This window comes from Ictidomys tridecemlineatus, chromosome 9 (genome assembly GCF_052094955.1).
Source record: "Ictidomys tridecemlineatus isolate mIctTri1 chromosome 9, mIctTri1.hap1, whole genome shotgun sequence".
Taxonomy (NCBI): Eukaryota; Metazoa; Chordata; class Mammalia; order Rodentia; family Sciuridae; genus Ictidomys; species Ictidomys tridecemlineatus.
In genome coordinates, this window is record NC_135485.1 from 98,426,178 (window position 1) to 98,498,266 (window position 72,089).

The window sequence follows — 72,089 nt, forward strand, 5'->3', positions numbered from 1 at the left end:
ATCCCACTCATTTCACGATGAACCAGATAACATTTTCAATTGATGTATTTTTCAGAAAGATTTAATTTCTTCTGAGTTCTTTGTGCTACATGGGTGCTTTTACCTCCCCTTCTCCCAGATTCACTTTGGATACTACTGTTCATTTTATTGCTATTCATCATTCTGCCCTCATGGAACTCACTGTAATGGGAGCAACTGATCTAAACAGACTGGCAAACAAACATATGCTTTCTCTATGTTCTCTGATTCTATCAGTTCTTAACTGTGGCTGTAGGAGGGATGGAAAGACTGGTTTCCTGTAGAAGGAATAAGTAAGGTGGTTTTGAAGAAACTGTAGACGTCAGCATAATGTAAGAGTGGGGGTGATAAGTGCTCAAAGGAGAACAATATTTAACAAGAGCCAAGATTTGAATTTGAGGGGAAAAAACAAACCTGGTGGACTCTGAATTGCAGGCAACTCTTGGAGCCAGACTGAATGTGTTGGGCTAAGGATAAGTCATGGTGTCCAATGAACAGAAAAGAGTTCATTTTACTTATATTATTCTAATAGAACCAGGGGCCCATACAGCTCAATTTCATTAAAGAGAGGCCTCTAAAACGGGCCAATCCATAGTAAAAAGTTCATTCAGAGTTTTGATTTTTAACTTGCATTTTCCAGATAAGAATAAAATTCTCACTTCTGCTTCCCAATTTCTATTTTCTCTTTGTCCTGTTATCTAATACTTCAAATCTACACCTGCATCTCTTATCCCCAGCATTTTCTTTTTCTTTTTTTTTTTAAATTTTCCTTTCTGGTGCTGCAGATTGAATCTAGCACCATAACCCTTAGCAATTAAACACTTTAAACACATTTTGTAGGTTTTCTGACATAGTCTTGGTTCTTGCCTAAACAATAAAAGTTATTGCCTTATACATTGTAGACAAGCACTCCACCACTGAGCTAGATCCCCAGCAATCCTCAGGATTTTATAAACACCAGCTCTTATTTCTTCCCTTCTGTGTCCCTTTCTTTCTGATCTTTTAATTCAACATCTCTAAAACTTTCTCTTGTCTTTAGTCTAACTAACTTCCTTAATCATATATCCCCAAAGATCCAGAATAGACCTGCCTGAGGCAAAACTTTCTTTAGAGAGCAGGAAAGAGAAAAGCAGAAGTTATGTGTACTTTTACAAATACAGTGGTCAATTACACTTAGAAATTTGGACTTTATTCTGTAACTAGTGGCAGCCATGGGAGGATATTTTTTTTTTTTTTTTGCCATGGAATGACAGAATCAGATTTGCATGTTAGTATGTTTACTTTTTAGAATTTCAGAGAATAAACAGATAATTTCTCCAGTTACATAAACATAGAAAGTGCTTAGCATTGATATATTAAATTTATATATATATATATATATATATAACTGGTTTATGTGATATCATCTCCCACAACCCTAAAATAGAATAACGAGGAACTTGTAATTGCTGACAACTTTAAACAATCTAGCTAAATATAAATAGAATATTAAGACCAAGGGAAAATGTCTCCGTAAAAATTGAATGCAATGGTTTCTTTGATTCAACTTTACATACATCACAGCATTGCTGATGGGGTGCTGGGTAAGATGGCTATCAATGTTAGCATATTACAGCAATCAGGGTAATGAACTTCAAAAGTGATTTCTTTGTAAGTTTAAGAAGTTGAGGCCTCCCCAAATAACATTTAAATATAAATTTAATATTAGAAACTCTAAGGACTAAGAATATTGCTCTCTAGAGTATAAGAGACAGGATGTAAGTGAGATTCATGAAACAGTGGGGATAGTTAACCTAGCCATTACTTATATCCTGTACATATTTTGAGACATCTTTCATAAGAGGAGTCCAAAATTATTTTGTTCTGAAAAAATTTTAAAGCAGTTGTGTTTTAGTCATTCTTGACATAAAACCCAAATATCTAGAGGGAAAGTCAGATTCTGAGCATCCTGCTGCCTGGACATGCTTCTTCCATAATATGCATCTCTGCATAATCAGTTTATGTGATATAATTTCCTGGAGACCAAGTTTGCCACGTGACTATGATTTAGTGTTTGTCTATCCCTTCTTTCCTGCAGGAGATTGAGGAGTCTTGATCGCACTGGTTTCATGGGGGGTAATTTTTTTAAGCACAGCATTAAGATCTTCTAAGGAGTCACACCTGGAAGACAGATCCATGTATGGATTAATGAAGACTGGGAAGTACCTGTACACAGCATGTAATAAGTACGAATTCCTTTTTCCTTCTCAACAGAATACAGTTTACCAGGCACCAGACAATGTTTGTGTTGACACTAAATCTGATTGCCAGGATGAACCTAAGAATCCATCTAATACACGAATGGATCCTCTTTTCCACTTTACTTTCTCATTGATTGTGGTTTTGTGATTCTACTAGGATTGAGAGAGGAAAGGACAGTTGGGAAGGCCTCGTGGAAGATCTGGTACTTGAAGGAAGGATGGATTTAATGAGGAAAGGGAACCATCAGGTCAAGTACAGTAACATGAAGGAAAGTTGAGTGATGTGTTGTGATTGGGATCCTGTAAGCAGAGGGAGCTCAGCTTTTTATGGTTAAATCAGCTACTCCACTGAGCTAAATTAAGCAAAACCGTTTTTTTTTTTTTTCTGTAAAGGTCACTGGGGGATACAGAAGATATATATTTGGCATAAAGAATGAACAGTTTAACTTGTGCATGATGCCAAATCTTAGTCATTCAAAAAAAATACCTGTTTCACATTTATTCATCAGCTATACATTTTTTGCTATTTTTATATTCTAATTCTATAGCAGTTCCCCTTTCTGCTGTATTACAATGATGAAATGTTTAGCCTCTTGGTTAACATTTTGTATCAACTAATCAAGCATTACTTTGGTTTTCACACATGGAGGGATTGTTGCACAAGTAAGAAAGAAATTTTAATATAAGAAAATAAAATATTGGTTGTTTTTTAGCCCTTTCTTTCGAGCATATTATAAAAACAATTTTATCTGTATCTTAGAATTGCAAATGGGATGCCTTGATATATAGATTTAAGTGGTTTAGAAAAAAATAATATGAATTCTAGATCATCATATCTGGCAGCAAAGGTATAATTTTCCTGAAAATTACATTTTTAGCAGGAATATTTGCATGCAAAGCATCTTATTTTTCTTTGAATGTCATGCTTTTCTCAGAAGCTAGTAATTTCCTTTCAGTATTTTAAATCGGTATCTTTCTCTATTTTCCTACAATCTGTTGATAGTAGGGGGATACTTGAACTTGAGACTCTGGTTAGCCAAGTAGATTTTGAAAGTATTCTTTCTCAATGGGGAAATCATTTGAATTGGGAATCAAAGTTGATTCAATATAGAAATACTGAAGAAGCATTTCACGATATGACATAAAAAATTCAAAGTGAAAATTATAAGGGGATTGCAAAGGGAAGAAGATGCCTTGACATTCGAGCCTTCCAGAATTACTTAATCAAACTAGTGGTTTTCCACAATGCTAGTAATAATTCTGTGTTAAGATTTTAACTAAAAGCATTACTATGTTTTTTTAATTCATTGGCAAAATTTAAAAATATTGGCTATAAAAGAAACCAAGTAGGAAAAAATGTAAACAATCTTTCAAATTTCTTTAGGTGATTCAAATGTCTTGCTGAGATTGAGAAATCCTGCTTGTTTAATGAATGACTATCTCATTGGCTCATTTACCTGCATTCCTAAAAGTAAGACCTTCTATATTTTAATGCTTTATTTTATTATTGTTATTATTCTTAAGGTATTTTTGGGTACCTGGGATTGAACTGAGGGGTGCTTTACGACTGAGCCATATCTCCAGTCCTTTTTATTTTTTATTTTGAGATAGGGTCTTGCTAAGTTTCTTAGGGCTTCTGTAAATTGCTGAGGTGGTCTCAAACTTGCAATCCTCCTGGCTCTACCTCTTTAGCCTCTGGGATTACAGGTATGTGCCATCATGCCTGGCTTTAAACTTAGTTTTTAACTATAGATGGGAACAAAATTATACATATAAATGGGAGTAACATGATGTTAAAATACATGTATACATTATATAATGTCTAAATCATCTTAAATAGCTCATTTATCATTTCTTCATGGTAAAAACTTCCAAAGTTCTCCTAGCTTACAGTTATTGTTGTTACCCTATTGCGCAATAGCTCATCGGAACTACTTTCTCCTATCTACTGTAAAACATTACTTGATTTCATATTAAGCTAATTTTAAACATGGGGAAATATTTGTGTATTAAAATTTTTCCTAGAAACAGGAATTCTTAGTTCCTGTACCCTGTTCCATTCTGCTCTAGCTGTTTTCTGTGAATTTTTTTCTCCACCTTTTTTTCAAAATCATTCTTTATTCTTTCTACTCCCGATCTCTTCCTAACTCTCTCTACTCTGTAACTTGAACATTTTGACAACTATTATTTTGTTCCCTTCCAATTTCTACGTCCCCTCCCTTCTTCATCTTTTCTTTACTTTGGGCTACTGTTTCAACTTTGATCATCCTGGCTTTCACGATTTAGCAACACTGTTCCCTTGCAGTCTCACAGGCTGGTTCTGCCCATTCATTCAGTGTGTGCTGTGTTTGAGATCATGAAAGCTTAACTCCTGCTTGGAGAAACCTCAGTTCTTCTATTCATCCTGCCAAGTCCCTGTCTAGATGTAAGATGCAATGTGAATTGTGTCTCCTCACGAAAAGCAGAAATGGCTCTGATGGCCCTTGAGTCCTTGGCCTGATAAAAACACCAGCTACTCTCCCCAAGTCAAGTGAAAAATTAATCTTTAAAACCAAGGACATATTTCTGGAGAATATGGCTTCATTTTGTAAATTTTGCAACAGTGCCCCGTGATGACTTTGGAAGTCCTTTGAAGGCAAAAGAATCATTATGAAAATATTCCTTTGGTGTTTAAGTCATCATATAAACTTTTTGAAACTTTCACATAGAATGAGCTTAACTAAGGCCCAAGTACTTCACTGTATCATATTCAGTGAGTTTAGTGTAGAGTTTGGTTCTGTGTGCTTCTGTCATGTCTTGGACACTCTGAGTTAAAAGGGACTTTAAAGTTATCTTTCTTTCTATAAAAGAAACAATCATCAGCATAGGTCTGGCTATTGGGTTAGTTATAGCAACTGTGAGAAGGATTTGAGGTTATTAAGAGGGAGCATCAACAATGAATCCAGAATGGGACTTGGATATGAAAAAAGAAAAGTCAGAAATCGGCACTGATAAGAAATCGGCACTGATAAGGACATGTCTCCAAAATGAAGTAGTTTATTGATCTCAGTTTCATGGAAATGCATTTGAAGTATTGTTTAATTCTGCAGAATAAGAGCTCAGAAAAGAGACAGCTCAGGATTTCAAGGGTGAGTAATCAGGAGAAGGTCCATATGAGGAACACATAAATGAAGGGGGTGTTGGTCTGCAAGAGTACTAGCCAGAGGAAATAACGACCATTCTCAAGCATTGAAAGGCTGTGTGGGGGGAGATTGTGGCACAAGGTGTGTTCATTAATAAGAATGTGCAGAGCAATTCATGAGATAAAAAGTTTGATTTCTATGCAAATATATTTCTGTTGTTCTATGATTTATAACTTCCCTGCATGTTGATGTCTAAGTGTATTTCCTCTAGCCCTAACTTATTAAATTGTAAATTAATTTACAATTGTAAATTGATCATTTACAATTTAACAAGTTGGTCTCATAATTGTTTTAGAAGAAGTTCTATAATCTTAGGTCATTTAACGATTTTTTGGACTCAGTTTTATCATCTTACCACATGGTATGTCCTGTGCAGGATAAGGCATTATTATTATTATTGTTTCCTAGCAAAAACAAAGTGTTAAATCATTAACATAATTTACCGAGTTTTTAAAAAGCGAATTTTTAACTCTCCAGGACAGGTTCTTCTGGGAAGGTAGGCAAATTACTTGTATATTTATCTAATAGCATTATCTGTACAAATGATAATGAATTACCTCTATCCATCCAAATTCATACCGGGGAACAGCTTTCAGAGGATATCGGGTATCCCTATTTAGGACAGTTAAAGAAACTGAGGCACTGTTATGCCCTTGGAGGACAAGTTGAATTTAGGATCAGTATTTTAGAAACTTTTCCCCTCCCTTTAAGGTAATGTTAAACAAACAAACAAAAACACTTAGAAAAGAACCTAGCAGTGGTACATTCCTGTAATAATTCCAGTAACTTAAGAGCCTGAGGCAGAAGGATCACAAGTTTGAGACCAGCCTCAGTAACTTAGCAAGATCCTAGGCAACTTGGTGAGAACCTGTCTCAACATAAAAAAAGAAAAAGGGCTGGGTATGTAGCTCAGTGTTGAAGTGCCTCTGGGTTCAATCTCCAGTTACCCCCCCCCCCCAATAAAAAACCCTAAAAATGGTTTAGACTTTACCTAGTTTTTTTTGAATTTTATTCATATAATTTTACAAATGATTTATAAATATTGAGTCCCTACCACATGAATGAGACCCTAATTAGAATATCCATGCACGTATACTAAAATATTAAACAAAGTGGGGAAAACAGGTGAAACTAGCAAGTTTAGAAAGAGCAAAAATATTGGAAATCCTACTTGTATAAAATATCAATATATTCATGTATTTCCTTTCATTTTTTTGTTTTTACTCTTCATGAAGAAAAAGCTCTAGAGAATTGGGTTACTCTTTGTCATTTCCATTTATGCAGTGTAGTATCTAGACTTCTGACAGTTTGTTATGTGTCTAGAGTTTTCCAGACTTTTCAGAATCTTTATCTGATAAAAATAGTAATGCCATGGTCCCAGAGATCTGTATTAACTAGTCTAGAGTGGAATATAGACCCTGGTAGTTTTTAAAGTTTTACAATATAACACCCCACTAAGAATCTGCTCTAGGGAATATTTTAAAAGTTGTTTATCTAGGTTTCCTGGCACACACTTATGATCCCAGTGACTCAGGAGGTTGAGGCAGGAGGATCATAAATTCAAGGTGAGAACTTGTGTCAAAATAAAAAGGGCTAAAACTATGGAATCAACCTATGTGCCCTTCAACAGATAAATGGATAAAGAAAATGTGGTACATAATGAAATTTTACTCAGCCATAAAAAAGAATGCAATCATGGCATGTGATGGTAAATGGATGAAAATGGAGACGATCATGCTAAGTAAAATAAGCCAGACCCCCAAAGTCAAAGGTTGAATGTTTGTTGAATGTTTCTGATATACAGAAACTAGTCAAAAATAAGGAGGGGGGGGATTCCATCAAAATAAATCGGTGAAGTAGAGGAAAGGGATTGAGGAGGAGGGGGGAGGGACGGAATAAAGGAAGAACAGTGATATGAATCTGATCTAACTTTCCTATGTACAAATATGAATATACCACAGTAAATATCATCATGATTTACATCTACAAAGATACCAACTTAGAAAAAAATGAACTCCAATGTTAAATATAACTAAAAATAACCAATGAATAAAAAAATAAAAAGGGCTGGGATGTAGCTCAGTGATAGAGCACCCTTGGATTCAATTTTGTACCAGTAACAAAAAAAACCCAAAAAAACAAAAACACAAAAAAACACAGAAAATTGTTGATGAAAGACCTCAGTTGATTCAGTTTGGATTCTGTGTTCTTGCTTTCATCTTCAAGTGTATATCCATTTTGCTGATAACTCCCAGATCAATGTAGTCAGTTTCAAAAACTCCTAAACTATATTAAAAGTTTGCTGGACATTTTGATTTGCATTTACCTCGGAAATTGTCATTATCTCCCAGTGAGCAGTTCCCCGTGTTGGAAACGTCTAGTCATCTTTGACATTGTCTTCTTCAGCTTCCTTTTCCTCTGTGGTTCTTGTTGGTCTTTTCAACTACAATAGAACTCTTCATCCTTCCCTTCTCTTTTGAGTCTATCTGTTAGTGTAGGCCCTTATCGTCTGGCCCATTGTCCATATGGATTTCTGATCTCAAATCTAGGCCCTTTTGGTCTCTAATGTATCTTGTGCATTGCTCTAATTTTCTTTGCCTCCTCTTTTTGCTTCCCATGTCAAATAACAAAATAACAAAAAGCCAGCCTTCTTTGGCCAAGCCTTTGTACCTAACATTATTTAATTTTGCTTTTTTTCTCTTTCCTGACAAGTCTGTCATGCATGCTCCACATCATACTTTAGTTTGATTAATTTAGTGTTTCCTGACTTGATACATCCTACTGACAACACTGAAGACACTGTACTTTTGGTGGTACATGAATGAACTAAACTTTGTGGTTATATATATTTAAATGTAATATAAAGTAGAAAAAAATACTCATATTGGGGCTGGGGTTGTAGCTCAATGGTAGAGTGCTCGCCTAGTGTGCATGAGGCACTGGGTTTAATTCTCAGCACCACATAGAAATAAAATAAAGATACTGAGTCCACCTAAACTAAAAAATAAATAAATAAATGATCATATACCTGAAATCCATGATTGGACAGATTTTTATTACTTAGACTGAAGATAAAGTAAATATTAAAGATTTTTAAAGAGTGAGTTTGAATGAGATATTAAATAGAAAAACTGTGAAGGTGATGCATGAGTAGCTGGTGTTCAGTAAAAGAATGAAGTATGGTCCCAGTGACTTGGGAAACAGATACAGGAGGATTGCAAGTTTGATGCCAGCCTCAGCAATTCAGGCCTTCTTACCCCGTTTCAAAATAAATAAAAATATTTTTATCTCCTGAAGTATGCTGAGGGAGATCCTATCCATCATTTTAGGTTCAACTTTAAAATTCACAGTGAGGTCAACAGTGCCACATCTGATGGAGAAATGAATAACAAAGCCATTAATGATTTTTTTTTTAAGCTAGAGCATTATACACAGCAGTTGGATATTTGGACAAAGTCATACATGCATGGAATTTGATTTTCTCTATTTCACTCCCCATTCCCTCCTGTTTTCCTTTTCTTCTCCCTTCCCCCTTTTTCTTTCCTCTATTTTAATGATCTTCCTTTCATTTATTTTTGAATTGTGCTTTATACATATACATAAAGGTAAAATTCATTGTGGTATATTTATATATGAATTTTGTTAAAATTGTTTAGCATTTCTTCCCCTTTCCTGTCCCTTCTCCCTCCCATTTGATTTCCTCCTCCTCCACTGATCTTCCCTGTATCTTTGATACCTGATCTGCCCCCCTGTCCCCATTTTGTTCTAATTTCTGCATGTGAGAGAAAACAGTCAACCTTTGACTTTCTGCACCTGGCTTATTTCACTTAGCATGATGTTCACCAGTTCCATCCATTTAACAGCAAATGCCATAATTTCATTTTTTATGGAGTAGGTGTGTCACTGTAGTATGCCAATTTTAGATCGTTTGGTGACATACCAAGGAGTGGGATAGCTGAGTCATATGGTGGTTCCAGCCCTAGTTTTTTGAGAAATCTCCATATTGCTTTCTAGAGTGGTTATACTAGTCTGCAGTCTTTCCAATAATGTATAACTGTCTTCTTTCCCTCCATAACCTTGCTGACATTTTTTGTTGTATGTATTCTTTATCATTCTTTCTGACTGGAGTGAGATGAAATATTGGTACAGTTTTTATTTGCATTTCCCAGGCTGCTACAGATGTTGAATATTTTTTCATATATTTCTTGGTCATTTGTGTTTCTTCTTTTGAGAAGTTTCTGTTTCTTTGTCCATTTTTGATTGCATTGTTTTATGGGTGTTAAGTTTTTTGGTTCTGTGTATATTCCGGATATTAATCCTTTATCAGAGGTGTACCTGGCCAACATTTTTTCCCTCATTCTATAGACTCTCTTCATGCTCTTAATCATTTCCTTTGATGTACAAAAGAAAAGCCATTGATCTTGGCCAACACAAGGAATGTATGAAGAGGGTTTTGTTGAATGGGTGAACTAGCTAATGCACTAGTTCCAGTACCATTTGGGCTACCGCTTCAAATGGTAAAGGGAAAATGAAAGCCAAAATCAGTCCTAGAGGGAACAGGTTGCTCCCAACTGAAAGCCAGGCAAGCAACTCCCTCTTAAAAACTACACAATAGGAATTGAGAGAAACACCAGTGCAACATATAAACCCCAAAGCTGCCATGCTTGTGCCCTCTGATGTTACCACTCCTTAGTCCTCTTCTGCCATCCTCTGAGATCCATTCTCTGCATGGTGGCCAGGGACCTGGAGTCAATCTGGAGAGAGCAGAGGGTGAGGCACACATAGATATAGCAGACAGGAATACATGCTATGGGCAGTTGTGGCTTGTCTGGTCTCTTTCTTTACACTTGGAAAACCAGTTCAGAAGAACCTTTGAGGATGAAGCCCAAAGTAGCAATTAATGTTTTTTTTTTTTTTATCCTCCCATGGTTAAACCCAAGGTGTTTTTTTTTTTTTTTTCAGTTTCTCCCTGAGGAATCTCCTGTACTCCTGTGTGTTCCCATGAATGTTCAGTATTTGTGATACCTTAGTGGCATCTTTCAAATTCCCCTGGAATTAACTCAGTCATTTGTAAAGCCAGTTTTTCACAACAATTCTTAATGGCTTCATATAAAATGAGGCCACCAGTGCTTTTGCTCTTTATCAGGCAAGAGGAGGAAACTCGGGTGAAATCAGGATATGTTTGTGTGTGAGTGAAAATTGAACTAGGCTTCTGTGTCAGGTTCCTGCTTTGGCTCAGCCCTAAATGAGCTGGGTGGTGATGTGCAATCCAGTTGCTTCATCAGTAACATGAAGGGATGGGATTAGAACACAACTAGCTCCTCCCAACTCAATGAAAGGGAAGAATCTTTTCTCATACGTTTTATTGGAATGGTTCCCAGTTTTCCATGTAACCACCTGTGGATCCTCTGCTAAATACACTGGCAAAAAGTGCTTCAACCGATTTCACAGTTTAATTTAATCAGATGCTCACAGGGCTCTGGGAATTGCTCCTGGTTTGACTAAGAAGGGATCATTGTTCTGAGTAGTTGGGATTAGGATGAAGTAATGGGCTGCTTGTTTACCAAAGCAAGTTTAGTTAATGAATAATTGTAATCCATACATTGGCTTTGAGAAAAATCTCAAAAGTCAATTGGATATTTCAAGCTGAGATCTGAAGAAATTTGGCAATTTATTCTGCTTCAAAGATTCTGTGTTTGCATTTTAAGCATTGGAAGTTCCACCTCCTACTGAATGTTTCTGGTTTAAGACAGCTCCCAGCAAAAGTCCTACTGTTTCGAGGCAGGGTTGATATGCTTTGCAAGTGTTTGGTGTTTTCTGGGGAACCAAAAAGCACTCTGATTTTCTACTATATTCATATATGTGTGATGGGAAGTTTACAACTTTGGATTTTCTTTCTCAGGAGCTTAGCATTTAACTAAAGGATGCTCTGGGTGATCCTTCTGCTTGTGCATCTGGCAGGTTAGATATGCTATAAGAATATGTCACTGTTAATTATTTCCTATATTTTCAATCTAGATATGAGATCCCTTGAGATAATCCCTTGTTTTCAGAAATGTGCAGGTTGCCAGAGCTCTAAAAATGATCATTAGTCTCTTCACTCTTTACTATGAGGTTTTATCTGCACTGATGCTCAGACAACAGATAATTTTCTAAGGAATATGACTTAAAAGGATTCATTCCAAGAATAAGTAACATCAACATTCTGGTTGAAAAAAGATGTTTTCTTTTTTTTGTATCATGTCCTCAATTTTTTCCAAAGAAAAATGTTTAAGAAAAAAAAATGCTGCAAGAGAAAGCATTTTTCAAGAGGAAAAAAGACAAAGCTGGAGGTATCACAGGACCCTGGCTTCAAAATATATTGCAAAGCTACAGTAACAAAAACAGCAGGATCCTGGCACAAAAACATACACACAAATCAATGGTACAGAGCCAGAAATAAATTCATGCCTTTATGGTGGTCAATTGCATTTACAAGAAATTTATTTTCAACAAAGGTGTCCAGAACACACAATGGGGAGAGAATGGTTTCTTCAATTAATGGTTTTGGGAAATCTTAGATATCCACATGAAGACTGAAATGAATCCATTATTTGGCACTGTATACAAAAAGTTAACTCAAAGTGGATCAAACACACTTAAAACCAAAACCATGAAAAATTCTTGAAAATATAGGGGAAAAGTTTCATTGCTCTGGGCAATGATTTTTTCTTTATCTGACCCCAAAAGCATAGGCAACAAAAGCAAAAATAGACAAATAGGATTATATGAAACTGAAAAGCTTCTGTATAGCAAAGGAAATGATCATCAGAGTGAAGATACAATTAAAAATGGGAAAAATATTTGTAAACAATATAACTGATAAGAAATTAATATCCCAAATATATAAGGAATTCAACCCAAAAACCAAATAATTTAAAAATGTGCAAAGGACCAGAATAGATATTTCTTAGAAGAAAACATACAACTGACCAGATATATGGAAAAAAATGTTCAACATCACTAATCATAAGTGGAGTGCAAATTAGTGCTAAAATGGTATCACCTTACCTCCTGTTAGAATGGCTACCATCAAAAATATGAGAGATAACAAGTGTTGAAGAGAATGTGAAGGGAGCACTTGAACAAAGTTTCTGATAACATAAATTAGTATATTCATTAGGAAAAATGATAGAGCCTAAAATAGCTCTATTTTTATTTTTATTTTTTGAGGAATCTAACAATTCTACTGGGCACATATCCAAAAAAGTGAAATCGGCATGTAAAAGATTTATATATATATATTTATATATATATATAATGTAATATATATTATATATGCATATATAATATATATGCATATATATTATATATGCATATATAATATAATTATATATATTATATATTATATATTATATATGAATATATATTATATATGCATATATATAATATATATGCATATATATTATATATACCTATGTATTACATATACAAAGATATATATATAATATATATATATTATATATATGCATATATATAATTCTTTACTATTCACAGTAGACAAATTATGGAATCAATCTAAGTGTCAATCAGTACATGTATTGATAAAGAAAATGTGGTATATACACAACAGAATACTACTTAGCCTTAAAGAAAGCTTTCAATTTTTAACAACCTAAATAAAACTGGAGGACACATTATGTTAAGTAACATAAGCTATATACAGAAAGACAAATATGTCATGGTATTATTTTTATGTGGAATCTAGAAATGTTGAACTCACAGAAGATGAGAGTAAAATTGGGCTTGGGGGGAGGTGGTAGTGAGGTGATGTTGGTCAAGATACAAAACTTTAGTTAAGAGTAAGTTTAGATGTATTATATACCATGGTGACTCTAGATAATAATTTATTTTATTCTCAATTTTATGTTATAAAATATATAAGTTTATATATGTGAAAGAACAAATTGGATTTTGGTGTGGAAAGAACCCATGCATTTGGTTTCAGTCGTGTAGTAGAAGCAGATCATAATATCAACCATGCTGATTTCTTCTAAGAAGCATTTCTTCAAAGGGCTTGCAAATTGACATATTTTCCCAACTGGTTTTCTTTTTTTGTAATATTAGTTAATACTTGTATTAAGATGTATTAGTACCAAGTCAACTTTCTTAGTTTTCTAGCCTTTCCTCTCCAAAGATGAGCTGTTGGCCTGTCCATGAGAGTCATTTAAAGAAATTTATGCTTGGGTTCAAAATACTTTGCTTGCATATTTTATGTGCTGAATATATTTAAACTGTTATGTGCTGGTCCCTGCTTTTTAATTCTCAAGTTTAAGGGCATTATTCCCATTTGATAACCTTATTATCTAGAGATTGAAGTATTAGGTAACATTCCCTGTGCCCTTAATAAGTAAGAGTGCTGTTCTCAAGTGGTAGAGGTATAGAAGAGCCAGGACCTGTGGTCTGAAGGTGTCCTTCAAAATTCACATGTTGAAACTTGGCTGCAGTGACCAACCTCAGGGATGTTATGAGTGCCCTTGTAGAAGAAGCATGGGGAGCTTCCCCGTTCCCTTCATACTCTTGTGCCATGTGAGGACACGGCAAGACGACCTGCAACAGACACTGAATGCTGGCACTTTCATTTTGCATGTCCCTTCTTCCAAAAGTGTAAAAAAAAATTACTGTTATGGTTTGGCTGTGAGGTGTCCCCCAAGAGCTCATGTATGAGACAACACAAGAAAGTTCAGAGGAGAAATGATTGAGTTATGAGAGTCTTAACCCAATCAATGAATTAATCCTCCTAATGGGGATTATTTGAATGGTAACCAAAGGTGGGTAGGGTGTGGCTGGAGGAAGTGGGCATTGTGGGTGTGGGCTTTGGAGTATATATTTTGTATATGGAAAGTGTCTCTCTCTGCTTTCTGATTATCATGTGAGCTGTTTCCTTATGCCACTCTCTCCACCATTGATGTTCAGCCTCACCTTGAGCCCCAAGGAATCAATCTGGCTTTCTGTGGACTGAGACCTCTGATACAGTGAGCCCCCAAATAAACTTTTCCTCCTCTACAATTGTTCTGATCATATCTTTTAGTCACAGCAGTGAAAAAGCTGACTGAAACAATCACTTTATATTATTTATAAACTGCTCTATCTGAAGTATGTTGTTATGGCACCAAAAATGTAAGACAGTGAATGAAAGTTAATAATGTGAGAGCAATCAGAAGAAATGGCCATATTCCATCTGAGCTTTCTTGAATTGTGAACATCTTATCTTCAATTAACTGAGTATTTAGCATATAGTCCTCCACACACACACACACACACACACACACACACACACACGAAATGTTTCTAGGAAGTAGAATTTTAACCTCATTCCCATCCACCCATGAGATGCTCACATGAGCATTCTGAAGGATTTATTAACTATAATTGTCCTAAAATGGATTGGTGGATCCATCTCAAATGCGTCAATCCTAGAATTGTTCAAGTACACACAGGACCAATTGTCAATGATGTTATTGCAAAGGTTAAAATTAAAGGTTTGGAAAATAGACCTTAGATTCCATGAAAATAAGATGTAGGTAGTGTTCTGAAGGAATAATATTCAAGAGAAACGGGTTCTGTATTTATGCCCCATAAACCTTACTGTGCTATTACTTTCTAAATAACATACATTTTCCTCAATGTGTACTCAGTCTTTGTGCAGCAAAAGAATGAGCAGCTGTACGGGCTGAGATAACTAGTGGATATTTATTGGAAGAGTACAATTAAATGGTAGTGTACAAAGCTTACACCCAGTCAGAGTAATTAATCTCATTCTTATTTCCTGTCCCCTTTTTTGTCTCCTAAATTATCTGAACATTCAGACTAAAGAAGAGTTTTCAATTGTGCATTATTCAGGGAACTATATCTATTATAGATTGTACTTTTAGTAAGAAGTTGGAAACAAAATAATAAACCTTCTTTTATTCTGTTAGGGGCTTTTGTTGCTTATTCATCGTAACATGGGATTTGAAGCTTTTAAAAATATTTTTATGTCCAAAGGCATTTTGTGACAATGAGCCCTTATATGGTGGCTTCATAAAATCAGGAAAAGACCAACGATGAAATTCAACAGAAGGCAGTTTGTATTCTTTTTGGAAACTCACATGATTTTATTTCACTGCCACCCATAGAATGGCACTAGCCTCTTAGCACATTTGAGTGATTAAAGGAGAGCTGATACCAAAGACAGTCAAGAACTTGTCACACTTTACAGTTGTACATATCTGTCTAATGAATAGCAAAACAGCAAACGTTGTAAGGAAGTGACCATCCAAATCATTCAATAACTCTTTTGTTATTTTTAGAGTAGGTGTTAAAATTTTGAAATTCTAAAGCACTTTCTTACTTCAAATTTTACACATTCAATTTCTGATTGAATTTGGAAGAAGTGTTTATAACAAGGAAGGCAGTTCTTAGAGTAGTCAGAAGCTGTTTTAAGGGCACTTGATGGAAAGAAGTTACCAAATTTAACCCCAAATTGGGATGTAAGTGTTAAATTGACTTCCAACTGTGTTTGCTGGAGGAAAGAATGCTCCAGGGAGATGCTAGGCAGAGAAATAAAGACAGACTGGATGACTGGAGGCTTGACTTTGCTCTTCTGACTGAAAGATCTTGAGTCTGCTGGGTACGAGTAGGAGAGGAGTGGATGATATTAAAAGGGAATGCTAATTTTGCTATCGGTGGTCAGGAATGATGCAATCTAGTATACATTTCTAAAATCTGTATCTTGGGATTTCATGTTTTGATTCCTGTTACTAAGCAGTTTGATAGTATCTGAGGACTTGAAGAGTATCTGCTGCTGATAGCCAATGAATGAACAGAGGCATCAAAAAACAGACATACAGACATGTACTCAATAGGATATGTAGCATGGCACTGTGGGGGAATATGATGCACAACAAGAATGCCTCCTGTTATCTAAAAGGAGATGAAATACATATGCACCAGAATGTCTTGGTGTCCAAATGTAAATTTTACCAAAGAGGTCACATCTGAGTATTTTATTAAATTGGTGACAAAGTAATAGGTTTGATGAGGCTTTATCTTTTAAAAAAAATTTTTATTGTGCATTATAGTTGTACATAATGATGGGATTTGTTGTTGCATGTTTATATATGCACAAAACATAACAATATAATTTGGTCAATATCGTGCTCCAGCGCTGCCCCCTTGTCTTCCTGCCTGCCACCCTATGGTCCCTTTCCTCTATTGATCTCCCTTTGATTCTTTTTTTTTTTTTAAGAAAACATTTATTCTGTTTTGTGTGACAGCAGAATGCACTACAATTCTATATTACACATATAAAGCACAATTTTTCATCTGTTTGTACAAAAAGTAGAGTCACATCATTCGTGTCTTCATACATGAACTTAGGGTAAAGATGTCCATCTCATTCCACTGTCTTTCCTGCCCCCCAGGTCCCCTCTCTTCTCCTCCCTCCCCTTTGCCCTATCTAGAGTTCATCTAATTCTCCCATGCTCCCCCCACAACCCCACTATGAATCAGCAATGAGGCTTTATCTTGAAGTGGGATATCCAAAAGTCAAAAATATTTTGTAAAAGGCAGTAATTTTAAGTTTGAGGACTTCTTGGGGAAAAAGGATGAATGGGATTTAAGCCTTTTTGTTAAACTCTTTTATTATTTTCTAATTTTATTTTGCAATAGGATGATAATTTTTTATGTTAATAAATATATCTGATGGTTTCATCACACTAAAGTGGTAATGTATTTCAATTAAACATACCTGCAAGACTACTATCTTTAATTCAGAAGACAACTAATATTTTTTGCAAACTAAGTCCTAGGTGTAAATAGACTCTTTTTTAATTAACTTTTTAATTTGTTTTAATTAGTTATGCACAACAGTAAAGTATATTTATGCACACTTCAATATATCATACATAGATGGGATATAATTTCTCATTTTTCTGAGTATACATGTTGTAGAATCATAGTGGTCATGCAGTCACATATATACATAAAGTAATGATGTCTCTTTCCTTATACTATCTTTTCTATCCCCACATCCTTACCCTCTCCTCCCTTCACTTCCCTCTACCTAATCTAAGGTAACACTATTGATTACCAATCTTAAAAACTCAGTCTTATAAAGCTACATTAAATATCACACCAATGATTTTCAGCACTTTAATTAAAAAAAAATTAGGCAGGTCTATAAATCTTAATGTGGGTGTTCATGTTTATCCATACGATTTGTAAAAATGAGAATTCATATTGTGTCTGCCATTTTGTAACAAAGGACAAGGGAGATGGCACTGTGGTCTTTGGAGATGACTCTTTTATATTTATTATATCCCACAAGTAGGGGGATATAGGGGGACCTGGGGGGTAGGAAATATCCCATTAATCATAATCGTGCTCTATTTGTATATTGTATTTCCAAGAGTTATTACTTAGTTGGAATGTGTCCCTTATAATTTTAGGCCCATCTTGTTGTCAACAGCATTGTTTTTCTCAGAAGGTATAGCCCTGATTTAAGCACAGGACTTTTTCCTATTTTGAGCATCAATATTAAACATTTTGACTGATAGAATAAAACCAGAGTTAACCGGGATGGGGCAAATAATATAGAATACCCTATCTGACTTTTGTAGAACATAAATTTTAGAGAACTTTTATTATGAAATTTAGTTATGTTCATCCTCATCTGAATATATAGTTATTTGAATATTGTTGTTTTATTTACGCACTTCTCAAAGCAAAACAACAAAACCTCAAACAGAAAAAAAAAACTAAAGCAAATCTTCATATCAACATGCATAAGAAAGCTAAATCCAGGCTTTCTTTTATTAATCAACAGATTATAAATCAAATAGACAATCTCCCCTTGTGTGTTTTTGATGACAAAACAGAAATGGAGAGGTAAACTATAAATCTGATGAATATATGGGCACTTTCTAATATGTGCATATATATTGGCAGAATTGATGGATCCCAGGAGCACATTTTATTATCTATTGAAAAGCTATGTGCCAGGTACCAAACAAATGATGCACATGAATTAATTCATTTAATCATCAAAACTTTGAGAAAGTAATGGTACTATTTTCTTACAGATAATAGTACAGATGATAAGATCAACGTTTGGAAAGAGTATCATTTAGTTCAAATCAGAGGAAGAGAATCACTGATGCAGAATTAGGGACTTAACCTTAACCAATTAAAGGAACTGGTTAAATAGTACCTCTAAGATTGATGGTTCTGCATCTGAGGTTAAGTTTGCTGTCAGCAGAGAAGGCAGTCAGACAGGGAAGATGGACATACAATAGGGATTAGCGAGGACAGAACTAGCTCCTTGGGGATGTCCTGAAGATCAATCAATATCTATCAATCCCTAACCTCAGTGGTATAGGAGGAACGGGCCCCTTTTACCACACAGTTGCATATGCACCTCTCTCAGATTTGAGGCACTGAGACAGGAGCTTGATGACTTGGAAACCTGGTTGCTGCCCTGTACCAAATGTGATGTAGCAACTCAGTGTCAATGTGTGTGAGCTACAGGAGCATCAGCCGTATCCCATAGTTCAGAGCATAAAATGACCGCTGCTGCAATTCTGCCTTCTAAATCCTGTGTAGATTTATCTTTTTAAAAATTTATTTATTTATTTTTATTAGCTACACATGACATTACAATAATATTGGCAATAGATTTATCTTTGACAGACCCTAATTTGGGTCATAGAAAGAATTTTTGGAAATATATTTCTAGCCTAGGTAAATTGACCTCTGCAACTAAACAGCATAAAGGTTAAGTACCATAACCAGGGTCACACATTTAATAAGTGCTAGGGCCAGGATTCATATCTGGTTCTTTTTTTTTTCATCCAAAAATGTATTTGGGGGCAAATATTTTCCTATAATGCTTTTTAAACATGTATTAATTAACAAGAATGCCAAGTATGAATTTGAAACATAAGTGAGAAATGAGAATTTAAAAAGTTTATCAAATGTTACTTTTGATTCAGAAAATCCAAAATGAAGTCATGTGCATTGGCAGATTAAACTATAACATTAATATTTTCATTATGTTATAACAAATGTTCAGCTTATCACTAATTCAGCCTTACATCTCTGTTTGGTTCTGGCAGGATTTCTTAGATTCTTTTATTAAAGAATGTAAGCAGTAGTAGTAAAGTTAGTATCATCTATTATTTGTTGAAGATATACTTTTGGCAGAAAGTAAAGACTACTTTTATCTAAGACACTTTAATGAATAGATTCTTTCATTAAACATTACACTTTTATATTCTTTTCATTATATTTTCAAGTAAGAGTTGGATTTCATGTTTTTAGTTGCAACTTCATAATTTTAAGGATTAAGTCTTATAAATATTTCTTCAGACTTTAGCAGAAAATGAATTCCTCATGAATGCAGGGGCCCCACAGATGCCATGATCAAAATGCTTTATATTATTATAAAAATTTTTAGATACATCTTTTTAAAACACTTTTTTAAAAAATTTTAATTTGTTATATGACAGCAGAATGCATTATAATTCATATTACACATATAGAGCACAAACTTTCATATCACTGGTTGTACACAAAGTAGAGTTACATCCTTCATGTCTTCATGCATGTACTTAGGGTGATGATGACCATCTCATTCCTCTGTCTTTCCTACCCCTATGCTTCCTCCCTACCCTTGGGTCCCCTTTTCCCCTTTGCCCTATCTAGAGTTTATTAAATCCTCCCAACCCCCCCCCGCCCCCCGCAGCATATATGAATCGGCATCCTTAAATCAGAGAAATCATTCTGCATTTGGTTTTTTGATTGGCTAATTTCACTTAGCGTTACATTCTCCAGCTCCATCCATTTACCTGCAAATGCCATGATTTTGTTCTTTTTTAATGCTGAATAATATTCCATTGTGTATATATGCCACATTTTCTTTATCCATTCATCTATTGAAGGGCATCTAGGTTGATTCCACACTTTAGCTATTGTGAATTATGCTGCTATAAACGTTTATGTGGCTGTGTCTCTGCAGTATGCTGTCTTTAAGTCCTTTGAGCAAGTATTGGGATTGCTGGGTCAAACAGTGGTTTTCCAAGGATTCTCCATACTGCTTTCCATATTGGCTGCACCAATTTGCAGTCCCACCAGCAATGTATGATTTTTCCCACATCCTCACCAATATTTATGGTTGTTTGTATTCTTAATAGCTGCCATTCTGACTGGAGTGAGATGAAATCTTAGAGTAGTTTTGATTTGCATTCCTCTAATTGCTAGAGATGATGAGCATTTTTTCATATATTTGTTGATTGATTGTATATATTCTGAGAAGTGTCTTTTTAGTTCCTTGGCCCATTTATTGATTGGGTTATTTGTTTTTTGAGTGTTAAGATTTTGAGTTCTTTATATATTCTAGAGATTAGCGCTCGATTTGACATGCATGTGGTAAGAATTTGTTCCCAATCGTAGGCTCTCTATTCACCTCACTGATTATTTCTTTGGCTGAGAAGAAGCTTTTTAGTTTGAATCTATCTCATTTATTGATTCTTGATATTAATTCTTGCACTACAGGAGTCTTATTAAGGAAGTTGTGGCCTAATCCGACATGATGAAGATTTGGGCCTACTTTTTCTTCTAATAGATGCAGTGTTTCTAGTTTAATTTCTAGGTCCTTGATCCACTTTGAGTTGAGTTTTGTGCATGATGAGGGATAGGGGTTTAATTTCATTTTGTTGCATATGGATTTCCAATTTTCCCAGCACTATTTGTTGAAGAGTGATATCTTTTCTCTATAGTTTTGGCCCCTTTGTCAAAAATATAAGATAACTGTAACTATGTGGGTTAGTCTCTGTGTCTTCTCTTCTGTACCATTGGCCTACAAGTCCATTTTGGTGCCAATACCATGCTTTTTTTTTTTTGTTACTATTGCTCTGTAGTATAGTTTAAGGTCTGGTATAGTGATGACACCTGCTTCACTCTTCTCACTAAGGATTGCTTTAGCTATTCTGGGTCTCTTATTTTTCCAGATGAATTTCATGATTGCTTTTTCTATTTTTATGAGGAATGTCATTGGGATTTTGGTTGAAATTGAAATAAATCTGTATAGTGCTTTTGGTAGTACGGTCATTTTGACAATATTAATTCTGCCTATCCAAGAACAAGGTAGATCTTTCCATCTTCTGATGTCTTCCTTTATTTCTTTCTTTAGCATTTTGTAGTTTTTGTTGTAGAGATCTTTCACTTCTTTTGTTAAGTTGATTCACAAGTATTTTATTTTTTTGAGGCTATTGTAAATGGGGTAGTTTTCCTCATTTCCCTTTCAGAGGATTTGTCACTGACATACAGAAATGCCTTTGATTTATGGGTGTTGATTTTGCATCCTGCTACTTTGCTGAATTCATTTTCTAGTTCTAGAATTATTCTGGTGGAATTTTTTGGGTCTTCTATGTATAGAATCATATCGTTGGCAAATAGTGCTAATTTGAGTTCTTCTTTAACTATCTGTATCCCTTTAATTTTTTTCATCTGTAATTGCTGTGGCTAGAGTTTCAAGGACTAGATTAAATGGAAGTGGTGAAAGATGGCATCCCTGTCATATTCCAGTTTTTAGAGGGGTTGCTTTCAATTTTTCTCCATTTAGAATGGTGTTGGCTTGGGGCTTAGCATAGATAGCTTTTACTATGTTGAGATATGTTCCTGTTATCCCTAATTTTTCTAGTGTTCTGATCATGAAGAGGTGCTGTATTTTGTTGAATGCTTTTTCTGCATCTATTGAGATGATCATGTGGTTCTTATCTTTAAGTTTATTGATGGTAATGAATTACATTTGTTGATTTCCATATGTTGACCCAACCTTGCATTGCCAGGATGAACCCCCCTAGATCGTAATGTACTATCTTTTTGATATGTTTTTGCATTCGATTTGTCATAATTTTATTGAGAATTTTTGCATCTATGTTCATTAGAGATACTGGTCTGAAATTTTCCTTTTTTATTGTGTCTTTGCCTGGTTTGGGAATCAGGGTGATATTGGCCTCATAGAATGAGTTTGGAAGTGCTCTTCTTTTTCTATTTCCTCAAGTAAATTGAAGAGTGTTGGTATTAGTTCTTCTTCAAAGGTCTTGTAGAACTCAGCTGAGTATCCATCTAATCCCGGGCTTTTCTTGGTTGGTAGGCTTCTGATGGGGTCTTCTATTTCATCACTTGAAGTTGATCTGTTTGAATTGTGCATATTATCCTGATTCAATTTGGGCAAATCATATGACTCTAGAAATTTGTTAATGCCTTCAATATTTTCTATTTTATTGGCATACAGGTGCTCAAAATATTTTTTAAATTATCTTCTGTATTTCTGTAATGTCTGTCATGATATTTCCTTTTACATCATATTTGTTAGTAACTTGAGGTTTGTCTCTCCTTCTCTTCATTAGCATGGTTAAGGGTCTGTCAATTTTATTTATTTTTTCCAAGAACCATTGTTTTTCAATTGTTTCTTTTGTTTCAATTTCATTGATCTCAGCTCTAATTTTAATTATTTCCTGTCTTCTACTGCTTTTGGTAATTTGTTCTTCTTTTTCTAGGGCTTTGAGATGTTAAGTCATTTATTTGTTGACTTTTTCTTCTTTTAAGGAATGAACTCCATGCAATGAACTTTCCTCTTAGAACTGCCTTCATAGTGTTCCAGAGATTTTGATATATTGTATCTGTATTCTCATTCACCTCTAAAATTTTTAATCTCATCTTTGATGTCTTCTGCAACAAATTGTTCATTCAGTAGCATATTATTTAGTTTCCAGGTAGTGGAGTAACTTTTATTTCTTATTTTATCATTGATTTCTAATTCTATTCCATTATGATCTGATAGAATGCAGGGTAGTGTCTCTACTTTTTAATATTTGCTTAGAGTTACTCTGTGGCATAATATATGGTCTATTTTAGAGAATGATCCTTGTGCTAAGAAAGTGTATTCACTTGTTGAAGGATGAAATAATCTATATATGTAAGTTAAGTCTGTTATTGATTGTATTATTGAGTTCTAAAATTTCTTTGTTCAGCTTTTGTTGGGAAGATCTATCCAGTGGTGAAAGAGGTATGTTAAAGTCACCCAAAATTATTGTGTTGTGGTCTATTTGACTGTGAACTTGAGAAGACTTTGTTTGAGCATAGCTGCTCCGTTGTTTGGGGCATATATATTTATAATTGTTAAGTCTTGTTGGTGTATGGTTTTCTTGAGCAGTATGTAGTGTTCTTCTTTATTCCTTTTGATTAATTTTAATGAAGTTAGTGAAGTCTACTTTATTTGATATGGGAATGGAAACTCCTGCTTGCTTCCATAGTCCATGTGAGTGGTATGATTTTTTTTTCCTAACCTTTCACCTTCATTCTGTGAATGTCTTTTCCTATGAGTTGAGTCTCTTGGAGGCAGCATATTGTTGGGTTTTTTTTTTCTTTTGGATACAATCTACTGTTCTATGTCTTTTGGTGAGTTTAGGCCATTAACATTCAGAGATTTTATTGAGACATGTTTTGTATTCCTAGCCATTTTTGTTTTATTTTTTATATTTAACCTCACTTGGTTTCTTCTCTCTGATTAGGTTTTTTTTTCTTTTTTTTCTTTAGTGTTATACTTCCCTCTGCTGATTTTCATCAGTTTTTCATGTTATCTTCATGGAATAGTTTGCTGAGGATGTTCTGTAGTGCAGGCTTTCTAGTTGTAAATTCTTTTAATTTTTGTTTATCATGGAAGGCTTTTATTTCATCATCAAAATATAAAGATTAATTTTACTGGATATAAGATTTTTCATTGTAATTCATTTTCTTTTAGAGCTTGGTATATGTTGTTCCACTATCTCCTGGGTTTGAGGGTCTGGGTTGAAAAATCTGCTGAGATATGAATTGATCTCCCCTTATATGTGACATGATTCCTCTCTCTTGTGGCTTTTAAGATTCTATCCTTATTCTGTATGCTAGACATTTTCATTATAATGTGGCTTGGTATAGATCTGTTGTAATTTTGTACATTTGGTATCCTGTAAGCCTCTTGTATTTGGTTTTCCAATTCATTCTTCACGCTTGGGAAATTTTCTGATGTTATCTTATTGAAGAGGTTGTACATTTCTTTGGTTTGAAATTCTGTGCCTTCCTCTATTCCAATAAGTCTTATATTTGTCTTTTGATGCTGTCCCACATTTCTTGGGTGTTATGTTTATGGTTTCTTACTATCTTCACTGTGTGGTCAACTTTATTTTCCAAGTTGTATACTTTGTCTTCATTATCTGATGTTCTTTCTTCCATGTAATCTAGTCTGTTGGTTATGCTTTCAACTGAGTTTTTTATTTGATTTATTGTTTCCTTCATTTCAAGGATTTCTGACTGTTTTTTTTTCCAGAGTCTACCTCTTGAAATAATCTTTTGCTACCTGTATTAGCTCTTTTATCTTTTTGTTGGAGTGATCAATTTTTGCTGGTGTTTGCCTATTTAGGTCATCCTTTAATTCACAGATCGTTTTAACTATGAACCTTCTGAACTCCTTCTCTGAAATTTCATCATCTTCACTGTCCATGGGTTCTGTTATTGTAGTATCTTGGTTTGTTTGGGGCACTTTCCCCCCCCTTTTTTTTTATGTTGTCTGTGTCTTCCTTTCTTGCAGTGTGTATCTGAGATATTACATTTTCTACCCTATAATCTTGTAGTACCTGTGCAGATTGGTTGTACCTCACCTTGATGTTGGGCTTCCAGACCCTGCTGGTGTCCCTGAATGTATCCTACTGCAACTAAAAATGGTGGTGGCAATAGTTGAGGTCACTCGAGATAATAGTGGAGGTGCCTCAAGACGGATGCAATGTCTTATAAAGAGATGGGGCTGAAAGGGTGGGCCTTACGCTGTCTTTGGCCTTATACTACTCTGAGATGCAGCTGCTTCTAGCCTATATCTGTTGTCAAAAGTTAGGGTCTCCTGCATGGGGAAGGCTCTGGCTATGTCTGCAGTGTCTCTAGATGTAAGTGGGTTAGGCTTGGGCTCCCAGCTATTGGGGGGTTGGCAGACTGAGACCTACCATGGGCCTGGGTTCCATTTCTGTTGGTGTAGATGGATCTGGGCTGGGCCTGAGCTCCCACAGTGGTCTGCTGGTTAGAAGTGGCAGTCCTGTGCCTGAGCTCCAGGGGGTGTCTGCCAGTGGCAAAATGGACCCAGGCCTATTCTGAGCCTGAGTCCCATGCAGGTCAGTATGGGTGGATCTGGGCAGGGCCTGAGCTCTAGTGGTTGTCTTCTAGTTAAAAGAAGTGGTCCTGTTCCAGAGCCTGAGCTCCAGTGGGTGTCTGGAGGTGGCGAGATGGACCAGAGCTCACTCTGGGCTTCAGTCCCATGTATGTGGGTCTGGGTAGATCTGAGCTGGGCCTGAGCTCTGGTGGGTGTCTGCCAGTGGCAGGATGGGCCTGGGCCTACTCTAAGCCTGGGTCCTGCACAGGTCAGTGTGGGCCAGCCATATCCAGTGCTGCCCAATATCAGAATTGGGATGTAATTAAACATTGTCCAAGGGGTTCTATTAACTTTCATTTCATAGGTTAAGAGTATGTATTCAATAACTGATTCATTCAAGTATTTGAGAACTTCTTGGTGTAAGATTCTATATAACAGCAAGAACATACAGACACAGTTCTTCTGTTTTGAGTTTGAAAGCAAAATTTGGAAGAACCAAAAGGTAGAAGAAGTAGAAAAGAAGAAATTAAGTAGGGAAGCTGCTCAGAAAAAGGCAAGGATACAGGGTAGTGAAAGGGGATACAAATATGGAGGGCCATCTTTTTCCAGGTTGTGTTGGATAGACAGTGGTGAATAGCATGCCACAGAGAACTTCAGTCTAAGAGGGTGACTTATATTTTAGAGGGCAGTTTATTCATTGGTCCTATTGAAGATTCATCCCTGGGATCTTGGTCTGTGTTCTTCTGTGGTGGTCTCAATAAATATTACAAGTTCTTTTAATATTACATTCTAAAGATGAAGCCTATCTTGGTGCATTAGGGATACTATAGCAAAACACTATAGACTACTTATAAACAGTGACATTTATTTCTAACAGTTCTGGAGACTGGATAGTGTAAGATCAAGGCTCAGAAGGATTCAGTATCTGGGGAGAGCTGAGTTCCAGATTCATAGATGGCACCTTTGTGGTGAAAGAATGTCTAGTTATAATACTCTTGAGGTCCCTTTTATTTTATTTTTATAGTCCTGGGGATTAAACCCAGAACCTTGCACTTGCTGGGAAAACCCTTTACCCTCAGTCCTTGAGTTCCCTTTCTAAGGGTGTTAATCCCATTGATGAAAGATTTGTCCTCTTGACTCAACCACCTACCATAAGCCTCTTTTAATACCATCACCTTGTGGCTTAGGATCTCAGTATATGAATTTGGGAGGACATTGGCTTTCAGATTATATTAGAGGCCTCAAGCCTGGGATGCACACTGGCAGATCTTAGGCAGATCAGCACTTCATTCATCCTAGCATTTTCTGTGAAAATAACCACAACGTCTGGAGTAAATTCTTTCTGAAGCATTACAACCGTGTGGGAGTCTTAGCATTCACATTACCATTCTGCAGAGACACCAAATGAATGTATAATGAATGTGGCACTTATGCAGTTCACATACTTGCATTCGAAGTGAGACTATTTTAAAAGATTATGTCCAAAATGTAGTTTGACCTCTTTTAAGAATTTTCTATCTCTTTATGTATATACTAACAATAAAATATTTTCCAATTTTGATTTCCAGTGCACTGGGATGTGTGGCAAATGTCCAGTGTAGCAGAAAAGCAGTAATTTTTTTCTTTATTGTTGTTATTTATTATTGAAACATGCTTCATTAAGCAGTCCCTGTCTCATTACTAAAACAACTTAATACGGTTTCACATGACTAATGGTTTTCACCAGCATTTATCACTGAACTGTTTTCTACCTAAGAAATGAAATTGGTGTTCTATATAAATGCTTTATATGCTTGGATAGGAAATCTTATTACCAAAAAGGTATATGGTAAGTTTTAGGAAGAAACTAATTCATGTCAATCACTAAAATGGTCTATGTAGAGAGCTACATGACAATCATAGTAATGTATTCCTTATCATTCAGTAGATTAAATATCTACTGTTTTCTCTGCTATTGGTCAATCAGAAATAAATGGAACCTCAATTTTGACTTGCAATGATTAAAATGAGCATCCCTGCCTGGGGAAGTACAAATGTGCAGTGGGAAAGATCCTGCATAGGTAAGAACTCAGGAACACTGGAGTCTAACTAAGCTGTGTTATTTAGAGGATTCGGTTCTTTCATCAAAGAAATGAAAGGAATGCTGATATTTCTTTGATTTGGCTTCAAGTTCTAATATGATGCCCACATTACCTCCTATCACAAAGCATCTCTTTCACATGTTAAACAAAAAAAGGAATGAATACATACACAGCATTAGCTCACCATAAAATGTTAGAGGAAGTCTACTGGGAAAAAACCCAGCTGGGAATGAGAAGGCCAGCTCTGTGTACAACGAGCTTTGTCACGTTGTGCAAGATATTTACTCAGTAGTGCATAAAGTTATTTTCAGTTCTAGGATTCTGTGGTCTCAAGAATGAAGTACAATTAGATAGAATGTGGGCATATAGCTCTACCTGATGTCATCAGAATCAATTTTAAATATAGGAAGGTGTTGGGAAACTTGGGTTTCAGGGGTTTTATTTTTCTTCTTTAGTATCACAAGGTAGATGTTAAAAGAAACATTTTTATGACTGTTTAAATTACCTTTTGAGAGGACTTTGTTAAAGTTTGAAGTGGTGGAGGATTATTACTCTTGTCCTATAAATCCTCTCTGAGTCTAGAACTAGTTGAGAAACAGGTAAGGATCAAATGGTGAGTGAGTAAGCCTGGACTGGAGTATATAGCTTAGTAATTTCCATAGCAGTGGAAAACTTTTTATTATTTTCCTCTAAGCATATGTTTCGGGATGCTCTGTAAGAATAACATAAAGGAACCAGACTCAGAAGTACTGGCTCATCTCGGCTGAACCTAGCAGTTGAGATAGGAGAAGGCATTCCAAGAAGGGATTTTGGGCCTTCATCTGTGTGCATTTACCACCTGAAGTTACTATCTGGAGGACATGGCCAATGGCAATGAGAAATGAGAGAAGGGGGAAGCCAGTTTAAAAATAAAATCTGAGGCTGAAGATCTGGAAAGAATGTGGGTCTGAATACAAAGCTCTCCAATGAGTTTTGTTAGTCCACGTTCCCTTAGGAGCCCAAAAATATTTTCATGGGGACCAGTCTGCTCTGTTATCCTAATGGAAGCTCTTTTTTTTTCTGTAGCTATGAAAGAACAAATATAGAAGGACAAAAGTCCCTCATTTCAATCTGCCTAATCATCTGTCTCCTCTCTTTTTTGGGAAAACACAGGATACCTGTGGAAGCTGAAGTAAGTGTTATATTAAAAGCTCTTTTTGGAAATATGAGACTGGGATGTTGGTAGTATTTCTCTAACATACTATTTTTCTACTTGGTGGGGGGAACAAATATTTACCCCAAATATAATTTTGATTAAAGTAGAATATACTAAAGGCAAAACTGGTTTCTAGGAACAAGTGCATGTTTATCAGTCAGAAACCTTTTTTTAAAATCTTAATCTAGAGCAAACATTCAAATTCTTCTCTATGTAGTCTAATCTTTTTCCAAAGGATCACTGGGGAATGAGTTAATATTAGGGTTACTTATGGAGGTCAAAGGGTAGCTTAGAGGCCCTGATTACATACAGAGATATGTTTCTCTGGGGGAACTACCTTAATATGCTGCTAATCATCTCTGCTCTGTTTGTTCTTTACATTAATATAATATCTAATAGTACAGCAGATCATTGCTAGATTAGTTTACATGGATGAAGCAGAAATCATGGGGTTTGGGGGGAGTAGTTGAAATATTGATCTTTTAAAATACAGGTGACTTCAACATGGTATTGCTTAGAGAGAGGGGGGGGGGAAACTCTCATCTCCTGAATGCCACTTTGCCACTTTACCTGTCCTTGTGAATGAACTTCACGGGCAGTCTCCCTGGCTTCCTATTTTTCCTATGTACATCAGGAAAATAAGATTAGATTTGTGTCAGAGCTGGGCAACAATACTGAGAGATGTTTTGGATAGAAGACCAGGAAGCCAACCATAGAAAGTTATCTGGAAATCTGAGGGCTAGAAATGAGAAGCCTGGGTAAAACTTAAATGAAAGTAGGGTTTATAATAGTAAAGCAGAGAAGACTGCCAATTCAAGTACATCTATGGCTATTGCTTTTTGATAACACTAAAAATACAGAAGTGGCCTTGTAGTATACCAACTAAATGCAAAGAAAAACCATCAAGCCAGGTGCTATTCCAGGTGCAGCAAAGGTGGGGGTGGGAGGGTGGCGATGGAGCAAGGAAGAAGACAAAGCCCTCTTTTATTGCTGTCTGGAGTTGGCTTGCCTGGCTTAGAATCTTGGCTCATTATGTTATCTTGTTTAAACTTGCTATGCCTCAGTTTCATCATCTCTCAAATGAGGTTAAAAATACCACCTACTATTCTAAGAATGTGTATGTTGGCTGTGGTATGGTAAAGTCATTGCAGCCACAGGAGGAAACAAGAACAAGGCTTGCAAAGATATCTATTGACAGAGCTCAGAAAGGGAATCAGCACATGACACACAGGGGAAAGCACCCGTGTCATGCAGGACGCAGAAGAAAGGAACAAGAGGAAAGTCAAGGTCAGAACCTTCCTTGAGGTTTCTATGGAAAAGTGAGAGCAAAGCAGAGCAAACAGTTTAGGATTAGCCAGTTTGACTAATTCTAGTGGGCTTTAGGCTACAGGATCACTAGTTGCTTGGTAACTGGGATGATTTAGGACAGGGGAAATATTGGTTTGGCTTGTAAGAGTTAGATAAGGAGGTTGGGTCTACAGATGCAGAAATGCTTGGTTTCTATTTGAAAACTGTGCTCTTGGCCAAGCCCTTTACTATCATCTTTCAGAATTTACTGGCCCTAGGAAGCCTACGATGGGTGGTCCCTCCTGGGTCTGTGAGGCTCCTAAATGCCAGAGCATCAAGAACACGGACAATATAGTTTGTGTAATTAGCTTGTGATGTACAAATAGAGAATCTATGAAACAGAGTCTGAGAAAATACAGAATGCATACAATATTGTGAGTTTTAATGATTTAGTACATACAAAATAGTCCCATGTCCAAAATTGTTCCCTGTCTGACTTCAGGGGACATGGAGGCATAAGCCGAACACAAAGAATACTGGAGGAACATACTTGTGTCTTCCATGTAGTCATGGCCCAGAGCAAGTCAGTCCTTGTAGAGCCTATAAGAGGTTTGGAAAGCCATTGAAGTTAAAATGAATGAATAAATAAATAACCCCTGGTGATTATTCTAGAATAATCTGAAATAATTTATATATCTGCATTATTTTAGAGCAGGTGATGAATTTTATAAAATGTATAAGTGTATGAAATATCAAATGGAATAAAAGTTATTTACAACAATTTAAAAATTTAATTGGTTTGATTGGCATTTTCTTGATATCCAGAATGAAATGCAGATATAAAAGAAAATATACTATAATATGTTTTATTTTACCTGAAAGTGGAGATCAGCAGTTTCTTCGGTTGATGCAAGTTGGAGTCGCACTGCACCATGGATTGTGTGAGCCTCCAGGAGGTTGTGGGTGCCACTGTGAGGGACACATTTTACCATCACTGATGCCATGTCTGTGAACCTGAGTTAAGTGGGCAAGTCAGATTTGCATCTACAAGTCCTGGGTTTGGGTCTGTCTTTGCGACTTCCTGGATGTGTGACTTTGAGCCAATTCCCATATATCAAATGAGAACAAAGTGATTCGGCAGGCTGGTTGTGGGGTTTCAATGAGATGTTTCTGAAAGTATTTCCAGTGAGAGTTCATTTCCACTCTCCTAGCTTCTGATTCCAGTCAATAACTGCTCTCCATATATCCCCTGATTTCTGGTGAAGTTCACTAGGAAGGTACATAATTCACTCCTTCCAGTAGTGGAGACTTAGTTCTTAGGATATATATGTATATATTTTTATATATTTATATATTTTATATATAATATATAATCTCAAAATTTTGCATTCTGACTTTACTCCAAGACTGTTTCTCATCATTAAAATAGGAATGGTGATAGCATCAACCTGTTGTCATAATTAGACAAATTTATACAAGTAAGACTTTTAGCTCAATACCTGACACATAGCAACCATTTACTGAGTGATTATTATTATTAGTCTCACTTTATGTGTACACATAAAGGATTTTGATCTTCTGAGATTCAGACACTAATCTATGTCTCTTTAAAAGAATCAATAAGAAAATGAAGGGGTGACTAATGCTATTAAGTTATTAGTGGTCAAAAACTGCTATAAAGGGACAAATGGATGTTTCATATTTTCAGCAGGGTTCTGTGGTAGCTTAGTGTGTTTCTTTGAGAAAATTTAACACTAATAAAAACTGACTGATCTAAAAAAAATTCTTACATTTCTTGATTAACAATGAAGTTTTATTGTCAAATTGGCAACGTAAAGTAAGGATAAAGAAACTTTTGTTTCACTTAGATGGAAATTAAGAAAAATACTAACAGCCAAATAGGTAACAAGTAACTTCATTTACTAGGCATTGAGGTAAGTATCTTAGGAGATATGACTGTCAATAACTAATAGTTACCCTGAGTAAATGTACTCAATGCAATTAGAATAGTCTGGCATGTAGTCAGAGCTCAAAAATAGAATTCCTTCTTACTCCTTGAAAGAAACTTTCCAGTGTTGTTGGGAGATAAATACATATGGAAGGTAAAATTCATTACAAAAGAAGGTTTTTTAAAAACCCTATAATTTGATTAATACCTGCAGGGAATGCTATAGGAATTCAATTGGCTCACCCTCAAGAAATGCTTCTTGGGAAAGGTAGGATTTTAATGTTTCTGTGTGCCCCAGAAGTTGTGAGATAATGCCTAGTAATTAGCATAAGCTTGAAGCTAAATAGCTGGAAAAACACATTTCAGGACATTGCAGATAAAATCATATTTCTATAAAAAGAATCTGCTAGATGTTTGGCTGACAAAACATCAACCATAAAAGGATAGTTTAATGGATTTCAATTATTATCTATACACAAAATCATAGCACCAAGTTTATGTGCATTGTTAATCATATGCTGTGAACCCGGTAAGAGAAAATGTGACAAAAGCATCAGATGTTTTTTCTTTCTGATTTTTGAATTGTGATATTTGATTTTTGAGTGTCACTAAAAAAAAGAGTGGATTTTATTGGAGCAACTCCTCTATGGGAAGGGCATGCTCTTGTTGGAGAAACAAAATGATACTTCAGTGAATGCTTTTATAAGTCACCAAATTCCTTGCTTTTTCTTTTTAAAAATTTTGTTAATGTAGTATAGTTATCCATATTATAATACATAATGGGGTTCATTTTGAAATATTCATGAATGCTCCATTTCAATCATCAGTACTACCCCTTCCCTTTCTTTTTCCCCTGGTTTTCTTCCTCTACTCTATAGGTCTTCCTTCTATTAATTTGATATTTTTAATTGGTGCATTATAGTTATGTATGAAAGTAGAATTCGTTGTGATATATTCAAACCTGAACATAGCATAGTTTGGTGGATTTCATTGTGCAGTTCCTCCCTTTCCCAACCCTCCCTCCTTCCCTCTCAGCCCCCTTCCTCTCCTCCACGGTTCTCTCTTCTATTTTCATGAGCTCTTCCTTTTAAAAATTCTTATTTTTCTCTAGCTTCCACATAGAAAACATTTGACCCTTGACTTTCTGAGTCTGGATTATTTTACTTAACATTATGATCTCCAGTTCCATCCATTTACCAGCAAAAAGACATAACTTCATTCTTCTTTATGGTTGAATGAAACTCTATTGTGTATACATACCACATTTTCTTTATTCAATCCTCTATTGAGGGACACCTAAACTGCTTCCATAACATGGCTATTGTGAATTGGGCTGCTATAAATATTGGTATGTATCTATCACTATAGTGTGCTTATTTTTTTTCTTTTTGAAAAATACCAAGGAAGGGGCTAGCAGTGTTATATGATGGGTCCAGAGAAAGAACTCTGAAAATAGTGAGTGCTTTATAAAATGACAAGTTTTCTTGCTATTTCTAATATTTAAATTCTGGAAGACAACATATCCCAACCCAGAGGATTCTTTTGCATATATTTTTATTGGTGTATTTTAAACCTGTGGTCACTTCTTAAATTTTAAATTATGTTAATGATACAGTTGTTTCCTAAACTATTTTAAATCGATCCGTCTTTAAATATATTGAAAACTGACATACATTACAGACATGAAAAATTTAAGCGTACAAGGATATTCATTAAGGTAAGTGGTTATAAAATAAACGTATAAAACAAGTAGCTTTCTGATATACTATGTTCTTATGTAGAAAATATGAAGGGAAAGCATTTTGTTTTCACTTACAAGTATCTAATATTTAAAAGTAGTTGACAGGAAATGTCAGGAACTAGATGAATGAAATCATAAAATTCTATAGGATAATATAACAAAGATTTGAGAAGATGACAAAACATTTGAAGAAATGGAGAAATACCTTAGAAAAATTAAGCTTAATTTTTTGAAAGTCAATTTTGTTTGTTTATGTGAATTGTAATATCACAGAAAATCCCCCTTTGTTGTGGCAAAGAAGGAAAAGAACTTGACAAAAACATTCTAAATTTTAAATTGAATAAACACGTAAGACTAGCTGGAAGAATTCTGGAAAACAAAAGTAAAGTATTGCTTTACCAGGTACAAAATGCATCATAAAATTTCTCAAATTAAAACAATATGATACTGATTGAAAATATCTATCCTTGGACCCCAGTATGTTCAGGGATTTGGCGTATTAGAGAGTTACCATCTTGATTGGTTGGGGGAAAATGCATTAGTGGAGAAAATGTTTGTGCAACATAATCACCTGGGGAAAATATCATTCTTATGGTGGTCTTTTATGTTATTCATCCTTGTTAAAAATAAGAAACTGCAAAAATGACTGAAGAAAATATGGGGGGATTTTAAGCATATTTAAGCATATATTCAGGTAAGAACGACTTTTCTTAAGCATGACATGAAAGGCCAAAACAAAAACAATAATTAATATAATTCTAAAAATTAAATACTCTGAATAGAATAAACATTGCAAGTGAGGTTGAAATAAAAAGTATTTTTCATATGTGACAGAGGCACGCTATCCTGAATATACAAAAATCTCTTACAAATCAATACAAATGTAAACCCCAGCAAAAAAAAAAAACCCAAAAAACCATGCAAAACCAAAATTCAGCATACATCAGAAAATTTTGTTCAAGATAATAGTGGGACACCAAGATCAGAAGAGGAAGAACATTAAATATGACATAAAAGTATAAAACAGAATTCTTAATAGTGAGTTAATAAAAGTTTTGTTATGCTGCCAAGTATCTCAAACTTTACTACATTGTTTATAGAAATACTTATCTTTGTTATGTACTGAGTATGATTCTAATCTTCACTGAAAATTTTTCTTAATTGAACTTTAAAAAATACTTAGGCAAATAGGGTATTTTTTGGTTTGTATTTGAAAAGTACAAGAAATTATACTAGCTTCAGACATGGTTGAATCCATGTTATCAAGACTCAAGTTTGTCTAGCTATGGCTTAGCTTTCCTCTCCTCTGCATGGGCTTCATTCTTTGATGAGCACCTCTATGCGGTGGACCCTATCAGTTGGAGCTTTGTCATTGACAAAACTAAGCCATATCAGTAGACAGGTTCCTCTTCTTCCCCAACTGTTACATTCCTAGGATTAAGTATCGTTACACCAGTGTGAATCGCATGAGTATTTCTGAATCAATCATTATGGTCAAAGAGATGGACTATGCTCATCGGTGAGGTATGAATTACATATCCATGCAGAAGCCCAAGATTGTCTTTGACCATCTGAACCACATGGACTGAAAATAGGAAGAAGTGTTTCCAAGAAGCATCAGGAGGTTGTTACAAGGAGATGGAATAAATAGTGGACAGTAAATAAACTTTTGATTTGTTATCTCAAATCAGTCCTTCTGTATATTAATCTATAGTTAAGACGAAGTTAGGAAAGCAAAAAAAAAAAGCATTTGGTATTGTGAATGAACAAGTAGCTCAATAATAGAGATCCTTTTATCTAGTTTCCCTCAACAATATCTTACAAAACTACAGTACTGTATCAAGCCAGGAAATGGACATTGGTACCGTCAAGATACAGAGAATTTCCATCACAAGATCTCTTATTTTTGACCTTTAATATGCACACTCATTTCTCCTCTGTCCTTCTCCCATCCTAAACCCCTGGAAACCACCAATCTGTTCTACATTGCTATAATTTTGTCATTTCAAATAATGGAATCATATAGTTTGTAACCTTTTGGGAATGCTTTTATCACTGAGCATGATTCTCTGGAGACTCATCAAGGTTACTGAGTGTACCAGTAGTTTTTTTTTTTTTTAACTGGGTATACTATAGCGTGTTTAACCATTTACCTGTTGCAGGACACATGGGGTGTTTCTGCTTTTTAGCTATAATGGAGTTCCCATAAACATTAATATACATATTCCTCTGTGAACATCCACTTTAATTTCTCTAGAATCAATGTGCAGGGTGAAATGTAAGTTGGTTTAAATGAAAATTATTTCATCTTAAAGAACTTCTCTTCATTGTTTAAAGAATTCTTCAGTAAAGACATTGCTCTTTGATTTCTGTTGAAGTAGTGATTGTTAAGATGAAGTTAGGGAAGCGAGAAGAAAGCATTATTGGTATTGTGAATGAACAAGTAGCTCAAAGAAACATTATTGTACTTCAATAATTTCCTTAATAATTTATTACGTGGATAAACTAAGGCAATTTTAAGCAAACTTTCATGAAGCATAAAGACTACTTTGGAATTTTGAGGCATGACAAATGCAGTTCACCCTGCAGGACTTTTGACTATACCCTCTAAAATAATAGTCATGTGGGTTTGAAATTTCCTTTTCTTTAACTATTACATGCTTCTTTTAAATGCAATTGGTTCAGAAATGATTAAAACAAAATCTCCCCTCTAGAAATGCTTTTAAGTAAAGCTATGATTTAAGATTGGTTTTTATATGGAAATATTTTTGCCCTTTCAGTCCTTCTATAGGAAATATGGATTCTTTTTTTTCTGGAATAGAAAAGTAGTTGTAGTCTGATAATAAATGTTTTTGAGAAGTAACTTATTATAATAAATAATTATGAATCATAGTCTCAGGCAATCGAGTGAAACCGATATAGAATTTTAAAATGTCTTTATTTGAGCAGAACACATTCTCAATAAGACATGGGTAAGCTGAATGAAAAGCTATATGTAATATGCACCCAGTTCCATAAAACAATTTTATTATAGGATCTCACACCCTTCAAAAACTGAGTAAAAGCTGTAACAATGTCAGAGAACCTAAATGATACCCTTAGCAGCACTATTATAATTTAATATTGGTTGAGGTGTGAGCAGTGAGCAAGACTTTCTATAAAACACAGCAGGAGAGCTGCTTTCTGTTCTTTAGACAACCATGTGTATCAAACTAGTAGTGAGGCTTTTGTTTCTTTATGAAAACAAATTTTTTCCAGAAGTTGTCATTTGGGAATGGATAGAATAACTCATTTGAAAACTCAATTTGAGTCAATCGTCGCACTGTGCCGTATAGATCATAGTCAGTGAATAATTTTTGAACAATTAATAGACCACTTAAACTTAAATGTGTTTTAACCAGTTCACATAATACATTTTCTAATATTTATTAAATACCACATGTAAAGCTACATAGAAAATAGAAAATAGGAAAGGAAAAGTGTGTGGTATTTGTGGCAAGGATGAATGTCCAGTGGGACTCTACTACAGGCATCAAGTCAAAGTTATTAGACTGTTTTGGCTGCAGGTAACAGAAAACATGACTGACAATGGTGTAAATATTTAATAGTTTTTTTTTTCCCTCTTATAAAGCGCGAAGCCAAGAGATAGATGATTGCTCACAATGCTGTCAAAGATTTAGGATCCTTCTAGCTTTCCATTCTACCTCTCGTTTACCAGCACTTTACTTTTCTGCTGGAGATTATTCTGTGGCTTTCATCTGGCTACCAGAACACCAGGAACATATCCTTGTAAGAAGAGGGAAGGAGAGGTTTTGTCCATTTTTGTCCTTTCTATCAGGAAATATGGGGACAACATTCCAGGTTGCAAAGAAGAGTAAAACATGATTATTTGGCAAGGAGAAAGAATTTCTGATTAGTATTTTGGAATCATTGCCTCCCAGAGACGAACACATTATGCTCCATGAGTAAGAGTTCTGAATGGCATAAATAGGGCAGATTGCTTACTGGCGGGCAGTGCGGTCTTCCCCAGAGGCAGAGGAGAATGAACATGATGATGGCAAAGTCTTGAAGGACTTTTTTGGTAGGTATAGGAGTTTAGGATTTGTCAATGTAAGTCATCAACTAATAGATTGGGTACTTGTCATAAACCATAGTGTATTTTTGCGGTTTTAGATATTATTGTGTTTATACAAATTTTTGTGGTATTCAGTTTGTTGTCCTAGAAATGAGGGGCCTAGTTATCTACCTGAAGCCAGATCTATCATGGAACAGCTACTATGGCTTGAGAATTCCATCAAGATTTGAGATCGGGAGACGAAAGTGGCCCGGCAACCTGACAGTGCCACATCCGTCTAACTCATGTCATTAAGAGAATTTGTGACCAGTACCTGCACACTTGGTGCCTCATGTCTAAATGTATGAACAAAAATAAAAACATGCTTTTGGAAGGTGGTCTGATCCCTTAGACGTTAAATATGCCTGACTTGTGCTACCATGTTTTGCTGTGTTCATTTAATTAATTTTCTCCTAAAATATATCTAGCTTATCATTATAAAACCAAGAATGTTTGGCCACATATGGCAGATGGTAGGAGGTCTAAAATATAATGATTTGTAATATATGTAAAAGAAATTTCTTTTAAGGAAAGTACCACAAAGGAAATTTCTACTTAAAATTTTTTTTTAATGCTAGGATGATGATGATGATTACTTTGGTGGTTCTGGGGATTGAACCCACGGCCTTGTGCATGTAAGGCAAGCACTCTACCAACAGAGCTATATCCCCAGCCCCAGGAAATTTCTTTGAGAGTTTAACTGTCTTCCTACCTAAAAATACACATGTGTATGAGAGTTTATCAGATTTGTGGTGAAGTTACTTGTATCCTTTTGGGTTTCAGAAGATTTTAATTGATTATGTAATTGGCTAAAGTTTTTATCTTTTGGAGTTTTTGGAGGCTTTATGGTATTCACAGAAAGAGTCAAGAGCCATGTTCAGAAAGGAGACAAAAAGCTTTACACCTTATTTTTATTATACAATGTTCCTTTCCTGTAGGAAAAAAATAAGTGTGATTCATTGAGACATGTTAACTAGGAAGTAGGGTCCTTACAGCCTTTCACATCTGGAAGAAAAATTGTATACCTATTGCTAACACAGATTTAAGCAACAGGAACCAAGGCTTGAGGCACAGATAAAAGTAGGTACAAGCAGCAGTGACATTATAATTAAAAACACTTGCTGATTTTTTTTTAACCAATTTTAATGACTACTAAAAGGACTTTTATAGTTGGGGGCTAGCCAAGGCAGCACAGGTCCAGAGTGTGCATTTTTGAGGCAATCATAAGAAACCATCTATAAGGATTACAGCTCGATGAATTCTGATGATTACCTCAAAATCTCTACACATAAAAATTTCCTGTATCGTGCCTTTAGTTCTTACGTTGTGACTCTTCCTATTATATTTTTAATTTTTGTTTCTGTGGTCACTGCTTTAATTTTCAGTAGCTTATTTCAAATTTTAGATCCAGATGTGTTTTCCTTCTAAAGCTAAAACAGAAAATTCAGTTTCAGGGTAAACTGTCAGGTGTGATTCCTTCTTCCTTTCACTCTTCCTGGATCACTAACATCTTTTTTTAAGGCAATTGTTTTATTTTATTTTGGTACTAGAGGTTAAACCTAGGGTACTTAACCATGGAACCACATCCTCAATCCTTTTAAAAATTTTATTTAGTAAGAGTCTCCCTGAGTTGCTTAGGGCCTTGCTAAGTGGTAGAGGCTGGCTTTGAACTTTTGGTCCTCTTGCCTCAGTCTCCTGAGCCACTAGGATTACAGGTGTGCTCCACCATGACCACCCCAGGCAAGCATTTTTAGAAACCATTTAAACACCTAGAATCCTGCAATATTTAACAAAAGGGAAAATCAAACCTGGGTGGATAGCTACCGAGTTAGATTTTCCCGCTGTTGCCTCAATATACTTTCTAATTCTACTCTTTTAGGTACTACACAACAGAGTAAAACAATGTGACCTAATTTTTTTGGCATTTACAGATTTAGAAGATTCTCAGACGAATTCCAGAACATAATACAGGGCATTAAGAAAATTTTTTGTCTATGAAAGAACAATGTTTACCTGTGCTTGTCTTCTGGTTTCATGGATTTGATGCTATTTTCCACTCAAAGGCTGACATCATATTTGTAATTTCACCACATGGGCTACTTTTGTTTTAAATAGCACTGGGTTCATTTTTTTAAGTTCTTTTTTAAATTATACTTAACATTCAGATTCATTTTGACATAATTAAAAAGCATGGAATATAATTTGTTTTAATTTTAGGCCCCAGTCAGTACTTCTTTCCCTCCCATCCCCCGTCCCCTTTTCAGTTGCCTCTACTCTACTGATCTTTCTGCTGTTATTATTTTTTAAGTTAGTGCCTTGTAGTTACACATCACAGTGAGATTCACTGTGGTATATTCATGTATGTACATAAGGAAGTTAGGTCAGATTCATTCCCCTGTTCTTCCCTTATCCTGTTCCTCTTCCCCCTCCTTCAATCCCCTATATCTAGTCCCCTGATCTTTTATTTTGATGACCGCCCCCCCACCATTTTTTTTCTTCCTTGTTTTGCACTAGCTTCCACATGTCAGATAAAACATCCTACCTTTGACTTTCCGGGTCTAGTTTATTTCACTTAGCCAATTCCATCCATTTACCAGCAAATGCCAGAATTTAATTCTTTATGGAGTATGAGTAATACTACATTTTCTTTATCCATTCCTCTGTTGGCACACATACCGAGGTTGGTTTCATAGTTTGGCTGTTGTGAAACAGATTCTACATGATGGGTGTTGACCCATTAGAATTATAAACATGACAAGGATTTTCAGATCACATTTGTATTCAACTAGGTCAAAGTGGAATACTTGGAATAGAGTCAGTGAAAACCATGGTGGCGGGGAAGAAGGTGGCAAGAGGCTTTTTAGGAATGTGTTTGGGACTTTGGACTCTAGAATTTTTGTATTGTTTACAGTAAAGGAGAAACACTTTGCTCTTAGGTGGAAGAGTCTTGGATGAGGATTTTGTAGTGCTAGAGGATGCTGATGAACCGTTCACCTGGAATAATGAATGTGCAAACTAAACTAAGGGTAAAAATAACATTTATGGGTTTTTATAAGCTGCTTGACCTGACATGTTCTAACATATTTTAAGCCTGCTTGCTTCCAAATATCTCTTAAATAGCAAATTCTATACAACAGAGGCTGATGATTTTGGGCGACTAATTATAGAAGTAATGTATGCTATTTCTATCATATGTCTAATTTAGCTGAACAGAAATGAGACCTTTTTTTGTGTGACAGTATTGGTATTTGGAGATTCTGCCAGTTGTCCAGGTAAAGACGTTCTTAGCTTCCAGGGCCCTTAGAATTCACCTGTTTTTGTAGGGATGGGTTTTAGATTTGATTTACAGGAAAGCAGAGCAGATCTGGTTCACTCCAGATTATTATTTGCTAGCTGATGTGTTTGAGAAGCTTAGTGAGAAGGTGTGTGTGTGTAGGAATAATTTTAGCTGTCACAGGTAGCTTCTTGTTTTGTTAGGCTTGTTGAATCTCCTTATAGAAAACAGCCATGTCCTGTTTTTCAGGTTTCTTTAAAAATCCTTTTTTCAGTGCTTTCCATTCCTCACTAGCTGTTATTTTCCTGTGTGTCAACATGCCTTCTCTCTCGAGCGTGGCCAACAGGGCTGCCTCCCTCTAAAAGCAATCCAGCTCCCAAAGGGCAAATATTTTGGTCATCATTTATGTGGGTAATTACAGATATTCCTTCTGTAATTTATTAAATTATAGGAAGTTTAATTTTCCTTAGTTGTGGGTTTTGATCACAACAGAAAGCTCTCTCACTAGCTCTAGTGACTTGCACTCAAATCTGTTGTAGTAGATGAATATTTGTCTTTGAATTGAAGCTTTATTTTTTTTCCCCATCACCATAATGTGAGTGGATGGTGGATGGAGTGGAAGAGTTTAAACTTGTCATAGGAATGAAGATCCATCTGGCAAGTTTTAGTCTGGCTGAAGTGTTTTGTTGTTGTTAAAACCGCCTTCTCACCACTGGGATTTAGAAACTGACTAGTAGTTTACTGCAGGTCTTAAAAAAAAAATATTTGCGAATAAAGATTGGGCTCTTTTCCTGTCCTTTCCTCCAGTGTGCTAGCTTATAATAAAAATGTTTTAGGCAAACACAATTAAAATGTAAACAAAGTAAGTGGTGTGGTACATTTTAGTTATACTTCACTCCAGAAATAAGTTTTTTTTAATGATTACATGCATTTTTCTTTTGATTAATTCACACATTTTGCTATCAGAATGTCTTCTGCATAAGAGGTTAAACTGAAACATTACGTGGTTCTAGGGAAGTCAATGTAAAATTGAATATGCAACTTTAGCACCATAGTTTAAGTGCAGACTGTGCGTAGGTATGTGTTTAAGCTTCCCATGTGAGTAGTAATCAGTGTTTGCCAGTACTTTTTTAGGAGGTAGGGGGGAGCAGAGTAAAATATACCTTCACCACATGAAAGAAAAAAAGGAAGAGAGATTTTAAATTCCATAAAGGGTTCACCTGGACTCTGGCATGACCAACTGGATCAACTCAATAAGATCACCTCCTATCATCTATCTTCCTGAGGGATAACTATCAGGGAAGTTTCTCGAAAGGCAACTAGGGGTTCCAGGGACAGTGGAGTCCCTGTGACTGGCTCTTCTTGGAGTTCTGCCTCATACAGGCCCTTGTGGAACTGTGCTGTGGCTCTGATAACTATTCAAACCCACAGATTTCTTTTTGGTCTATGTGTAAATATATGTCATATAGACTGAATGCTCTTGCCACCTTCTTTCCCACATGGTTATCTCTGATTATATTTCAAGACTTCCACTTTTACCTAGTTGAATAAAATGTGATTGACAATCCTTGTAATGTTTATATTTCTAATGGGGTCCACACCTATCATATAGAAGTTTGTGTGTTGGGACCCTGATTTCCAATGTGAGGGTATTTGGAGATGGGTCCTTTGGGCAGGAATTAAGTCCTTGAGGGTGAAAGAGCTAGAATGGGATTCCTTTCTTTGTAGGAAGAGACCAGAGAGTTTTTCTTTATTTCTTTGCTGTCCAATATACGCAGATACAAGATTATAAACCAGGAAGAGGACCCTTACCAAAAATCTGACCATGCAGGCACCCTGATCTTGGATTTTTGGTTGCCAGAACTGTGAGGATTAAATTTTTGGATGCTCAGGCCACCTACATATTAGTTTTTAATATCAAAGTCCAAACTAACTAAAGCATTATAACTTTGTAACTGAATACACTCATGCAAATACCCTGGAATCGGGCATTTGGCTGAATCAAATGACTCTATCTGGCATATCATTGGTGCTCAGAACTTAAGTCCTGTTAGAAAAAAGTTGGGCAGCCTACTTACTTAGACATTTCCCTGGAGCAAGGGGACCTCCTAGAGAAAGCCTTAACCTTAAGACACTTTTCCCATTTCATTTAAAAATCATTAAAACCTATAGGATGTACTTCCAGTGCAAAGAAATGCTGTGATGAAGAAAATATGAGGAGGATGTGACTAAGTTGAACCAGTGCATGGGAAACTGTATGAAGGGAAGGTTTGTTTTTGTTCTCCAAGGAGCTTTACTCTAAACCTTAATATTGTAATAATCACTTTGCTTAATGGAAGTGGATATATGAGTGAATCCAAAGACTCACAACTTTGGGAATAGAACCCAGTTTGACATAGATTATCTTATAGTCTGAGCTGGAAGCCTAGCAAGTCACAGTAGATGTCTCAATATGAGTCCATCTCTGTTTTCTCTTGGCTCTAGTGGTAGCCACAGTGGTGAGTTAAGATGCAAGAGACCTCAGAGTGTGGGATCCATTCAAGGGGCACCTTGGGATTGCATCAGGCACAAACACCAAGAATCTGGCATCCAACACAACACAGCCACATGGAAAGAGTTTCTGGAACAACAATGATTATGGAGACCACCAACCTAAAGGGGAATGTGTAGTTTTGAATCTATTGGTAAGATGAGAGTAATCAATGTTAATCCCTTGGACAGAATAAACATTGTGAGAATAGTTAAATATACTGGGATGAAGAATTAAAAAAATAGAATGGAAAACTTGGAGTTTTACTTTGCAATTTTACTGTAGAGAGACATTTTTTTTAATATCTAAAACTGAGGAAGAAGCCACCATTTACAGATTCATATTCACTGATCATATATAAAACCTTATATTGGGGGAATTTCAGAATTGTGAGCTTGAATAACTTCATAATAGTGCATCCTACAATATGAGGAGATGTGTTTTCTGAGGTTCTCAATAGCCAACAAATGGAAAAAAGTCAACTCAAAGAATCTAGTCAGAAAGGTATGAGTTCAGAGTGCATAATGGATAAAATATAGGACTTGAGTCGGAGAGACCTGTGTTTCAATCTCGATTCTCTTTCTGGCTGTGTGATTTTGTTAAAGTTATTTAAACTTTGAGATTCAGAAAATTTAAACAATTTGAATAACTTAATTTTTTTTCCTCTGTGAAACAGTGACGATCATATCTGCTTTGTAGTTGCCTTTGAGGATTAAATAAGATAATGCGTATTAAGGAATCTAAGAAAGAACAGGAAACCAATGTAAGGCAGCTATTGTAATAGAAATGCTGACAAATTAATTCTTCAACTTCTCATATCAGGAGATTTTAAAATTATGGTATTAATGTGGCAGTGAGATGAGGCATCTGTTTTTTTTTTTTGATAATGATTATTTTTAATGGCCCTTCCTGTTTTTTAAAAAATGCCCAAGGAAAAAGAAGAACTGAAAACGGCCTCTTCCTGCAATACCATCTTTCTCCAAGTACCATTGCACAATTGTTGGCTGCAGTATTGCATTGGCCTAAAAAAACACTACTATGGACATGCAACTAGTTAAAGAAGTACTTTAAGTAAACAAATTCCTTTCAAAAACCCTCAGAAATCCACATGGGTAGCAATATCATGATAAAAATTTTTGTAATTTAACTTTTATTTTAATTTGTTTTTTGAAAATTATAAGTTTATACCTATAGTATTGCCATTAAACTAGGCTTCCAATTTAAAGCAGAAAAGATAATTGAAGCAACTATTGAGAATGAACCTTGAAGGACAAGGACATTTATGGTTCTGAGAAAAAAGATGGCCCTTGGCTTGACATCTATGAGTTTGTTCACATCATGGAGAGTGCTTTTGTATACCAGGGATGAGGTTTTTTTTTTTTTTTTTTTGCTTATTATTTGAAGGGACAGGAAATTTAGTATTTGAATTAGTGAATAGTATATTCTTATGGAGCTCTAGTAGTATTTGTTTCAAAATGTCACTTAATACAATTTTTAAAATATTTAAGTGTAATCTATCTTCCTATTAGAAAATTTGTAAAACATGGATAAAAAGAACAAAATTTCACCAGAGATAACTATTCTATTTAAATTGCTTTTGTACCCATATTCACATATAAAGCAAAAAACACAATAATGTATTTGTAATTGACATTTTTTCAACCAAGAAATTTATTTTGATTTGCACATATAATTTTATTTTATTTTGAATACCCACACAAGTTTCCATTACATGAATAAACTGTAATTTAACTAATCTTCTATTATAAACCTTTTAGCTTTGTATTGATTTTTGCCAATTATAAATAATATTTCTACAAACATTTTTGTGAAAAAAATCTTTGTACACATCTATAATTGTGTTGTGAATGGAATTGTGGGTCAAATGTGATATGCAAAAATCTTAGAAGTGTTTGCTGCCAATTGCAAATTGCTATCCAAAAGGAAAGTTACAAAATGCCATTCCCATCCTCTAGTAACTCAGTGCCTGTTTTTCCAGCTTCTCAACACTGCTATTATTTCCTTTAAGACTATTTACTTAAATGATAAAACACATACAGCTTTTATTTTTCCTAATCGTGTGCTTGATCATGTTTTCCTATGTTGTCTGTCACTTCCTGGTGAAGATGTTCCACGTGACTGTGCAAATGTTAAGGTTTAAGTATAGAAAATGAAGCTACTTCCTTGGATAAAAATCAAGGTAAGTCTTCCCTTTTCCCAGCTCCTCTTTGTACAGCATCTCGCACATTCTTTAAGTGAGGTGTTCATATTTTTAAATTATAAGGAACCGAAAATTGATTTCACGTGGAAGTTCAAGTGGTAGATCAAATCCATGATTTATGCTGTTTAGAAAAGGGCTTGCTGAAATTCAAGATTCCATAAACATATATCACCTCACATTATTCTTGCACCTTTCATCTACAGATCAGGTGGTGCTAAAAAGAGTCAATATAAATATTATCATTCATCATTCAGAATCCTTGCATGATGAATGGAAAGGGCCTTTTAAGTCCTAGTGCAACAACCTAGTCAGTTCATAGAGAAGGAATTCGGACTTCATGAGGCAACTCGGTGAAATGAAAAGGTTTTCAAATTTAGACTTACATACGTGGGTTTGAATCTCGATTTTTACCGCTCACAAATGTAAATAGAAGAATAAAGTACTTAATTATTTGGAGCTTTAGTTTTTTCATCTCTCAAGTATATTAATGCTGGCAGGTTCACTGGATGTTGTGAGGTCAGTTTCTCTTGTTTCCTTTAATGGCTTGCCCAGGGTCACTTGTGTTATTAATAAGATAGAGCTGACGAGAGCCTTAGCCTCTGAATGTTCATCATATGCTCCGTTTGCTCTATCCTGATTTCTTTTTTGTTAAGGAGTTTGAAGCATGCCATATTAAAGCACATCATTTTAGTTAAAAATGGACTGGGATGAAAAAAAAAAAAGAGTGACAAATACTTATTTGGTCCACTCAATGTGCTATCAACCAGCCAAAGATCACCATGAACATACTGAGAGTTGAAGGAGTTCGAATTATTACTGGAATTAGTAAAAGGAGACTACACACCACATATGTGGTGGTATGTAGTGTTTTAGCAAGAGGGTGTCTGAAAGCATGGGCGTAGTTGATTCAGAAGGAAAATTTAAAGTGGTTTTGCTCTGGATTGGATGCTTTCAGGAACTCGGGATAGCTCTGGTTTAAACATCTCTAAGATGGCAGAAGCAAAGCAACGCAGAAGGCAAAGTTGGAAGAAAAGCAAGTTCCTCAAATCAGCCAGGGTGCTCAGATGTTTGGTATTTTTGTGGTGGCACAATAACCATGTCTCTTTGTTCAACAAGATGCTTAATTGGGTTTGTCATCCTTCTTTCTCCACCATGTTCACCAGTATTGGTGATAGGGAAACCTGTTTCTGTTGAAGGACTCCAAGGACTATTTGTGAAAGCTGGGTGAACACTTTGTGTTAGTCAACTTTCTGTCTTTGTGACAAAATACCTGAGAAAATCAACTTGAAGGAGGAAAGGTTTGTTTGGCTCATGGTTTCAGAGGCTCCAGTCTATGTTTTCTTGGCTCTGTTGCTTCGAGCCTCTGTGAGCACATGGTGGAAGAGCTGCTCACCTCATGGAGGCCAGGAAGCAAGAAGAGAAAGGGGCCAAAATCCCCTCCAAGGGCATTCACCAATGTCCTAACTTGATTCCATTTAGCCCAACTTCCCAAAGGTTTCTCCCCCTCCTGATAGGCACCCTGGGCTGGTGACCAAGCCTTTAGCACATGGGTTTTGGGGGGACATTTCAGATCAAAAGTAAAACACTCTTCTAAACATCAGTGCCTGGGTATGAGTATCTGGCCAATGTCTGGATGCCAGGAGCTGCCTTTGCTTTTTTCTTTGCATTTCCTCTCTCTGGACACCTCTCAGCCAGGAGTGACTCTAGAACAAAACTGTGGCCAAAGAGAGATAAACAGAAATTTTCTGGAGCTTCCTCATAAAACTTACTTTCAGATATTGGCGATTCCTTTTCTATCGGCTTCATCCTCTGTCTTCTTGTTGGAAAGGGGATATAATTGTGGAAGCTGCAACAGACTTGTTGTAATTGTGAGAACGAGGTCAAGGAGATCTCAAACTCTTTGGCATCACTGATCTGCTGAATAAGCCATGCACTGCTAACTCTGGACTTCTCATTATAGGAGAAAAATGCTCCTTGATTTTTTAAAGCCACTCTAGTCAGGCTTTCTGTTCATTACCTTGTAGCTAAAAGCATTCCTAAAATGTTAGGTATTCATGTTCATTATTTGCTAAAGTGGGCACTCTTCTGACAGCTAAAAATTTCATGGCGGTTCAGGCCATCTTCTATTAGGGGAGAGAACTTGGAAATTTCCCTTCCCCCCTTTAAGAAATTAAGCTCATGTTAGGTGAATGAATTACTCTTCTTTCCGCTTCATAAATTTTGTCATTACTATTTCATTCAGATGCAATTGCTTCTTAGGATTCTGAAATCTACATTAAAACAAACAAACAAAAAAAAAGAAAACAAGTTTTAGAAACCTTCCAGATTAAGTTTAGCAGAAGTGTAGGCACTTTTTGTGTGACTCAATCATTAGAAGAATAGATATATCTATACATAATTGCTAGATAATTGTGACTTCCTCATTGCAATGGTCTCTATCCCAATTGTGATTTGTTAAGCTTGACAATATATTGGTTGCTTCTAATGATTATTGACTCAGAGGTGAAGAGAGCTCCTGTTCTCCTAGGGGGATAATTCCCTGGTTACTCAGTACCACTGTGGTTAGAAGGTTAGACTCCATAGCACAGAATCAATGCCCTCGGAAGCTGATAATGTGTTGGTAGGTAAGGATGAGGACAATAGGTAATTACTATTAATATTCAGCATGCAGGAGAACAAAGCCACAGGGAAAGCAGGAGTCCAATGCATGCCAGATGCTGAAGGAAGTTCCTGACGAAAGATAAAAGTTCAGAAAAACTTGATTTATTGACAGTGGGGATTTGTACATTAAAAATTATGTACCCGTGGTCAGAATAAATTTTACTGATAATTATTGTATAAGCCTTTCTTTATAAAATTTTCTTCACCCCACTAGGTGTAAAATAATTGTTGTTCCAGAAATGCTTGAAATATATTAAAATTGGGCACCATTGGATGGTTTAACCTCTATAAAACGGACAGGAATCATAAAATATTCTTTACAGCACGTAGAGTGGCCCCTGTAATTAGCTCCTTAGGAGGCTGAGGCAGGGGCAACCCAAGTTTGATGGCAGCCTCAGCATCTTAGCAAGATCCTGTCTCAAAATTTTAAAAAAGTGATGGGGGTGTAATTCACAGAAAGGAAGCCCTGGGTTCAATCTTCATACTGCCAAAAAAACAACTAATCCTATGAATAGTAAATTATTTAGAAGACCACAATTCGTAAGTAACAGATATATTATTGAGTAAAATATATTACTAAACACTGTAGTTAACAAAAGATGTCCAGATTTAGGAATATTTAATTTATAGGAAAGATTCATGTCCATATAATTAAGTTGGCTATGAATCTTACATGGAACACTCTTGAATGCTAGCATATGAAACAAACCAGTGCTCTTTCAAGAAAAAGGAATTACAATAAAGTAGCTTTACAATGTAAATTTCATGTCTTAAACTTGAAACGTTTATGAAAGGGCTGATTTTTCTTAAGTTGTTGCAGGCAAATTAAATAAACACATACACATGAAGTGATTCATATAAACTCTGTCCACTGGTAAGTGGTTACAGGCCTTTGTTGAAGTTATAGGTCTGCTATACCTTGACACATTCAGGAAATTGCAGAAATTTAGCTAATGAGGAACATGCAAAATCCTTGTTTGGTAGCAATATTCAATGTGATTATCACTTTCTCTGTTTTCCTCCTCATTTTGGTTTGCTCTTTGAAATAAACAGGAGATCTGTGCTGGAACGATATTGGAAACGAAGGTTAGAAACTTGTCCATTTTCCTTTGGGGGTTTTATGTTACTATCAGTTTTCCTTCAGAATTAAGTTCTATTGAAGTACACGTTTGATAAATTTTTTTCGAGAAAATAAATGAATGAAATAAAAACTCTCAACCTTTATCTAAGAGGAAGGGTACCAGAAACTTCTTTGTGAACCTGTTAAAATAGTGAGGGCAAGGAAAGGTCAAGTTGTAATTCAATAAAATAAATACCAAATTGGAATTTTTTTAATATTTATTTTTTAGTTGTGGTTGGACACAATACCTTATTTATTTATTTATTTATTTATTTTATGTGGTGCTGGGGACAGAACCCAGGGCCTCGCATGTGCTAGGCATGCACTCTTCTTCCGAGCCACCACCCCAGCCTCTCAAGTTGGATGTTTTAAACTTCGTAATGAGAAATAGAAGAGGGAATCTAGAAGTTGCATGCCATACGGTGTCTGCCTGATCTAACTGCAGACAGCCTATATAACATGCTCTCTTTGCAGTTTTGTCAGGAAAAGAGAGAGAGAGAGAGAGGAGAGAGAGGAGGAAGGAGAGAGAGGAGGAAGGAGAAAGAAAGAAATCTCTTTAAGATTTCTAATATAATTAATTCATAAAAATTCTTCTGAGATTCCATAAGTATTCCATGGCTCTTTTTAGGATCACCCCAGCCCCATTATGAAACTTTCTGTCCTCTCTACTCCTTGTCTACCTGGAAAATCCTTACTTTTCCCTTAGGAGTTATCTCAAACATCAGTCCAGAGAAATAAGTTCACTATTTCTTCCCTCTTTAGCAGAGAGGAAGACTATATTTTGCACCTTCTTTTGGTTAGTTATGATCAGTGTAATTAATTTCTGGCCAAGGGAGTTATGTATGCCTTTCCAGACCTTGCTCATGAAATGCCTCCTACATAATCCTCTATGTTCTTTCTTTTCTCTCATATGCTGGTTGGATGCAGAGGGATTAACCAGTTTTCTGGGTGATTCTAACTGTGCAGCTAAGATTAAACCAAAAGTATAGGGTAGGGGTCCGTGGTGTGTGTGTGTGTGTGTGTGTGTGTGTGTGTGTGTGTTTCCTGCAGTGGGTAAGATAATAAATATTTCAGGTTTTGACTTTGAAAGTAATACAATCTCTGTTGGAGCTACTTAATTCTACCACATTGGGAGAGCAGCCATGGCAACATGTAAGCAAACGGCTGGGCTGGGTTCCAATAAGACTTTATTTAAGAAACAGACAGCAAGCTGGTATTTACCTTCAGGCCAAAGTCTGACGATCTCCTTTCTAGAACAGGTATTTTCCAACTTTTGTTCTCAGTACTCCTTTATCCTTTTAGAAAACTATTGAAGCTCACAAAAAGCTTTTATGTGTTTTATGTGTTATATTTAGCAAGAATTACAATAATAAAATTAAACTGAGAAATTTAAAAAAATAATGAGTCAAAAATAATAATACATCTATTATGCTAACATCAATAACATTTTTTATTATAATTGCATTGCAAAAAATGAAAAGAATGGCATCATTTTATATTTTTTCAAAACCCTTTATTGTCTATCCGAATAGAAGACATCTAGAATCAAGACCCATACTCCTTTTGAAGGAACATATTTTTAGTCTTTTTAGATAACTGCAGATATTCTATGATACTACATCCCAACTTAACAAGTGATAGTTTCTTTCTTTCTTTCTTTGCTGGGGATTGAGTATAGGACCTTGCCCACACTAAGCATATGCTCTTCTACTGAGTACAAATCCCAAGTGATAATTTCTTAAAATTTCATTGCAATGTGAAATCCAAAACCATATCAATGAACTTTCACATTCTATTACATTAAAATCTATTGACTTATTTTCATTTTAAATAAATCTTTTACTATGTATGATTTTGTAATGTCTTACATTGGTTACTTGGAAAATACTGTTTTACTGAGTTATACCATTGTGAATTTCATTATGTAAAATTTTTTAAAAATCACATTTGTTAATATTGCCATTGATCTCATGAAAAAAGTCTTTAAGTGTTCAGAAGCTGTCAAGCTCATGGTGGTGTATACAAGTTTTCCAAATTCTAATTTTTACTTGAAAGCTTAGATTTTTATCATTGGCAACAAATACTGTAAGGTTGTTTGCCTTCAAGTGACAGGCTCACTTCATTTATTTTCGAGAAAGCAACTGCCAAGTACCCAAGTCTGAATAACCATATTTTGTTTATCACTTGTTCTTTCAAGTAAAAATGGTGCTCTATGAAAAAGAGATGAATCAGTTTGCAACTCAAACAATCATACATTGCTTTTTCTCAAGGCAACCATTGTACTTGGGTATGCATCTCAAGAGCTGTATGTGTTCTTTGCTTTTGGTCCAACAGAATATTTAAAAGATCTATACTCAAGTGTTTAGATTGGTAAAGTAAATCCCTTACTTTTTCATCAGAGTCATCTTAACTTCAACTTGTTTTTAAAACTGAGAACATGGTGATGAAATGATCCAATAGACATTTTTAGTGATCAATACAATCCTTCAATTTGGTATTATTACCTTGATTTGTTCTAAAAGACCAACAATTTCTCCTATCATTACATTTGCACCATGAGTTGAAATGCAAAAAAAAAAAAAAAAAAAAAAGTCCAGTAACCTCTTAGTGTTATTCTGAAAGTAACTTTGATCTCATGATTTCACTAAAGGGGTTTGGGATTTCCTGGGTTTTGCAGATCATATTATGAGGACCATTAATTTAGAAGATGTATTCTATTTAATTTTTTTAAATATTTATTTTTAGTTGTAGTTGGATGTAATACCTTTATTTTTTTTTTTTATTATTTATATTTGGTGCTAAGGATCGAACCCAGGGCCTTGCACATACTAGGTGAATGCTCTTCTGCTGAGCCACAACCCCAGCCCCTAGAAGATGTATTTAAAAGAATCAGAGTGTAAGTGTGTGACAGCTCTTGTTGGCTGCTTTTGGTAAGGTGTTTCCAGTAAGAAATGATCTCAGAAAGAACTGACCATTTTCCAGGTTGAATAGAAAACAACAGAGAGTCCAAAGACTTTTAGAGAAAAATGGTTGGAAATTCAACTGGTTCCAGATCCCAAATGAAGACATAAAGGACCCAGTCAGAGTTTTTAGTTGAACAACATGAGTTGGTTCTATGGTCAAGATCAGATAAAAGGAAGAAGAAAGGTGGAGAGGCGGAGGGGAGAGGAAGAGAAATGCTAGAGACTGTAACATGGAAGCAAATACAACATGAGCTGAACAAGTTTTTGCAGAACTTCATTGTGAAAAAATTCAAAATATCAAATTGAACATCTTTGACTCCTTGATGTATAAAATTATTTATTAGCTTTAAAATGTTTGGATTTACTTATTTCAACTCTGGCCAAGGGGATTAAATAAACAATAAGAAACCCTAAAGGAAAGAGGGCTAAAGAAAGGGGCAAAGGAATTATTCAGAGAGAAATAAAGTTTAATCAAGTGACTCTTTTTCCTCAGGGTAGTGGACTTCCATAGTGATTTCAGAATTGAAGTGGACTAGTGAAGTTTGTCCTAGCAGTCCCTTTGTTGAATGAGAGTTTTAATTGTAGCTCTCCTGTCCCTGTTCCATCATTGTATATAGAGCAAGCCCGTAATGAAACTTTACCCTCTGTCCTCTCATCTGCCTATCAGGTGAAAGTCCGGGTCTGATGGGGAACTCCATGCACCTAAGAGATCAGGAGGCCATTAGATGAAAGAAACCTGGTTATCAGAGGAGAGTAGATTCTGTTCTACAGCCTGCAAGAGACTGTGACATGAGCAAGGAATAAATCTTTATGGGGCTATATCACTAATGTTTTTCTTGCAACATTTGTTATAAACATCCTTTGTTATAACACACAGACTAATCTGCATAATGCAGAGGCTAGTTTCTTGCTCTACACATGAGGAATGAACTAAGGCCGTGGAAGAAATAAACACTTATTTAGAAGTAGGATCAGTAAGCCATCGTAGGCTGGTAGGATATGAGAGCAGAGTGAGAGAATGGGAGTCTGGATGTGTTCTAGTTTTCCATCTTGGATCGGGGTAGGTGTAAATTGTGGATAGCACTTAGAACAGTCCAGTTAAGTTGTCTAATAGGAGTAATATGCAGGCTGAAAGCTTGGGTCAGAGGCCTGACAGGGAGGAATTATAGGACCATCAGTTTTTAGGTAATGGTTGAAGACATGGGGAAGGAGGAGTGGTAGGGGAAATTTTGTTGGAAAGACAATTTGCAAAGAGAAGAGAGGTCATTGATACCAGAGAGTAGCGCCTCAAAAAGACAGTGATAATGAACACCCAGGAAGATAAATGACAAGATAGATCACAGAAACCAAAAAAAGACAATTGAAAGAAATATAAAATGGTAGAGTCAAATATTGCAAAGAGTTCAAATACAAGTAAATATTCAGTTTGATAATTGGGAGTATTGGTGTTCAAGAAGATAATTTCAGTGGAACATTGACATAAAATTTAGATCATTGTGTGATATGTTTTTCACATGACAGATGGAAAACCAGAAGCATTAAATCTTGACCATAGTCGACATATAATGTTGAAGTTTGGCTCTGAACTCTTGCCTCTTCTATATCGCAACCCATACTCTACATGCTTTGAAGCCGAATCAGAAAAGCTCAGTTTACTAAGATGCAGATTCAGATAGAATTTTATTATAATAATAATACAGGTAAAATAGGTGTATTGAAATTGGTATCCATATTTACTAATGGGGAAGAAGGTAGAGGAGTGACCATTGTTCTATTTTCTGAAAGAGGATTCTCTTTCCCTTCTCTCACTTTTCACTCTCCCTTCTCTCTCTCTGTATTTGTCAGATGTCTGTCACTATAACAAATACCTGAGGTAATCAACTTATCAAGGTGAATGTTTTATTTTGCTCACTATCTTAGAGGTTTCAGTCTGATTGGCTAACTGCATTCTTCTAGACCTGTGATGAGGCAACATCTCATGGCAGAAGCATGTGGTCACTGACCTTGTGGCAGGAAAGCTAAAGAGTGAGCCAAAAGGAGGCCAAGGGTCCTATTGTCTCCTTCAAGGGTATACCTCCAACCCCCTGAAGACCTCCTGCTAGGCTCCCCCTCTTAAAGGGTCCAACACCTCCCACATCCTGGGGACTAACCCTTTAACACATGGGTCTTGGGGAAACATTTAAGATCAAAACTATAGCACCCACCCTCCTGTGTTTTTAAAGCTGATTGTACTGATAATATCATAAACCAGCAGTTAGATTTTATAATATGAATGGGTATATTAGTGTCATATTTTTAAAAGTAAGGCTATTTTAGTTTTAGAATACAGGATGTATCAAACTTCTAAAATAACTTCTTTCTCAAGCTATAATCTTTAAGTTGGCTGATAGAACTTTTTCTCTTATAAAACTTAATTGGCAAGATCAAAGGCAAGAAGAGTTTAACAGTCACCTTTATATATACCAGATGCCTTGTTAGCAATTCAGTATTTTAAGTATCATGCCAAAAAGCCCAAAACGGAGCCAAATGTTTTAAGAGATTCATCCTATGATTCTTTTTTCTTAACAAACATAAAGGTTGATGTTACCTTAAATGCTGTCACAGAACATAATTTCAAAATGAGCTCTTTAGCAAATTAAATGACAGACATGTAGAAACCTGAAGAAACATTTACTCCTGTGAGTCAAGGTGTCTACAAATCTTGTGTAGGAAACAGCTTATTTTTCGGTTCATACAATGAAATGAAGAAAAGCAATTGGCATCATTTGAATCCATTATTCATTAAATTTTCATCCTTTTGTATAAAGGAATATTTCTTGTTATGTATTGAATTTCTAATCTGGAAGTTTACTAAATTTTTTCCATTTAGATGTGTTATTTTTAGTAATAGAGGACCTCCCAACTTGGGACTCAGCACTTTCATTTTAGGGAATGTATAAGAATCCGTGCAGTCAGCATTATTAAACATAAATGTTGATACTGTCCTACTTAAACTGCAATTTTTGATGGCACAGTTCAGTGTTATTTGTGCCCTTTACATTTCTATAGCAACTATTTCTGTAGAAGTTACATATTTTGGTTGATTTTCTAGTCAAACAGGAAGGATATGTTGTATTGAGAAATGACTTGTATTCAAAAAACTTTTCCAAAGCCCTATCCTACACACATGTACAGAAACCTGTTTGCATGTTCAATTTTATAGACATTACTTACATTATCTTATAACATGGTAGCAGATCATTCATAACCTTCTATTAAAAATTGAGGAAACAATTTAAGAAGGAAAAAAATGCCTAGCACCAGCCTAAGAAATCCATGTTACAAAAGTTGCACATGTGGATTTTTTGTATAAAATACATAGAAAAAATGTTATCATATACCAATTATGTTACATAAGACCTAGAGTAATAGGGCATGTTTCTTATTTTAAGAGATACTGTTTTATAACGCACACTGTCACATAAGAGAAAGTTAAAGAAAATAGAATTATTGTTTAAACTGAGCTCCTTTTGTTTCTAAACCAAGTTTATTTCTTTAGCAATTTGAAAACATTTTGATTTTTCTCATCAAGACTTAAATTTATCCTAATAATTATTTCAGAAAATCCTAAAACTGAGATGAAATTGAGTATCTGAGAGGTATAGATTTCTAGTGAATCTTTTTTATAACCTCTTTTATGATAGAAGGGCATGTTACAACTTCTGAATCTCTTCTCAAATGTCAGGTGTGTCTAACACATTTTATAAAGACAATAACAAGGAAATTCACAGTTAATTTTAAGTCTTGCAGTTTTGAAATTTTTTAACAATAAACATGTTACTTTTTCATGTTCAGGTAAAACATTTCATTTTTGAAATTACAATTGTTGCTAGGTTTTATATGTAGTTTTTTTTTAATTGTAGATGGACATGACACCTTTATTTTATTTATCTTTATGTGATGCCGGGGATCAAACCCAGTGCCTCATACATGCTAGGCAAATACGCTACTACTGAGCCAGTTGCTGTTTTTGATGACTGTAAACTCAGTAAAGTCAAATGAAACAAATATTTGGTATGTTCATAATACTGATTTCATTCATTCATTCATTAAACAAGTATGAACTATTTATTATGTGACAAGGTAGTATACCGGTGTCACTAGATGCATAACAAAGAGCTAGCCCTTCAATACTTTCTGAAGCTTTCAGGACTAATTTTTTTATAGCTCTGAAGAAAGACATTTGGCATATATGCTGAGCAAAGAGGAAAAAAAAAAATCAAACAAAGCAAAAACTGGATGCCAACGAATTACAAAAAACCCACTATTTAACTGGGTACAGACCAAAGGTTGTTAGGGCTACTGGCCACAGCTCTCTGAAAAGGACCCAGAAAGTCAAGCTGACCTCTTCATAGTGACAAGTCGAATACCAAGGTTCAGTGGTTCTTGATGCAAATTCAAATATTTGGATGTCTGTCCAATATTTTAGTTACAGCTTGTTCTATTAATGTTGTTTAGAAATGAGTGAAATGTGACATGCAATAGAACATTCGAGGTTCTATTTTTATCATCTTTAATGAACGAAAATAGTCTGAATTTTGAGCACATTCCCTTAAGTTCATACAAGGTTAGAGTGGCACGATACTCATTATCCATGAATCATGGTTGATAACAAGAAGTCGGTACTGTGAATTCAGAACTGAAGAGACAGAAAACAAGATCAGTACAGGCTGTGACGCACTTCGTGAAAGGAAGAAATGGGTGATACAGTCACAGGCTGGATCGGGAGTGGCAGGGGAGGCCAAGGAAGGTGTCTCTAAGGAGTAAAATCTGAAGGACAAGAAGTCTTGGAAAGAACCAGGCAAGCGGTTACTAAATGAGTACCATAGAAAGTGTGCAGCTCTGAGGTGAAAAGAACTTGTTGATTAGAAAAAGCAAAGAGTAGCTTAAGCTCTCCTAGGGACGATCTTTCTGACTTACATTTTTGCATGTCTAGCAGACAGCGCCCTGCCACCCAGCCAGAGAGCCGCACTCAAGCAGCAGTGACTGATGTCCCCCCACCCCTCTCAACACTAGGTTTATTTTCTACTTACTCTACGTGTCCATTGCTGTGGTTTAGGTGCTCTGCTCTGTCCACCTCACTCTGGAACCCAGACTGACAGCAGTTTTTGGTGGCAGAAAAAAAAAAAAAAGGCAAATTGCACACAGGTTCTTGAAACTTCCCCACACGTCACTTCCACTTGCATTCCATTGGCCAAAGCAGTGATTTATCTCAAGTCAGCAAGGAAGTAGACTCCTCCAGTGTGCCTGGCAGGGTGGTAGAACTGAAAATATTGACCAGCAGAAGTAATATCTCCTACAGAGGATCCGTCATTAGGCAGCCTGCAATTGTATGCATGAGGTGTGTGTGTGTGTGTGCATGCAGTTATGTGCCTATCTCCAGAGATAGTACATTGTCTTAATCAGGGTCTCGGGGGATCTGTGACACAACAACGATTAAAAACCACTGGACCAGTTGAAAACTGTCATGTAAACAGATAATTACTATACAAGGCAATTTGCAGCCTGAGCAAGAGGCTAAAATAATTAAAGAATTGTTTCTGTGGGCGTGTGGATGGTGAGGAGATAAAGGTTGAGCAAATGTGCAGACCGGAGGGTAGAAGCCAGAGTGCAAAGTGTGAGGGAAACTGATGGAATGACATCCCTGCAGCTGCCTGAAGAGATGAGGGATGGATATTCTACACAAGCATTAGTTTTGGGGATTAGAAAAGAGCACTCTTTGATTTAGGAGAAAGGGAGGGAGAGGGTAGGTATCTTTGTGGGTCAGTCAGTTGGTTGAGGGAAGGAGAGGAACTCTGATATATGAGCAAGGTCAACTATGAGAATGAGGGGACCACAGAGTTTGAAACATCTGTAAGACAAGTCTGAAATGGCGCTGACTGGGGACAAATAAAAGGACTGCCAGTAGCACTGAGGACCTTCCAGCTGATGTTGGAGAACAGATTTGTCAGAGTGCCAGTAAATGGGGTTTTGTGTTTCTTTTTTCCCTCTCCACACCCAGCTGCCTGGAATTATGAACTGAGAAAGTTAACAGTTGGACTGCTCCAATGCTGGGGATTGGCAGGGCAGGTGCAACACGTTTTACTGATAATCTGAAATTCAAGAGTTCCAGAATAAAGAAAAGTAACTAATTTCACTTTTATTTAAAAAATAAAATAAGAGTGTTGCTTAGGGTAAAAGAAAAACTAATGGTGAGAAATACTATGTAACTATAACCCCTAGTTTGTGTTTTTTGTGTGTGTGTGTATGTGAGTTGCAGTTTTTGTTCCCTTTACAACTTGTCTTCATTTTCAGGTTATAACTTATAAAACCAATAGAAATAGGTTGAAGGATGAGATGCATGCATATTTCTGATTGCTTAAGTAACATTAATCATGATTGTCTCACGTGAGATTTTTTTCTAGTTCTCAATTTTATCGAGATTCATTTGATAGCAAAAATTGTCAACAATATATATACAACTTGAAATTTGATACATATATTCTGAAATAAATGTAACTATTCATATCATAGGATGGCATTTAAGGGTAAACATTCAGATTTTATATGTTCCTAATACTGCCTTATTCTACTAGTAAAATCCAGCAGAAGAAAGGTAAAAGGAAAAAAAAATTAAATTCTAAAAATATAATTACATACTCCGAGACAGAGTTGCTTAGCTAAGCATCTTGCTATTAATTAGTATGTTGTAAATTTTGCTGCCTTGGCTGATACTAAGACGTGGTATTTAGAGGAACCATTAAAAGAAGACAAAAGAGAAACATCTGGAGTAGCTCGGCTCCAATGTAGACCGCAGGCTGAAATAGCATTGTATTGCATTTCTCTGTTCCCAGTTGCTTGCCAAATCTCTGAATTCCCCCCATTTCGGTGAAATTACATCATAAGCATTTGATAAAAATGGTGTTGCTCTTCACAAAGGCTGCATATGCATACTGAAGGCAAACACAGCCCTGATAGTAATTCTGGTTTACTGAACAATGTTCCTTGAAATCTGTCATTTTATTTTCTCTTTCTTCAGAATGGGGGTTTTTAATCTCAAGTCACTATTGATGACTGACAGGTGAGGAGAACAAGCCATGCCTGATCATTTAGAATTAACCTTGGAAGCCGAAGTTAAATGTAACTTTTCACATCCTTCCTTAACAGAGAATTTAGCAGGAGGCAAGCAAGTTTGAGTTCTAAAAGGAGACTGCGCTGTAAATGGCTTTTCCCCAAAGGACCCTCTCTCTCAATTTCAGTTGTTGATAACTAACAGGTTTTATCTCCAGGAACTAAGATAATTTTTCCTCGCTTCTGGTCTGCCAACTTGTAGACTGTCTTCAGCTGAGGCAGTGCTGCCAGATTGAATAACTGGAGAATCTTCTCAACTCTATTTATTTTAGAGTATGATAATTTGAAGGAAAATTAAAATTGTCAGTTTTTCATTACACCCTAAAGCAATCAGTGCTGGTTATCTTATCAGACCTAAAAAAAAAAAAACCAAAAAAACCAAAAAAACCCGTAGTTCTACAGAAAATTGTGTAAACAGGCGGAGAAGCCAAGAAAAAAGGGGAGAAATGTCTTGCCAAGGGTCACATAGTATGTTCAGGGTAGGGCCACCTGAGCATCTTGGTTGATCTGATCCCAGGTCTTCCTGCTTTAGCCCCACGACAAGGTGCAATGTGGGTGGTGAGATGGGAAGTGAGTAGAGATCTGGTTATACAAGAGGCAAAGACAATAGATTTGAAATGTTCACACACCAACCTGCAAAGAGCTATACCAGAGGTACAGAAACTCTGAGGGCCAGGATTCTGCTCAGTTCATCTCTGTGCACATGGCCTTAATCCCAGTGCCTGGCATTCGTTAGAAACCTAATCCATGTTAAATAAACTCAGATCCTTTAATAACATTGCCAGGTAATCTCATTTCTCTGCTCCAAATGCTGTAATAGCTTCTCATTTCACTTGGAGTAAAAGTCAACCCTCTGGCAGATCTAGATTTTGCTACCTCTGTGGTGGGATTTCCTTCTTTCTGGTCCCATTCTCAGTAGTCCCACAAACCCTACAGTGGCTTCTTTCTTATTCACAGGAGTAGCTTCCTGTGTGTCCTTTGTTCTGTAGGTATGGACTCTCTACATGCCTAATAAGGCCATCTCCACTCCTTGCTACAGGACTTCACTCAAATGTGACTTTCATTAAGCCATATTCTCCTCTGCCTTTTTAAAAATTACATCTTTCTGCCCTCAGACCACCCATACTCTTCACGTCTCTTAGCTGGATCTATTGCATTTGTAAGACTTATCACCTTCTAACTCTTAGTATATAATTTATTAATGTCGATGTTTTGTTGTCTCTCGCCCTTGCTAGGATGTGAGCCCACAAGGATGAGGATTTTTGTCACTCTCATTCATTGAATATTCCTAGTGTTTCAGCCAGTGTCTGACACACAGAGAATACTTGGTAAATAATCGTTGAGTGAATAAACAAATAAAGCTGGATTAGCGAAGCAAGTGAATAGATGAATCTGAAAGTAAAAGGGATGCACCTTTAAAGCCAGGGGCAAAGGTGAATGAACCTTCAGTTGTGGTAAATTCATGAAGACATTCATTTTCAATTCAAAAGCCCTTGTGTTTCATGAGGAACTTGGTCAACTTCCAGAGTCAAAGCTACAGACTTCCAACCTATGAAGTGTCAAGCTTTCTTGTTAACAGGGTATAGTTAATCTCTCGTGACTTCAGACAAAGGATGTGTGTGTGTATTGTTCTTTCTCAGAGTGGGCCATGAGCTGCCTTGAGTTATGAGTGTTTGTTGGATATTCTGGTGCTGGAGCCTTACCCAGTTTTCTGAATGATTGCTATGGATTAGATCCACAGGTGATCCAAATGTATGCTAAAATTTGAGAATTACAAGCACACTGGAAATCTACAGAAAATGATGGGACTATAGGAGAACAGGATTTCCCCTGCTGTCATTATAAGTGTCCCACAGGAAGTTGATTAGAAGGCAGTTCCAAAAAGTGTTATTTGAATTAGTTAAGGCAACAGTGAGTTAAATGATTTTTTTTTATAATAGTAATTCTCAGAACCTTTAAAAAGCTGACATTGTGAGTTCCCAACAATAGGATGTAGTATGTGATTTTCCAAATTTATTCCATCAAGGGCATCATCTCTTTTTAGGCACCTCTTATTAACTTGGTGGGGGACAGAAGTGCTTTTTTTTTTTTCCTTTAAAGGGAAGGTCTATAATATTTTTTAAAAATTACTGATATTACCACTTCCTAATTTACTATAATTCTGTTTTCTCTCTTGTGAACTCTCCTTAGTTTATAATTGGGGCTTTTTAGACTCCTGAGCAAAAATGGTCTAAAATAGTATTTCATGATTCCCAGGACTCGTCCCTGCAAGTGGTGAAATGAGGAAGATCTTTTATATTTTTTGTGTGGGTGGGAAAGAGAATAGGATGATTGCCAGTCCAGAAGTGTTACACAAAGAAGCCTAGGTATAGTACACCTGAAGAAAGCTGCTTGCTAAAATAAAATTTGGTAGATTTACGAGTGAGGATTCTGTCCGCTGTGTGAGTGTTTTGTTGGTGGAACATACATGTAAATATCTCACTGGGTAGAAGCATGCATGGGACCTGGTTCTCCTTTATTGATCACCTCTGATCTATTCTGAATGTTGCTTTCCATTCCTGTGGCATGGCCCCTGGAAGTAAGACAGGTATGTGCCTGGAATAAACAGGCTTCTCCCCATTTAAAAGCTGTGCGAGGTCTCCAGCACATTACATCCTTCCGTGTAATGGAAGTATCCACACACGGGCAATCGCTGTCTACAGACCTAATGAACCAAGTGGGAGGTAATGAGAAGTGACTGTCACGCCATCTCTGGGGCCCCGTTTCTCCCACCACACAATTACACTGTGACCCCAGAGAAACTGAGAAGACTGTAAAATTTTCCCTTTTTCTAATGGTCTTAAAATCAGCCTTTGCTTACCAGGGGGAGCGAAAATGCGGCATTATTCATTTGGCAGTCCAGTGGCTGTCCAAGGAAATATAGGATTATAATATAGGAGGCAGTTCTCTACACAACCACACACTGCGTCCTGGGTGCAGACTTGGACTCTGGCCCAAAAGATGCCGGCAGACTATCGTGATCCTTCCCCTCTTTGCCCTGGTGTGTTTTTGGAGTGAGAACTGTTACTTTCCTAAGAGGAGAGTCTAGGGAGGAGGCTGGAGTGCAGAGGCACATTTCTGTTAGAGGAATACCCATTTTTAAAAAGAAAAGCTTTTAAAATAATGATGATAAATGTGGTGATAGCAGCTCCTGGATGCTATGTCGCCCCAATCTTATTTCAGAGTTCATTTTAAGGGAGAGCATCCATTACGGCGGCGACCATTTCCATTGACTTATTCTTGGGAGAGGGAGATGGCAGGGTTGAAGAAAAGCTGGAGAGGGTTGCCCGCCTGCTGGGTCAACTTTTCGAGAGCACATGCGGAAAGTGCAAAAAAAGGTGAAGGCTTTTAACATTCCTTTCATTGTCTTTCATTTTGCTTGATAGCTGAGGCTTGCCCATGCTCTGGGGGAAGTCTGCCAAGCTTGCTGAATGGTGAATGGGAACAAGCTGGGCTGCTGTGTTGCTTGGCAAAGAGAGAATAGCAGCGCAGGCTGGCTGCTGGCCTGAGCCACACCATTTCCCACTCTCTGCACCTCTGCCGGCAGGAAGCCCCCAGGTGGCATTAGGGAGAATTAGCGTGTAAATTACAGGGCCTGCTAATTTCTCACCACTTCATTAGTTGACAGTTCAATGAAAGAGCTCTCCTGCCATTCACCTCACGTCTGTGCACTGACATTGCTCATCAGGGGAAGCAGAGTTCAGTGTTGTGTTGACATGCTTGTGACTTTTGGGTTCCCCCGCCCTTGGTGTGTGCTAATTGATCCTCTGACCCTGTTCCTTAGCAATTGCTTCCTTGGATGTTCTTGCAACATCTGCCTCAAATCTTCCTCTGGTTCAGGCTTGGCTTATCAGCACCAGGAAAAGTTAGAAACTGCTCCTACCCCATGTCCAGGTCTTTTTTACTAAATGGGTCCAAAGATATGCACAAAGAAAGAAGAAGAAAATACCTCGAGAGAAAACAATATAGGTAAATGGATCCTCTCACAGAATTGCTCTTAGTTAATATTTTTTGAATGCTAACTATGCGCTAGGCAGTTTTCGAAACACTTCATACTTTATTAAATCTGATTATTTCTGTTTTGGGCAGGAGCAAACTGAGGCACAGAGAGGTTAAATTGACCTCCTAGGACACACAGCATTTAAATATGCTAAGTTGGATCCTGAATCCACTCTGTGAGTGTGGGGACATTTTGTCTTAATTACTTAGTTAATTCTTAGTTTCACTAGTGTTTAATGAATTAATCTCTGTCACTTTCTATGCCAGAGTGCCTTACCTTATCAATTTTTTTTTTCATTTCCATCAGTCAAAATGTATTTGTTGAGCACCTTCTACCTCTCTCCAGGTCTATTCTCATGTATATGCAAGAGACATGCAGGCGGAACCTTGACATCAGGAAACTGAAATACATGGAGAGCAGGAGTTTGACAATGCTTTCTCTGTAAAGGGTCAGATTGTAAATATTGCTGGCATTGGAGATCACATCCTGGATCTCCATAAGAGTAAAAGCAGCAGCAACAATATGCAAAAAAAAAAAAAAAAAAAAGACCACATGTGTATTTTAACAAAACTTTACAAAAATAGCAGATTGCATTTGACACATGGTCTGTCTACTATGGAGGACAAAAGAAATACCAAGAAACACACAGGATGGTAAACGCAGAGTGACTGAAGGTGGGGCTATGTGGTACTACCTTCAAGGCTAGGAGGGTGTCAGTGAAATCAAGTCTCTGGGAGTGAAGAGACTGGTGGTGTACAACCAGTGATTAGGCAGACTACGTTGAGAGAAGATGGAGCGTGAGCCTTCCCTAAAGGTTGGGAAGTAACTGATATATACCTGTGAGGTTGTTAGGTGGGTTTTATTATCGGACCCATGGTTCTTATTGCTGTGTATGGTGGACAAGCTTGTTCCCTGTAACCATTTTCCCTGTTAACAGAACCCCAGTTTTGTTTGGTACCATCACACATCCAGTTCCAAGCAGTGACTCATCACTGATTTAAGTGAATCCTAAAAGCAGTGTTCTCTAATTTCTGTGCCTCTTTTGAAGTTAAAAGTGACCATATAACTCAATTTTTATCAATTGAAAGTAGATGGTGCCAACTGGGTGAAGTGGGAAGGGGCTCTTGGGAAACCTTTCACTTTTTTGTTCAAAGGGGAGACAAACCTAGTGCCACACATACTGGTGTGTCCTGCATGATGGAAACAGGGAAGTGAGTAAGGACAGCCTGGAGGGAGCAAGCCAATGTGTCCCAGAAGAATAGGGGTAGAGGTCGCCATGGAGCATGGGCGCTGGCTGCCAGCTACCAGCCTTCATGTTAAGAGAGCTGGTGAAACATTTTCATTGCTTTAAGTTACTGTCAGATGAATACAAAGGTCTTTCAAAATGTTCTACAAGTAACTAAAAGTTATTTACTTCTAGAAATTTCCTGTTGTCTTTAATATTTTAAGAAAACGGCACTAATTCAGGTAAAAGAATTATTTCTAATTGTAAGATCAGGCACCGGTGATCAAAAGGAGGCATATTAAAAACAGTTGAAAAAGGCTTTATTGAGATTCGTTCCCACGGAAGACCCTCCAGTCCAGCAGTGGAGGCCGGGGGAGTTGCGCCCAGGCTCAGCTGGATTGGAATTTTGTAGGACCTGGGGCAGGAAAGGATGGCTTGGGACCACAAAGGGAGGTTTTTAGAGTCCCTTGTCCTCCTGAGGTTGGTCAGGGGATCTTACTGAGATCCATGTCCTTCCAGGATTGGTCAGGAGACCCGCTGATTGACAGGTGGTTATGAGGCACAATCTCTTCTTCTCTGTGGGAGCATGATTGGTTGTTTTTTTGCACACAAGGGTTGCCTGGTGATTTGTTCCCTTAGCCACCTCAAACCAACCTAACACTAATTAGTGTATCCTCCATAATAAACTACAGGAGGATAATAAAACATATTGCAGAAGAGAATTCACCCATTTTAATTTAAATATTACTGCCAGTGCCTTAAACAATTATGATCAGGGGTTAATAATGGTTTGTCTTGGTTCTTGATTCTCTCTAGATGTTAGAGTTAGGAGTCTGGTGTGACTTTCAATTTTTTTTTTTTTTTTCCGGAGGAGTCTTTAAAATTTTTCTATTAGAAAGTATATAAAACTTGGTGCTGTGGCACATGCCTATAATCCATTGGCTTGGGAGGCTTAGGTGGGAAGATGGCAAGTTCAAGGCCAGCCTCAGTAAATGAATGAGACCCTAAGTGACTTAGTGAGACCCTGTCTCAAAATAAAAATGTGCTGGAGATATGACTGAGAGGTTGATTAAGCATCCTGTGTTCAAAAATAAATTTATTATAGAAAGAAGAAGGTAACTTCAAGTGGAACTGCCCTAAACCAAATTCTTACTTTTTTTGCTACTGGGGATTTAACCCAGGGGTGCTTTACCACTGAGCTACATCCCCAGCCCTTTTCATTTTGAGACAGGAACTCGCTATGTTGCTGAGGCTGGCCTGGAACTTGAAATCCTCCTGCCTCAACCCACAGAGTTGCTGGAATCATAGGCATGCACAGCCACACTCAGGTCAAACTAATTTTACTTTTAATGCAAACTTCTTTTCTAGCCTCTACTATTGTTCCATCATTGTTTCTCCTTTTGCTTTCTAAGCTCACCAGTAATAGTTTTCCTTCACATACAATTATATTTGCTTGGTTTATACACTGTCATTCTGTACATTTTTCACTTTCATGGGGTCTGTCGCATATTACAAGCATGAGGTATGTTTTTGAAGTTTGAGTCTTATGTTCTAAGTTTCAGCCAATCATCATCATTTTTTTTTTCATTTAGAAAATGTGGTTGAGTGGTTACCATGTGCCAGCTGCCATTTTATGTGTTGTAGATTGAAGAGGAAGGAACACTGGAGACTTTGTCCCTCTTTCCTTTGGGCTGCCACACTTCTAGTCATACTGTAAAACCCACTATAAGTGCTATTTCCTCCATGAAACCTGAAGTTACACACTCATTGGACTATTGATATGCTCTTCTATATTTCTGTGACACGACTGTCTCCACCTCTATTTGGATCCTATTTGCTGGTATACTATCTTGTTCAGACTCTGGGTTTTTTTAGGAGAGTGGCTGTGCCTTTGGAATTTTCCCTGTGTCCAGCCTGTGGTGCTTCTTTAGGTGGCCATACTTATATCTTGTCCACCTTAAACTGTCAATTTCCCTAGACCCCAGTGTCACTTTTTGTCCTTCATCTTCTCATTTTTCAGGTATGCTTCATCCCTTCTTCTTTCTAGAATCTTCTCAGTCCTATCTCTTCTCTGACTTTCTGACTTTGACATAGCTTCTCCTAGGGGGGCTGAGATCTTAGGGAAGAACCTGGAGAATGACTATATTTCACCCTTAGCAAGTCCTCAATTAGTCTATTTAACAACGAGGTGAAGGCTCGGAGGAAGTATGCCTGGGGAGGCACCCAAATATAGGCCTGAAAACTCCACTGTGGCACGCGAGGCCACGGACCCCTGCCCTGGCCCCCCGTCCTTCTGCCCTGCCATCCCTGTTGTACAGTAGCCCTCTTTAAATAGGGGGAAATAAGAAAAAAAAAACTCTGAACTCGAACTACATCAGGAAATGGTGGCAATTTCTGGAATGTCAAGAATAAAAATAAGAAAGGAAGAATTAATCGTGCTAGCCCAAAATGAAAAGCTGTCACCGCTGAAGCTGTAACTCTCTAAATGAATGTAACACCTCTGAAAACTCTCACAACTGTGCCAAGTATTTACATGTTCTCTCTGAATGTGGCATCTACAGCAAGTGGCTCCGGTTGGGAAGCACACCATCTGTGTGCTTACCCACCCCTTGCTAGAGTACTCTGAACTCAGCAGTTGTACAACAGATGCATTTAAATATACAGTATTCCTGCTCTCATAGTTCAGAATGGGTGTTAGAAACTGAGGGAAAACAACCAGCTTCCTTGAAAACTCGGGCTCCATCTGACATTTTCCTCTGACACCTTTTGTAACTGTGCTACACGTGGTCCTGAAAGATGACATTATCATCATAGATTTACAGATAGTTAAACAGGTCAGCTTGACCCAGCACATCAGCAGCTGCTGTCTCCGTCGTTAATGAGTCAGTCAATCTGGAAGGGGAAACCAGATCACTGTTTGGTTTTCATTCAAGTGGAGGTCTATGTCATTGTGAGAAAAACAGGCCTGCAAAAATCAGATGGTAAGCACTCCAGATAGAGGAATTAAAATGGTTTCACTCTAACTCATCGTGACTGTATTAGTAGACATGTCTCTTCGGAAAAATAACAACAGTTCCTGATGAAATTATAAAATAAAAAAATGAAGACTTGAATTCCATTCTTTCCAATATTTATTTAAACTTTTTACATGTATTCACTGAGGTGTTTTATTCAGGGGTTATTTTATCCTAAATGCAGGGATGAGATCTGAAGTTGCATTTATCTCAATGTGCTTATTAGTAAAGGTCATTAAGTCCTTCTGCATCATGGCCTCTCTGGCTTCCCACTTATGTGTTGACATCATGCCCTTTTAGGCTGATTGCAAGCCTTGCTACATGAGGGACAGACATTCCTTATATAAGCAGGACAGCTTTTATTCATTTTGTCCACAGATCTCTTTTCTCTTTTCCCAATCCTGAGTTTTCAAGGCAGGGCTGTTATCGATATTGAAAAAGAGTAAACTCTAGAAACGAACTGGTTATAGTCTCAAGAATTTAAGAGAAGACTTAGACAAAATATGTGTCATTTTACATTTATGCAATAAAGTTCACAATAGTAAGTTTTAACATTACCAGAAAATGAATTGTCATTAATACTTTTTGTAAACTCTGGGTAAGACTTGCCCTGTGGCCATCATCCTGAAACACAGTAACCTCTGGGAGAGTCATTGGAAACCACAATTCATGGGTGGTTCAGTGGCTGAGGAAGCATCATGGGGGATGTAACCAGCATAAGTAAATAAAATCAGCAAGTCGGAGGCAAGAACTAAATTTTATTAATATAAACGGAATCCAAAGAGTTTTGGTATTGTGAGTTATAGCAGAACTGCTACACCTTTTTCTTCTCAGTGGGAAAAATAAGAAAAAAAAATTGTTTTTAAAATTCAAATTAGGTTAGGAGTTGGCAGCACTTTTTAGAATGTCAAGAATAATAAATAAGAAATGAAGAATTAAACCTGTAAGTACAGAATGAGGAGTTGTCACTATCAAAAGAATATGATGAAAATGTTTTCTGAAGAAAAGTTTTTCTGATGAAAGTGCTTTCTGTTTGGACAGAGTGAAGACTCCTCATCTACCCAAGGAGGCCAAAACCAGTTCTCTAAGTCCCTCTTCTCAGCCCATTATTTTAAACCTTCATCCCCAAACCACTCTATCTTACATGGGCCTAAGGAGTCTTAATATATTTTTAATCAAATTATGGATATTAGCAGAAACTGCAAAAGAATATTTTCCCAGAACCCCCTACACATAGAAGTGGCCCTGACCAGGAAAGAGAGATAAGGACTTTGAAGTATTTGGTAGTCAATAAGAAAACCCTGAAGGAGTAACTAGCATGATGTAATGCAATTACATTTTATTTCAGAGTTGTAATATGAAAGGGGACTAGAAGATGACTTAGTGGATGTGAAAGGAGTCACCATAGGCCCAGGCCTATTTGGTAGACCAATGCCACTATCCTGCTGATGGGTGATTCACAGTGCAAGTGGAGAGACAGGGCATTCAACCTTGGAGGAGAGAGAGAACGCTCACATCTAATAGAATTGAAGACATCTGAAGAAAGAAAAGACATGTGGAATGTTACGGTTTGGAAAGGGGGTTGATTTTAGGAATAATGATGTTGGTGGAACATTTATCTATATTCTGGTTGCACTGTGGTCCAGAGGTCCTTTGGCTGCAATTTCTCAGAAGCTTTAATCAAATCTTGGAATAATCTGAAAGTTTATTTAGACTTTCGACATTCAGCATTTCCAAATCAGTTAAGTTGAATTCCCAAAATATGCAGGGAAGAAGTGGTTTGGTTTTCTTTACTTAAAGCTATCTCCATCTTCATATATATATGGCATAACTTTGGTATCCACCAGAAGACTAATGGGAAGACTAAGCATATTTGATGTTTGTGCTTGTTTTTGCCAAGGAAAATACCATTCAGACCTCATCACCAGATGGTTATCTAGACAGCACACACTCCTTTATTCTCATACCGTCTCCACCCCAAAAGAAAACAGGCCTAATCAATATTGACTTTAAGATGTGGTTAAAAGAACATTGCTAAGAGTGGGGAAAAAAATGGTACCTTCGAGGCTTGCATGTATCTGAGTGTTTATATGTGTGTCTTCACCGAATGGAAGATGTTCACAGTGGTAAGCAAGTCAACCTAAAACAAGGGCATAGAATATCAGAAATAGTTACTCGTGGTTATAAAATTTGACTTATATTTATGATATTGTATTAAAAGTCCCAGTGGGTATTGGTGACTGTGGTTTTCATAGAATGTTTTTCTTACCATATTGTGGGATTTCTTATGTGATGAGTCCTTTGACAGAATTCTGTTAGGTAGAACACACTGATTAATGTGGCTTAGAGGGGGAAGTAAAGGAATTCTATCAGTGATAAAAGAGTCATAGTGGGTTACTTTGGATATCATTTTGTAAATTTAGTAGATAATGCAGTGAAATTAAAGTTGAAAATATTTTGGGAAGAATTCATAGTAAATCATCCAAGTTTTCTTGAAGTGTATAAAACTTTTCTTCAACATTTTCTTTTCTTTTTTTTTTTAAAAGAGAGAATATATTTTTTAAAATATTTATTTATTTTTAGTTTTCGGCAGACACAACATCTTTGTATGTGGTGCTGAGGATCGAACCCGGGCTGCACGCATGCCAGGCAAGCGCGCTACCGCTTGAGCCACATCCACAGCCCGACATTTTCCTTATTACATGCCCATGACATGATAAATAAAGGTAATGATGCTTTGATAAGGAGGAAATAGAAGTATAGAATTTAAGCAATTTTCATAAAGTTATGTAAGTCAAAGGCAGAAATAAGGACTAGTAACCCCAGATCTGTCTACTAGATCACACTTTTCCTCTATTCATTTTTTTTTCTAAACCTAACTTAAAAATGTATATGTAGAAGATAATATTTAAGAGACAAAAACTAAAAGCAATTTCATCTAAATGATGGAAAACTTGAAAAGATGTAGTCATCTCCCTATGTAAATTCTCCAGTAACTAACAACAAAACTTTTGCTTGTGTTTATCTTCCTTGTTCTTCTTTTACCAGAGGGAAGCATTCATTGAGTAGGTTTAAAATAAGAACAAACAAAATAATTTAAAACTCATTATACTAATGAGTAACTGTTAACTGTGCCATGTAATGGCAAGATGTGTTAACAACTAGATTAGTTCTTCCATTATTTAATTGTTTTAGGAAAGCCTTACTCCTTCTCTTCCTTCCCACTTCCTCCACCTGCTTCTCCCCTAGCCTCTTCCTCTTATTTAAGAATCCTGTTGCTCTCATCTAAGACTGGAGATAGTAAGGCCTATCACATGGCTGCCTCACCAACTGATTGGGAAAATTACATGAGACATGTAAATAGCTTCACTCCTTCCTTCCTGTCTTAGCAATAGGACTATTATCCATCCATGTCCTTAGTAAAATCCTTGAAGTCACCCGATTCTTTACTTTTATTCTAAATATAGCCAACTACACATCTTCCACAAGGTACTCCATATTTACTCACCACTTCTCCACTGCACCCATTTTATCCAAACGACTATAGTAGCCTCTGATTGGTCACTCTGCTATCCTTCTTGTGCTTATTTCAATTCATCTCTGAAAAGTTAAAATGATTTTTTAAAAACAAAAATAAAACATCATTCCCATACTTAAAAACCTCTAGTAACAATGACAGGGTAATAATGTCCTATTCATTCTACTAAGTGCTTACATGATTACATGACTGGCATAAATCTACATCATGTACAACCAGAAGAATGAGAAGTTATACTCCATCTATCTACTATCATATATAACTAATTAGAACAAATAAAAAAATATAAACCTCATACACGCACGCACGCATGCCTCCAGTAACTTTCCATACCATGCAGAATAGTAAG

The 72,089-nt window shown here is 36.3% G+C and overlaps 1 long non-coding RNA gene across 2 annotated transcripts; it reads right to left on the reverse strand.

The window, feature by feature from the left end:
- Window positions 1-30,624: 30,624 nt before the first annotated feature.
- On the reverse strand, window positions 30,625-57,967 carry LOC120892547 (uncharacterized). 2 transcript variants are annotated; one of them, XR_013426044.1, is made up of 4 exons: window positions 57,848-57,967; window positions 47,801-48,301; window positions 31,079-31,172; window positions 30,625-30,803 (listed from the first exon to the last, which is right to left on the reverse strand). It is a non-coding gene; the product is annotated as an uncharacterized LOC120892547 (long non-coding RNA). The 2 variants fall into 2 exon arrangements; XR_005737264.2 differs by lacking the exons at window positions 30,625-30,803; window positions 31,079-31,172 and having other exon boundaries at window positions 46,023-48,301.
- Between the last annotated feature and the right edge of the window lie 14,122 nt (window positions 57,968-72,089).